The following is a 72,089-nucleotide window of genomic DNA, read 5'->3' on the forward strand; positions in this document are numbered from 1 at the left end:
TCATCAATATTTGGTCCCCCTTGGTCAAAACTAGTGAGATGAGAGGGCAAAAGGAGGATTTCTTTGTGAAGGAGTGCACCAGCATTGGGATGGAGGTTAGCAAACGGAAATTTTGTTTCATCAAAGACCACATCGCGTGAGATGTAGACACGGCCAGTGGAGACATCTAAACACTTAACCCCTTTACGCTATGCACTATACCCTAGGAAGACGCATTGTTTTGAGTGAAATATGAGTTTGCGGTTGTTGTAGGGACGAAGGTTTGGCCAACATGCACACCCAAATACACGGAGAGACTTATAGTCCGGTTTAGTGTGAAGGAGTCGTTCTACAGGAGTTTCATTGTTAATGACATGACTAGGTAGCATGTTGATAATGTGAACAACTGTGAGAAAAGCTTCATCCCACACTAGTGCAGAACCGGGCAATAGCACCGGTTCATAAGGCCCTTTAGTGCCGGTTCGGTAACCAGCACTAAATTGGGGGCACTAAAGCCCCCCCCCTTTAGTACCGGTTCAGCATGAACCGGTGCTAAATGGCAACCACGTGGCACGAGGCAGCTCCGTGTGCGCGTAGGATATTAGTACCGGTTGGTAACACCAACCGGTAATAAATGTTTGGGTGTGTTTTGGTTTTATTTTTTATTTTTACTTTAATTTTGTGTTTTCAATTTAATTTAGTGATTGTTTTACATTATAATGAGTTGTTAAATCATTAGGTGAATGTACCGCAGATTAGTTTGACTGGATGCGTGGATCCTAGCTAAGTCATCAAGTATATGTCATATCCATATTATATATACTTAATCACCTACTTAAGTGATCGAGGTAATATGGATATGGCATATACTTGATCACTTAGCTAGAATCCATCCAGTTGAAACTAATATGCAGTTTCTTTCATAAATGATATAATAACTCATCATCATCATCATCATATTAATATAAAAACTCTTGCATCATATATATCATCACCAACGGTTTTCATAGCAAAGATATCATCGAGTTCAACATGGTAATGATATTATAAGCGTTCATAACACCACAAAAGCAAATCACTCTTTGAGATTAAGTTCAGGACGAAGAACACGGACATGAGAGGACAAGTACTAAGAGCATGAACTAGCTAATTAATCACTCCTGCTGCTCTCTCTCAGGTAAAATAGCATAGAACATGTATAGCTTTGCTGATTCATCATATTGGAGCATGCAGATGAACCTGTCTCCTAATCGTGGGTTGCGCTTCTGATTGCTGCCCCCTAGTACTTCTCTGTGATCGTTCACAATTTTGCTCCAGTCTTTTACTATTAAGCATTCCTCGCTATTAGAAATCCTGAATGCACTAAAGTGCATTGTAGGATATCTTGGCCGTAAGCTAACAATATTCATGGTACCTTTAGTCTCGATCCAATCAGGCACAACATTCATCGGGAGTCCCTGTTGAAGAACATCGTATAGTAACATACTTAGCAATGAAGTTTAGCTTAAAAAATAATGTATGCAAAAGATGCACTGAGGAGAAATAGTAGAAATCTTACCATCTTTCCTAAATATATGTGACCGTAGTTCAGTACGAACACTATTGGTCGCACGTTTTGAGTACTAACATTTCTAAGTGCAGGAAAGAAATTTGTCTTGACAGCATCAAGATCCTCAAGCCATGAAACATAATGACTTGTCTCCTCGCAGTTTAGTTCAGCCCCGGGACAGTGGACGGTCCTGTCTACCAAGCGCCGGACATGTTTGCTTGATTGGAAGTAAGCTGTCAATATAAATTGAGATCTATTAATTATTCAACTGGTTCAAATAATCTCATATCGAAGACATAAATATGGTTGAGAAACTCACATAATGGTAGAACTGGAGGCGTCTGCACATCGACCCAGATGTCTCTATTACCTTCAATATCATCTTCCGGACGAATATCAAAGGTGATAACCATATCAGGCTCAAATGCATAAGCCTTGCATAGTGCTTGCCAAGTTTTGCATTCAAAATAGGTGTATGTGTCTGCATTGTATAATTTGACGTTGAAGGTATAACCATGCTCGGTCTTCAAGTAAACTCTTTTTACCTCCATAGTTTCGTTAGGACTGAAACCTATCTTATCCAAGACAAAAATTCTTGCATGGCAGGGGATACGCTAGTAGAATAGTGAAAAATTAAAATTAAAAGTTGAAGCAAATGAAGCATAAGTCATGCTTAATTACGAAAAAAGACTTGTCGTTGTGACTTACTGTATCCACTTCGAAGTTCTCATCCAGCTTGATGCTGAAGCATCTATCATCAACTAGAAAATTTCTGCCGCACAGGCCGCGCTGGTCTTCGCAGTATTCGCACATAATGAAATCGTGTTCGTCGTCAGACGACATTCCTATGTTCATAGGTGAAACATTAAACACTTATTAGTTCTATTAATTCAACTAATTCTGTTAATTCAACTAGTTCAACTAATTAATTGAACTAATTCAACTAAGCACTTACGAAAAATATACCTAATTAATTGAACTAATTCAACTAACTAGTTAAACTAATTAATTCAACTAATTCAACTAAACTAGTTCTATTAATTTTCTTACTAAAAATAAGGTAGCTAGTTCTATATAATAAAATGTTAATTAGATAATGAAATCTCATATAACTAAATTAAATATATATCTAACATATAATTTATATCTAATTCATCTAACATTTGACATTAATATCTAACATATGTTCATATATAGGTGAAACATTAAACACTTACTACTAGTTCTATTAATTCAACTAAATAAACTAGTTCTATTAATTCAACTAAGCATTTACTAAAAATAAACTAGTTTTATTAATTTATTACTAAAATAAAGTAGGTAGTTCTATATAGTAATATTTTGATTAGATCATCAAATCTCATATTCCTAAATTTTCTTACTAAAAATAAACTTGTTCTATTAATTTTCATACTAAAAATAAACTAGTTATATTAATTCAACTAGTTCAAATCTCATATATATACCTAATTAATATCTAGCTATACTAATTCAACTAGTTCAACTTCTTCTAATTCATCTAAAATTGACATTAATATTTAACATCTTTTCCATATAATTCATCTAACATTAACATTCTAACATTATTATCTACTTAATTTATCTAACATTAATCTAAACAACAGAAAATAGAAAATAAGCAAAAACAATGTGTGTGTGTGTGTGTGTCTGTGTGTGTGTGTACGAGCAGGGGGCGGCGGCGTACGGGCGGTGGCGGGCGCTGCGATGGGGAAAGGCGGCGGGCGAGGCGGCGGCGACGGGCGGCGGGGGCGACGGCGGTGACGGCGACGACGGGTGGCGGGGGCGACGGCGGTGACGGCGACGACGGGTGGCGGGGACAACGGCGGTGACGGCGACGATGGGCGGCGGGGGCGGCGAGGGCGGCGCGCGATGGGCGACGAGCGCGGTGAAGAAGTTGGATCGAGAAGAAGTGGTGGTCGATGAAACTGATTTTTTTCGAAAGTGCCATATATATAGGAGGGGTCTTTAGTACCGGTTGGAGCCACCAACCGGTACTAAAGGCCAATTTTCGCCAGCCCAAGGGGCGGGAAACGGCCCCTTTAGTACCAGTTCATGCCATGAACCTACTAAAGGCCCAATCATTAGTACCGGTTGGAGCCACCAACCGGTACTAATGGTTGTGCGCTGCCACCGGCGGTGCACAATGTTTAGTCTCACCTCGCCGAGCGAAGGGCAGCCGCACTGGTTTATAAACCCAGCCGCGGCTGCTCCTTCGAGCTTCTATATATATAGTAGTCTTCTGGGCCTAACTAGGGCGCGCTTCCCTATGAGTCTGCTGGCCCTTCTGGGCCTGCATTTGCACATCCTAGGTCTGGCAGGCCCACTGGGCAGCGCCCCAACAAATTTTTTATATAGTTTTTTTCTTTTCTGCATTATTTATTTTCTTCTATTTATTTTTGAGTAATTTTTTATATAGTTTTTTTCTTTTCTGCATTATTTATTTTCTTCCATTTATTTTTGAGTAATTTTTTATATAGTTTTTTTTCTTTTCTGCTTTATTTATTTTCTTCTATTTATTTCTGAGTAGTTTTTTTGTGACCCTCTCTACTCTGATACTCCGAAATGATAATACCATTGCAAGTTTCAACATTTTCAGAATTCATTTTGTCGTGATTTTCAATTTCACGGTCATTTAGCTCTCTAAACAATTAGGTAAATGACCGAAAAACAACAAATGATGTCAGAACATGTTGGAAATTGATGACGCCGCTTTGAATGCTGCATAATTAACACAAAAGAAGTCCGGAGTTGAAATAAGTTTAAAAAACATTGAAGTGCCCGTGTAACAGATGAGTTCTCGTCCGAAACCCTGATACTCCGAAAGAGTTTGTCCAGTTTGTACACGAAGTGCGTCCAGTTTTTGCCGTGACCCTCTCTACTCTTTCGCACATGCTATGCGGGTGAAATGATGATACCATGCCAAGTTTCAACATTTTCAAAGTTCATTTTGTAGTGATTTTCAATTTCACAGTCATTTAGCTCTCTAAACAATTAGGTAAATGACCGAAAAACAACAAATGATGTCAGAACATGTTGGAAATTGATGACGTCGCTTTGAATGCTGCATACTGAACACAAAAGAAGTCCGGAGTTCAAATAAGTTTAAAAAACATTGAAGTGCCCGTGTAACAGATGAGTTCTCGTCCGAAACCCTGATACTCCGAAAGAGTTTGTCCAGTTTGTACATGAAGTGCGTCCAGTTTTTGCCGTGACCCTCTCTACTCTTTCGCACATGCTATGCGGGTGAAATGATGATACCATGCCAAGTTTCAATATTTTCAGAATTCATTTTGTAGTGATTTTCAATTTCACGGTCATTTAGCTCTCTAAACAATTAGGTAAATGACTGAAAAACAACAAATGATGTCAGAACATGTTGGAAATTGATGACGTCGCTTTGAATGCTGCATACTGAACACAAAAGAAGTCCGGAGTTCAAATAAGTTTAAAAAACATTGAAGTGCCCGTGTAACAGATGAGTTCTCGTCCGAAACCCTGATACTCCGAAAGAGATTGTCCAGTTTGTACATGAAGTGTGTCCAGTTATTGCCGTGACCCTCTCTACTCTTTCGCACATGCTATGCGGGTGAAATGATGATACCATGCTAAATTTCAACATTTTCACAGTTCATTTTGTAGTGATTTTCAATTTCACGGTCATTTAGCTCTCTAAACAATTAGGTAAATGACTGAAAAACAACAAATGATGTCAGAACATGTTGGAAATTGATGACGTTGCTTTGAATGCTGCATACGGAACACAAGAAGTCCGGAGTTCAAATAAGTTATTAAAAATAAAAAAGAGGTGCAATGCTGGTTAATTTGCTTCAAGCCTTTCGGAATAGTGTAGACTGCACTGCACATAGCTCAGTGCAATCTATGCTATTCCGAAAGGCTTGAAGCTAATCAACGTGCAGGTGAGCATTGCGCCTCTTCGTCATTGTCTCTGCACTCATGGCTTATAAACTGCTCATACTGCCTCTCTCTTGGTGAGGTGGGACTAAAAATCAGCTTACTAAGAAACTCTAGTACCGGTTCATGCCATGAACCGGTACTAAAGGTCTTCGTGGGGGCCCCAGCCTGACCACAGCCGCACTGGCCTCATTAGTACCGGTTCGTGGCATGAACCGGTACTAAAGGTTGCCCACGAACCGGTACTAATGATGCCCGCCCGCCTAGCCGTTGGAACCGGCACTAATGATCACATTAGTGCCGGCTCAAATTCAAACCGGCACTAATGTGCTTCACATTTGACCCTTTTCTACCAGTGCCAAAACTTGAGAGGCATGGATGCGCCTGCCAGAAGGGCAAGACCAACCTCGACAATGTGCCTGTGTTTGCGTTCGGCGGAACCGTTTTGTTGGTGAGCATGCAGGCATGACACGTGGTGTGAGATGCCAAGATTTTGGAAGAAGGAATTTAACTTTTCGTATTCCCCTCCCCAATCGGATTGGACAGCGATGATCTTGCTATCAAACTTTCGTTCAACAAGCGCTTGAAAGTTTTGGAAAACTTGAAACACGTCGGATCTCCTTTTGAGGAGATAGATCCACGAGAATTTGCTATAGTCATCAATAAAACTGACGTAATAAGTATTTCTACCAACGGAGGTAGGGGCTGGACCCCAAACATTGGAAAAAATGAGTTGCAATGGTTTGGTAGAAACACTAGTTGAGATCGGATACGGCAATTGATGACTTTTAGCTCATTGACATGAATCACAAATAGTTTCAACATGACGCTCACGAACAAACGGGGGCTTATTTTTCCTAAGCAACTTTTCTACGAAAGAAAAAGAGGCATGTCCTAAACGATCATGCCATCGTGTGGACGAATGCTTGATAGCACCACAAGCTTGTTTATTGAATCTTCTAAACTCCGGAATCAACAGGTAGAGCCCTCGAACACATCTACCTCGATAGAGGATTTTCCTCGTTGCCCGATCATTGATCAAAAAGAAAAAAAGGATGAAATTCGAGAGAAACATTATTGTCAAGGGCAATTCTATGGACGGAAAGAAGATTTTTGTGTGCACTAGGGACATGCAAGATTTTCTTAATGTGTAGTTTGCGACTAGGGGTATGAAATATAGAGTGACCAATGTGACTTATACCCATACCTTCTCCGCTGGAAGTATGGATTTGATCTTTGCCGCGGTATTTTTCCTTCATGGTGACCTTCTCAAGCTCATTCGTGATGTGGTTTGTGGCTCCGCTATCGACGTATCAATTGGTGTCAATACCACAGGAACCATCAGTAGCAGCAGCTACCTTGTCATCGTCTTGAGAGTCCTCATCATCATCATAATGGTACCAGCAATCTTTTGCCGTTTGACCGGGCTTCCCGCAGCTACCTTCTGTTGCCACCACCGTGCCCGCGCCTGTGGCCTCGGCCGCCCGAGCGCTGAGGAGAGTGGCCGCGGTCGTTGCCGCCGACGCCGCTAGGTCACCCCTTGTAGCGAGGAGAGCCACGCGAGCGGGATCCACCACCCCGGCCGCGTGACACCATGTTTGCGGAAGATTTGAAGCTGCCGGATCCATGGAATTGAGCCATGCGCTGGTCGAAGTTTGACAGCATGGCGAAGAGCTCGTCGAGGGTTGCGGGAGTAACACGGGCGTCGAGAGCCGACACCAGAGGTTGATAGTCCGCCTCCAACCCATGGTTGATGTACGAGATGAGCTCATCATCCTGGATAGGCTTGCCCGCCGCGGCCAGCTCATCGGCATAGCCACGCATAGCGGTGAAGTAGGAGGCAACCGATAGGTTACCCTTCTGCGCATTGATGAGGGAGGTGCGGATGTTGTTGATGCGACTCGCCGATTGCGACGAGAACATGGCCGCGAGCATCGTCCAGAGCGCGCCCGCCGTGGTGACCGTGGTCACCGTGACCAGGAACTCTTTTGTGAGGTTGTTCAGCAGGTAGCCAAGGACCTGCTGATCCTCCCGTACGCATATAGGGTGGAGAGGGTTGGGCGATGAAGTCTCCTTGCCATCCTTGGTGGTGACGAGGAGCTTGGCCGGCTCCGGGTTGGTGCCGTCGATGTAGCCGAAGACGCCGGCACCGCACAGTTGAGGTGTGATCTGTGTGCGCCACAGCACGTAGCTCGTGCGTGACAGCTTCTCTGTGACCTGATTGTTGAGGTTAGGCGAGGAAGCACCGGAGGAAGACATGGCTAGGCTGGATGGGTTCGACAGAAGCTCTAGATGGAAAAAGCAAAGTCTCTGACTACAATGTGCGAAGCGGAAAACATCTTACCTCATCAAGAGGGGACGCCGTACATGTTATAGGCAGGGGCGCAAGTCCCTAATAGCGCATACAGTTTAGATCTTTTAGGAGAGAGGTTACAACTTGGAGATCAAGCTAGCTAGAGATAGAATTATGAACTAGAGATAAACCTCCTATCCTAACTGCCAAGATACGTACACAACCCCTGTCAAGTTACGTACACGTGCGCCCAAACATGGTTGACACATACGGCCTGTTTAACAATAAGAACCCCATGTTTCATGCAATTTAGTTGAGTTGATTTCCTCTGTAGATGAATTTACGTGCAGCCTAACCTGACTAGGATGTGAATTTTGGTCATGCGTGCTGTCATTAGGTCTGTTAGAACTAATATGTTTCTGTATATAGCAAATCAGCTGCTTCGGTCTATTAGCTCACGCGGCAAGATACTGACACTAGCAGTCTAGCAAGATGGTCAGTATTATTTCAATTACATCTGAGAGATAGCGTTTTCTGAAACTAAATGCTTACATTACTTGCATTGCATCATACAGTCGTTTGTGTGTGTGAGAGAGGAGAAGCAAACGGGTTTTTTTTTCTGCCGGAAGAAGCACACACAGACGCTTCAATGGGCTCTTAATAGTTTTTCACGTTATATAAGCTCCTATTGAATAGCTGTTTGCGTTGGAGCCATGGAGGTAGTGTACGTACCTGTTCTCTTTTATCATGGCATTTAATCACTATATAAACATTTTTGCATTAGAGATGGCTTAACAGGATGCAGTCGTAATATTCCAACGAAATACATGATATAATGGTCACGATTGGCAGGACACTTGCAGCAGGTTAGCGTGGTTATTTCCTGGCCGATTGGTGTTGACAGAAAATGAAAATACACGCCAGAAACGTGCATGTAAACAAGCTAGCAGGCTGCTGGATCGATTCCCCTCCAAGACGCAGGTATACGATGCTAATCCCTTCAATCTGTTTGGAAAAACACACGCACACGAAGTCACAAATTCTTTTACATAGACTCATGAGGTGCTTGGTCAAATCAAGCTAGCCTGTACGTGTGTCTCCATGACTTCGTGTAAGCCCGGAAATAACTTGGCCGATTTGATGACTGTGAGCGTGCTCTCAGTGGAATGTAGACGACTACCAGAGATGATCAGGCCTGCACCATTGACAGAACTTTTATTGCTCAAGCTCTTTGCATGCTTCGGCATTTTGCTTTCTATTTACATGGCAGTGGTTAGATTTTCAACTTGGGAATATTCGAATCACTGTCACAATAATGGATAGCCTCAATCATGTGAGTGCTCACCCAACCGGAGGTTTTGTTTATTGCACCACGCTTTTGATATTTTGAGCAAAACACTTTGTTTTTGCATTACTTTTTCTGTTTGTTTTTTTTTCTTTTAGGACAGAGTGCATGCACGTATACCATGTTTAACTTGTTGGGACAGTTTAACAGGGATATTCATCAAATAATTATCACTTCATTAGTTAGGAGATGCTTCGAAACTCAATTATTGGTTGATATGTTTTTGTGTACCACTATTAGTTTCTAAATTGGGGTATGAGGTGAACTTCCTTATGTTGTCATGGCAGTAGGCCACACCTACATCCTTAACACCGCTTTGTTCCGTCCTTCCTTTTGATCTTACATCACATGAATCATGTTAAACTCTTAAAGCTTTCTTAATTTCATGGGGAATAACATAACTGATACTAGCATTTTAAGGTGGGTTTGCCCGTTTAGCCGGTCCGAGACGGTACACATGAACACATTGCTGTTGCAGGCTCCTCTTCTGTGTAGGAAGCTTCATGTATAACCCTAATGTTGTGGCAATACCATGCTCAACCTACTTCCACTCCTGTGTGCCTCAATAAGCTCTCTTTGACATTCAAAAATTACACTGGTTATATTTCCTTCATTTTCTTACATGTGGGTGAGGAGTTGCTCAGCCGGTATCTGTCACTAGCTATTTTAGTTTGGGTAGCACATAGTTTTCCTATTGCCGGTATCGTGTTGTATGGCTACTGATTCAGAGATTTCTAAATATCTCTCTTTTCTCTGAAAAACATTTAACTTATATGACGTTACATGATGATTTCATTTAACTTATATGCATTCATTCTTCTGAAAATCACTGTGACTCTAAAGGCATATTTTTAAAATATATATCAAGTGTACTAGTCCATATAATAAAAGCCATATTTTCCCAAAATACAGATTGATATAAATTTTGGATCACCAACCCGTGCGAGTGCACAGGTTGATGAACTAGTATATTAGATAAATTACTATATTGAAGACTTCTTGGATCAAATTGGAATACACCGGATGAATAACTGCGTTGGGGTTCATGTAGTGCTTAATTGACCTGTGCAATGTAGACTGTCATATTTTTGTATGTTGTAAAATTCTTAAAAATGTACAACTGATGTATGGTAGGGTGCATTTGGGTACCAGTGATGCCGATAAAGTTGCTGGTCACTACTAGCCACTTACCACTAGAGAGTTACCACTACGGGCATGTTCAGAAGTCCTCCACACTCCGCGCTCGACGAACTCTGCGTGAGAAGTTAGGCCGAACGGTCTAAGCTTCATGGAGTCAGCTTCCAGAAGCTGTACTGAGCCGTAGTGCAATTTGAACGAGTCAGAGAAGCTGGGTTTTCGCAGCTCCGCGGAATCCTCGAAAACGTGGAGTTCGCCTAATTATGCGCCTGTTCGGCAGTCCTCCGCGGAGCGGAGCGCGCGGAGCGGCCTTTAGTCAACTCTGAAAATTATACCTGGATTGCCGCTCCGCTCCGGCGCGGAACCGCGGAGCAGAGGGAATCCGAACGCGGCCTATGTGTGATGCCACCGCCAAGTGATCTCCCGTAACGGTTCATGCCCCCCTATTCTTTTGTCGCGCGCAGTCCTCTCGATTGTTGGATTTGGCAACCTGGAGACATCGTGACGCTCACAGCATTCCTCCAAACTGGGCCAAGCCCAGTCTCTCTCATCCTCTCCCCGAGAAGGCCTAAGGCCTCTTTTCCAATTCAGTTAGATGGGCTTTAGACAATCCAAGCAGGCTGCCAGCCCGCCTAGCGTTGAGAGGAGCTGGGCGCACCTACCGAACGATGCTGGCTTCTCGATAGAGTTGGAGCCCGGAGCGGAGCTGAGAAGCTGTGGAGTTGAGCAACGCGGAGGACTTCAGAACACGCACTAACAAACACATTGCCCCCGCGAAAAAAAAAACAAGCTGTAAAAGGTATTATTCATCGGTGGTACACATTCCTGCAGTAGTGAGTGTTAGTTCCCCGACAACTACAATACTCTTGAAGGAGGAAAAATAAAGAGAGAGACACGTGGAGTTCAATGAAGACAATTAAGTCTGCGGCATGCACCAAAACAGAGCCCAAATTTTGGCATGTCAAGCATCGATACATTGGATGCATTAACGAACCTTAGATATTTTAGTTCCTCGGCCACTTTGATACACTTAAAGGAAGAAAAAGAAAGAAGACACGCACTAGTAGAAAAACTACTTTACGTGAGACACATTAGTCCCATTTATAAATGAACCGGCACTAATGATACCATTAGTCCCGGTTCGAATGGCTACGCATTAGTCCCGGTTCGTTTGTGATCTATAGTATCGGTTGGTGGCTCCAACCGGTACTAAAAGGGTGATGGCCTTTAGTATGGGTTGGTGGCTCCAACCGGTACTAAAGACCCCCTCCCCCCTTTAGTACTGGTTGAAGCCATAAACTGGTACTAAAGGTGGTGCGCTGCCACCCGCAGTGCACAATGTTTAGTCCCACCTCGCTAGTTGAGAGAAGCTAGCTTAATTACATTATTAGGTTAACTAATTTTAATTTAGTTTAGTTAAACAGAATTAGTTATCTTAATTAGTTCACTAATTAATTATTAATTAATACTTTTAATAAATTTATTTATTTTCTTCTATTTTTTAACATTCTGGGGGTGGGCCCCTCATGTCAGTGGCCCAGAGGGGCCTATCGGGTTCGGGCGCTCGGATGCGGGCGTCACCCGAGCGGGCGCTGGGCAGCGGGCGAGCACCCGGACGGGAGCTTGCCCGAGGGGGCGCTGGGCGCGCACGCCGGTGACGATCTACAGGGGCAGCGGCGAGGCCCTAGCGGCCATCTCCGGTGACCATTTGGTCCGCCGCACGCTACTACAGGACGAGGGCGACGACACGCATCAACGGGCGCAAGCAGGAGACTGCGGGGTGGCCGGTCACGACAGAAACGGCGATGGCCGACGCGGCTACTGGCGGTGCTCAATGGTCCGACGGCTACGGGGCACGAAGAGGAGAAGGGAGAGGCCAGGAGGAGGCGGGAGCTCACATCGAGCTCGATGACGTGCACGGGGAGGCCGGGAGGACATCTGGTGGCGTTGGGCGAAGCAGAGGTGGGGGAGACGGGGCGGTCCGGCGGCGAAATGGCGCCGGCGAGGTAGAGGCGATGGGGTAGCACCGGCGAGGTGACGCCGGGGAGGAGGACGGAGGCACGACGTTGCGGCGTCGAGCAACGATGCATCAGGGTCGGGCGACGAGGCGACATCGTCGGAGGACGTGGAGGCGCGAGAGGAAGGGACCTGCGAGGAGGAGGCCGGGGGTGGGGGGCGGCCTTCGGCGCTGGTGGGCGGCGACCGTCCTCTGGCGCGGGCGCACCGAGAGGCTGGGAGCGAACAGGGGCGCCCCTCCTCCGTGCGCATGTGTGTGTGTGCGCGCTCGTGGATGACGGCGCGGGGAGGAAATGAGGGAGAGTGGGGGATCGTGCGGGAGAGAGTGGGTGAGGCCTAGGGTTAGGCAACTGGTGGGGGCGGCTGGGCTACCGCGGCCCATTGTGGCCTAAAGCCCAGGGGGGAGGCAGTGGGGTTTTCTTGCTCCCCCCCCTCTCTCTCTTTTATAGTTTTGTTTTTTTCTTTTCTGTGTTTTTATTTTTTATTGTTGTTTATTCTAGTGTTAAAAATATCCCAAATTTACACCTAAATTGATTTTACCAATTATGCCATTGCCACATAATTTTGCTACCCAAACTAATGTAGTTTTGTAGTTCTTTAATATTTAAAAGTATTTGCATAATAGTTTCACTACTGTTTTATTCATCTCACAGTTTTTAGCATTTTATAAAAGTGTGTTTCCTTCACCAAATTAATGTATGGATTATTTGCCGCAAACCGAACATTTTAGTTTTAATGTTTGAAAACTTTTGATGTTTGTCATTAACTCAAATTTGAATTTGAATCGTTTTGAACTAATGCGGGATTAACAACAGTAATCATGGTGACATGGCATCATTAGCAGGGTATTACTATGGTTTAAACATCCGGGCGTCACAATTCTCCTCCACTACAAGGAATCTCGTCTCGATATTTAAGAGGGGAAGGGATTTGGTTACGAAATTCTAACGAGCGTCCTCAATCTTGGTTGCTCTTCTTGAAGCGGTCGATCCATTATGTTGATGTCTTCATTTCTCTGCTTTAGGTCATGATGATGTAGTACGCATCCTTTCTTCGGGATCTTCATCGTACTTACGAAAGAATAAAGGGTGGTTATTCCAAAATAACGGACCTCTGCAAGGTTGACTACTTGGTTGATAATATCGGGGAAGGTGGCGGAGAGTAACTCTTGAATTGAAACTTGAGAAGATATCGAGAGCAAAGTAAGAAGGTAACATGAGAAGCTTCAACCGGATAGGCAATCATTTGATGTCTGAAACAAAGTGCGATAGGGGTCCAGAGCAACGAGATTAAGTATTGTGTCTGTTACCAGAATAGATAACTAGGAAGGTGGCCCGTGAATTACATACGAGACCACACACGAGGAATAACTTGGGAAACCAGGGGGTGTGCAGGAGAGTCGGGTTTCGATCCTGTGGAACTGTGGGTTATGGGCCCACCAGGTGGGTTAAAAGTAGGAAGGCGATGACGTCTTACACGATCATGTAAGCAAGGCATGTCAGAGGATAGCATATTAGTTATGTCGACAGCAACATCAATACCAAGGGCGAGGGACGAAGAGAACCATTTTTCTGCTCGTTGAATGAGGTGGACCAATAGGCAAAGTTCTCGTCCATCGGTGGTTACCGGAAGGTCATCAACAAAAGGAACAGGGTCTTACTGACAGAATTGTACACCGAGGTGTTTACATAAGCAGGAGAATATTGTTGCTTAGATCATATAGATCACAAGAAAGGTTAAACCAAACAATGGAAAGGAAAATATGATTATCAGATCAAACAGAACAATGGAAAGTAAAATGTGTTTAAACACATATTTCAAGGGTATATCTTTCCCAAGGATAAACAGAGCATGATATCCATGACAGGATATAATGTAGAAAACTCTTTAAATAAGGGCAGAGAAATTTCATGACATTACCCATACGACGGTGTTTAGAAAATTGAGCAAGAAACATATAGCATTGGGCTTCAAATGTTCTTGTTGAAAATCGGAGTACCACAGACATGCTTCGAGATAGCATTGACATGGTCTTTAAGCAAAGATTGAACTTGGATACACAAAAGATTCACCAGGAACAACATATAGAATAAGTCTTACGATTTCCTCATGGAGGAATGGTTAACCATGATAAATAGGAAACTATAACAATAGATTCTCCGGCAAGGTGGGCTAGGCATGACATCACCTTACCGAGTCGTATAAAGACCAGTGTTATAACTCTTGGAAATATGTCCCAACCATCATATCTGACTGAGATGCAGATCTGATTGGTGTCAGGATACCTCAGACTCAGGATGCCCGAGAAGAAATGGTGCAACAACAGTTGACACAAAGACATTTTAAGGTTCTCGGGAAATGAACCATGGAAGCAAGTTCCGAAACCAGAGTTCAGCATTAAACCAAGGAGAGGATGAGGAGGTGGCTGATGGACTCAGCGACACATCAACGAGATATCCAAAAAGGTGGATTTCCACAATTATGTCAATAAGGAGATAACATTTGTCATATCAAATGATATAATGATCTATGCTAGAGAAAAATAAAATATACACAATTAAACATTGGCTGAAAGGTGCACCCGAAATATGGGCTTAGGAAGTACGATCAATGTTAGAATGGTGATTCAATAACCAATGGCCTAAGAAAGTAATGTCGGCCATTAACTTGAAAGCAACAGGGTTGCTAGAACTTTTGAATTCGCACATCATAGTTCGATTGTCAGTTTTCTAGTTAGAAACAACACGGGGACCAAGGAATGAACGCAAATGGCAAGAAGTATCACTTGTACCAAAAATTCATAAGAGGTGGTGAAATTCTCATGACATTCTTGAAATAAAAGATGGTAATACTCCAAGGTAAAGAAGAATAATTGCTGGATAGCAAGGATCTCCAGGTATAACACAAAACATGAACAAGTTTGTGTTGGAGGGAAAGCATTAATGTTGTCGATGATAACACATATGATCGAGGGGCAAGGACGGTATTTCTCATCAAGAATTTGATAGATATCTTGGAAGAGCCCAGAATGTTTATGAGGATCATGACACATTTGTCGAGAGGTTTCATCAAGATGTAATCGATCAACGATGACATCAAGTCAAAGGAATGATGAAGCGAAAGGTAATTGGAACCAAGGGTACGACACCAACTCGAAATCAAGCTTATTGTTCAAGGCAAAATGATACAACGAGGAAGATCAGCGTAAGGTTATCTTATCGCTAAAAATTGTGCTCCGGGAAAAAGGACCAGGTAGCACAGTTAAAACTTAGCACAATAATGATATAGGCAATCAGGCTAGGAATGACATGATGGAGTTAAACTCATAAGCAATGAAATTGCTTAGAGTTATCGAATCAGAGTGCGGACTCGATTCAGTATTCGGTATTCTCGGTTGACGACAACCCAGAAACCAGGGAAATTGGAATCGGTGAGAAATAACAGTTGATGAAGAACCCATAAGAAGTTATGCAGTTCCATGATATTCTCGAGATACCATAGTGTAATACTCAACGATAGATCAAAGTAAAGGTTGAACTGGGGTATTGATCCAAAGAAGACAAATAGTTAAACTTCCCCGAGGAATAGGATCAAAGAAGAACAATATGGTCGGAACCATAGCTGCAAGGGATCCAATTTAATGACACCGAAAGAATTACCCAAATGATTCAATATTTTGCAAGAAGCTTCCATGATAAGTTCCAAATCGGGTCCATGGGCATGAACACAAAGTTCAAGGTCGACTCCCACTTATTTAATGCATAACCTTTCATTCACTTCTCGTCTTCAAAGAAGTTGTAGGGTTGAAATTTTATCTGGTGAAGCACCATAAGAGTATGACTCGTGAAAACTTTTGGGTTCACACGGTTTTAGAGAAGGTATAGGTTCAGCCCATTGGGGCATCTTAGAAACATATACCACAAGCTTCAAGAGTAAAGATCACCAGCTCGAAAGCAAAGCATGGTTGGCCAAATCAGAGAATAGGATTTACCAATGGTATTATGTATCAAGGAAAAGTACTTCTCGAGGTTTTCGTATATGAAGGGCATTGTCGGATGATAATTCAACCAAGGATTTGACGGTCCATAACAGAGCTGATGTGAGCATCGACACACAATCGAAGGAAGAAAAAATGCAAGGGCATTGGATTATAGAAACAACTGACTAACTCAAAGCTCAACTGTAAAGGAGTTAAGCTTTCCAAATCAAGGGATTAGGAGCAAAGGCTCTGATTAAGGATGGACAAGTCGAGTAGGCTTAGGGGAATAATCGATGGCAATTTGATTGGTTGAGATCCAGCTCATGTTTAAAATGACGTCTGATCTGGAAGGATGAATTCTAGGATCTGATTGAGGATTACGAGCATTCGCAATTTATTGAATCGACGGACTCAAGATGATAGTGACAAAGGATGCCTAAGATTACTATACTTATGGGATTAACCATAATGCAAGCAAGCAAGAATTTCAAGAGCAATAAGCTGCTGAGGATTTATCGGAAGATCGAATTGTGTTTCGAAGACCTTTGTGAAACACATGAACAACTGGGGATGAGCGGATACTCGGTAAGTGCGAGGAATTATCCGTAGGGGTATTAACGCGGAAAAAGCTGCAAAGCAGTAGGCACAAGGGATTCTCGGAATGTCGGAGAATTTTTCAGGGTATCAAGTAATAACAAGGGCAACTGGGATCGAATGTATGAACGGCAAGTGCAAGTAGTTATCCATAAGGATTTATCAGTGGTAGGGAATTGTATATGCGATGGCACATAGTCTCTTGAGAACATCGTAGAGTGTCTTTGGAATCTTCTGGTGCAGTAGACGATCATCGGTAATAAGGTGCTCTCCGAGTGAAAGCGATCACGAGATCCTAATGTTAGATTTAGCAAAATTCATTTAACCCGAATAGAAGAGAGATGAGAGTCCCAGACTATAGACGAGGAATAAAATATCCTAATACCACCCAATGGCGACGTGGGCCCGTAAGCCACACAGCCATATTAGTAAAAGTTTTTCAATGACTAGACTCAACTTCGATCAAGGAGTTTGGAAGGGGGATTCCTACAGGAAGTTGGCTCTGATACGAACTTGTGACGTCCCCGATTTGGCTGTACACTAATCATACATGCAAATGTGTACGATCAAGATCAAGGACTCACGGGAAGATATCACAACACAACTCTAGACACAAATTAAAATAATACAAGCTCTATATTACAAGCCAGGGGCCTCGAGGGCTCGAATACATAAGCTCGATTACACAAGAGTCAGCGGAAGCAATAATATCTGAGTACATACATAAGTTAAACAAGTTTGCCTTAAGAAGGCTAGCACAAAAGTAGCAATGATCGGAAAGGCAAGGCCTCCTGCCTGGGACCTCCTAACTACTCCTCGAAGCCAAACTCCATGTAGAATCATTCTCAGGATCCTCTGGCTCCTGGACTCCATCATATGATCGCAATATCCAGGAAATGGGGAAAAGGAAGTAGCGAAGCAACCGTGAGTACTCATCCAAAGTACTCGCAAGCAAGGATCTACACTACATATGCATTGGTATCACTGAAATGGATAGTATCTGTGGACTGAACTACAGAATGCCAGATAAGAGGGGATAGCTAGTCTTGTCGAAGACTACGCTTCTGGCAACCTCCATCTTGAAGCATATAGAAGAGAGTAGATGGTAAGTTCACCAAGTAGCATCGTATAGCATAATCCTACCCGATGATCCTCCCCTCGTCGCCCTGTGAGAGAGCGATCACCGGGTTGTATCTGGCACTTGGAAGGGTGTATTTTATTAAGTATCCGGTTCTAGTTGTCATAAGGTCAAGGTACAACTCCGGGTCGTCCTTTTACCGAGGGACACGGCTATTCGAATATATAAACTTACCTGCAGGGGTGCACCACATAACCCAACACGCTTGATCCCTCTGGCCGGGCACACTTTTCTGGGTCATGTCCGGCCTTGGAAGATTAACACGTCGCAGCCCTACCTAGACACAATAGAGAGGTCAGCACGCTGGTCTAAATCCTATGGCGCAGGGGTCTGGGCCCATCTCCCGTTGCACACCCGCACGTTGCGAACGCAGCCGGTAAGCAGACCTAGCCTCCATAATACAAGAGTAGGCGTTCCAGTCCAATCCGGCGCGCGCCGCTCAGTCACTGACGTCAAGAAGGATTCGGCTGATACCACGACGTCGAGTGCCCATAATTGTTCCCGCGTAGTTGGTTAGTGCATATAGGCCAGTGGCCAGAATCAGATCAAATACCAAGATCTCGTTAAGCGTGTTATTTTGAAGTAACCGCGGACGCCAACCAGGGCCAAGCCCATCTCTCTCCTAGGTGGTCTCAACCTACCCTGTCGCTCCACCACAAAGTAACAGTCAGGGGCCGTCGGAAACCCAGGCCCACCACTACCTGGATGGAGCCACCTCCCCCTTCAGCCCCCACATCGGAATCACTTGCGGGTATTCTACGAGCCGACCCGACTTTAGTCACAACATGTATCATGTGTAATATGTATAGTATATATATCCGTGATTACCTCCCAAGTGATCACGGCCCGATAGTATAGCATGGCAGACGGACAAGAATGAAGGGCCACTGATGGAAAACTAGCATCCTATACTAAGCATTAGGATTGTAGGTAAGAGTATCAACTATCGCAACAATGACATGCTATGCATCAGAATAGGATTAACCGAAAGCAATAACATGCTACACTACTCGAATGCAAGCAGTAGAGAGAAGAATATGTGATATCTGATGATCAAGGGAGGGCTTGCCTGGTTGCTCTAGCAAGGAGGGGTCGTCAACAACTTAGTCGATCGTGGCACCAGCAGCGGCGTCCGTCTCGTAGTCTACCGGAGAGAAGGGGGAAGAAACAATGAATACAATGCAAACAGATGCATATCAATGCATGACAAGACAAGTATGAAGGAAATATGCCCTAGAGGCAATAATAAAGTTATTATTTATTTCCTTATATCATGATAAATGTTTATTATTCATGCTAGAATTGTATTAACCGGAAACATAATACATGTGTGAATACATAGACAAACTTAGTGTCACTAGTATGCCTCTACTTGACTAGCTCGTTAATCAAAGATGGTTATGTTTCCTGACCATGAACAATGAGTTGTTATTTGATTAACGGGATCACATCATTAAGAGAATGATCTGATTGACATGACCCATTCCATTAGCTTAGCACCCGATCGTTTAGTATGTTGCTATTGCTTTCTTCATGACTTATACATGTTCCTATAACTATGAGATTATGCAACTCCCGTTTATCGGAGGAACACTTTGGATGCTACCAAACGTCACAACGTAACTGGGTGATTATAAAGGAGCATTACAGGTGTCTCCAAAGGTACATGTTGGGTTGGCATATTTCGAGATTAGGATTTGTCACTCCGATTGTCAGAGAGGTATCTCTGGGCCCTCTCGGTAATGCACATCACTTAAGCCTTGCAAGCATTGTAACTAAATGAGTTAGTTGCGGGATGATGTATTACAGAACGAGTAAAGAGACTTGCCGGTAACGAGATTGAACTAGGTGTTGGAATACCGACGATCGAATCTCGGGCAAGTAACATACCGATGACAAAGGGAACAACGTATGTTGTTATGCGGTCTGGCCGATAAAGATCTTCGTAGAATATGTAGGAGCCAATATGGGCATCCAGGTCCCGCTATTGATTATTGACCGGAGACGAGTCTCAGTCATGTCTACATTGTTCTCGAACCCGTAGGGTCCGCACGCTTAAGGTTACGATGACAGTTATATTATGAGTTTATGCATTTTGATGTACCGAAGGTTGTTCGGAGTCCCGGATGTGATCACGGACATGACGAGGAGTCTCAAAATGGTCGAGACATAAAGATTGATATATTGGAAGCCTATGTTTGGATATCGAAAGTGTTCCGGGTGAAATCGGGATTTTACCGGAGTACCGGGAAGGTTACCGGAATCCCCCAGGAGCTAAATGGGCCATGATGGGCCTTAGTGGAAAAGAGAAGAGGCAGCCCTACATGGGCTGCGCGCCTCCCCCTTCCCCTAGTCCTATTAGGACTAGGAGAGGTGGTCGGCCCCCTCCTTCTCTTTTCCCCCTCCGCGAATCCTATTCCAACTAGGATTGGGGGGGGGGGGGAATCCTACTCCCAGAGGGAGTAGGACTCTCCTGGCGCACCCCTTGTGGCCGGCCAGCCTCCCCCCTTTGGTCCTTTATATACTGAGGTAGAGGCACCCTAGAACACACAAGTTGATCCACGTGATCTATTCCTTAGCCGTGTGCGGTGCCCCCAGCCACCATATTCCTCGATAATACTGTAGTGGAGTTTAGGCGAAGCCCTACTGCTGTAGTGCATCAAGATCGTCACCACGCCGTCGTGCTGACGGAACTCTTCCCCGACACTTTGCTGGATCGGAGTCCGGGGATCGTGATCGAGCTGAACGTGTGCTCGAACTCGGAGGTGCCGTAGTTTCGGTACTTGATCGGTTGGATCATGAAGACGTACGACTACTTCCTCTACGTTGCGTCAACGCTTCCGCAGTCGATCTGCGTGGGTACGTAGACAACACTCTCCCCTCTCGTTGCTATGCATCACATGATCTTGCGTGTGCGTAGGAAATTTTTGAAATTACTACGAAACCCTTCAAAGTAATGGTGCCAGGTGTGCTCTAACGTAGTAGGAGGTGATACTGGCGAAGGTGGAAAACATCCGGGAAAGTATCCCCGGTGTTTCGCGTTTTCGGACAGATAAACCGAAGGGGGAAAGTTGAGTGTTTGCTATGCTAGGGATTTGTGGCGGATGAACGGGCTGCGTATCCGGATTCGTCTCGTCGTTTTGAGCAACTTTAATGTATAAAGTTTTTCCATCCGAGTTATGGATTATTTTATATTAATTTTCATAGTTTTAAACAACTTCTAAACAATTATTATTAAAGGTAATTATGATATCAGCATGATGTCATCAGTCAACCGTTTGTTGACTGGGTCAACAGACATGTGGGTCCCAATCGTCATTGCCCCGGAATTAATTAAACAAAGCTAACTAGCTTAATTACCTTATTAGGTTAACTAATTTTAATTTAGTTTAGTTAAACAGAATTAGTTAACTTAATTAGTTCACTAATTAATTATTAATTAATACTTTTAATAAAATTTATTTATTTTCTTCTATTTTTTTACATTCTGGGGGTGGGCCCCCCATGTCAGTGGCCCAGAGGGGCCTATCGAGTTCGGGCGCTCGGATGCGGGCATCACCCGAGCGGGCGCTGGGCAGCGGGCGAGCACCCGGACGGGAGCGTGCCCGAGGGGGCGCTGGGCGTGCACGCCGGCAATGATCTACTGGGACAGCGGCGAGGCCCTAGCGGCCATCTCCGGCGACCATTTGGTCCACCGCGCGCTACTACAGGACAAGAGCGACGGCACGCATCAGCGGGCGCAAGGAGGAGGCTGCGGGGTGGCCGGTCACGACAGCAACGGCGACGACCGACGCGGCTACAGGCGGTGCTCGATGGTCCGACGGCTACGGGGCACGAGGAGGAGAAGGGAGTGGCCAGCAGGAGGCGGGAGCTCACATCGAGCTCGATGACATGCACGCGGAGGCCGGGGAGGACGTCTGGTTGCGTTGGGCGAAGCAGAGGCAGGAGAGACTGGGCGGTCCGGCGGCGAAACGGCGCCGGCGAGGTAGAGGCGGTGGGGCAGCACCGGCGAGGTGACGCCGCGGAGGAGGACGGAGGCGCGACAGGGTGGCGTCGGGCAACGATGCATCAGGGTCGGGCGATGAGGCGACAGCGTCGGAGGACGTGCAGGCACGAGAGGAAGGGAGATGCGAGGAGGAGGCCGGGGGGCGGCCCTCGGCGCCGGCGGGCGGCGACCGTCCTCGGGCAGGGGCGCACCGAGAGGCTGGGACCGAACAGGGGCGCCCCTCCTCCGTGCGCATGTGTGTGTGTGTGCGTGCACGTGGGTGACGGCTCGGGGAGGGAACGAGGGAGAGTGGGGGGTTGTGTGTGTGTGTGTGTGCGCGCGCGCGTGCGCGTGGGTGACGGCTCGGGGAGGGAACGAGGGAGAGTGGGGGTCGTACGGTAGAGAGTGGGTGAGACCTAGGGTTAGGCAGCTGGTGGGGGGCGGCTGGGCTGCCGTGGCCCATTGTGGCTTAAAGCCCATGGGGAAGGCAGTGGGGTTTTCCTGCTTTCCCCCTCTCTCTCTTTTATACTTTTTTTTTCTTTTCTGTGTTTTTGTTTTTTATTGTTGTTTATTCTAGTGTTAAAAATATCCCAAATTGATACCTAAATTGATGTTACCAATTATGCCATTGCCACATAATTTTGCTACCCAAACTAATGTAGTTTTGTAATTCTTTAATATTTAAAAGTATTTGCATAATAGTTTTCACTACTGTTTTATTCATCTCATAGTTTTTAGCATTTTATAAAAGTGTGGTTCCTTCACCAAATTAATGTATGGATTATTTGCCGCAAACCGAACATTTTAGTTTTAATGTTTGAAAACTTTTGATGTTTTTTCATTAACTCAAATTTGAATTTGAATTGTTTTGAACGAATGCGGGATTAGCAACAGTAATCACGGTGACCTGGCATCATTAGCAGGGTATTACTGTAACTTAAATATCCGGGCGTCACACCACGGAAGAACAGCAGCGGCGGCGGCCTGAGGATGCGGCGGCAGCTAGAGAAGGAGCGTGGCGGCGATGCTCGAAGTAGGTGATAATGAACCCGACAGCGTGACGAAGACCGGCATGGACGGTGATGTTTTCATGCCAAGGGGGGCGCCCGGTGCATATCACGTGAAAGTCGGCGCGCGTGGACGGCGGTGGACCGCGGGCCGCGGCGCTACGGCCCGTAGGGGCGACGCAACGGCGACTAGCAGATCGGGGTGACGACGGGAAAGACCTTAGAGCGGTTGCAGAGATCGTGTGCCACGCTCGCTACGGTTCGACGGGACGATGCAACGATAGCGCGAGGGTAGGTGCAGCCTTGGAAACAGTCTGGAGCGGACGGCCTCGGTGCGGTGGTTGACCGCAGGCCGCGGCACTACAGCCTGAAGAGGCAACGTAGCAGTAGCACGCGGGTTGATGTAGCCATGGAAAAACCATGGTACGGCGACGCTGTGGCCCGAAAGGACAACGCAGCTGCATCCTGTCGCTCAGTCGGTAAAAGTGAAAGGACGTGCATACTCATGGACGATCTTTACGAAATTCGGTTGTCGTTAGACCGGACGTCGTACGCTTGGCAGCCTGACGCGGCAGAAGAGTGGACGCGGAAGCACGCGAACCGTCTCCACCGCACGGGACGCTGCACGAACATCCAACAGCAACATGCACGAGCAGGGCTCAACATGCACACAGCCACCATGCACGAGCAGCTGGACTACGCAAGCGGCCGCCGAACCAGCGCATTGACTCGCGGTATGCGTGTAGCCCGCGCACTGCATGGCAGCCGATCCGGATGGAGGCTCGGTTCCGATCGAAGAAGAGGCGGCGACGGCTGGCGGTGGATGTGCGAGCGGAGTGGGCGGCGCGCCGTGTGCCAAACCTTGCCGCACAGCGGAAGATGGCTGGTGTAATCGCCGCCAAGGTCGAAGTAGAGGCGCGTTGTAGGTGACGAACGACGGTGGGCGACTCAAGCCGATCTGAGATCGGTAGACCCAAAAAGAACCGCTGATCAAGACGACCGGCGAGAGAGAAAAACTCCGATCAATGGATCGGGAAAAAGACTCTAGGGCAGTCGGTCAACACAATCGGCGGACGAATTCTAGGTACGGGCGGCGCGGCCCCCGGCGGCGGTCATCGAGGCCGACTGCCCTGGGGGCGGCGCGCGGGTGCAGAAGCGGCGGCGGCTAGGGTCTAGGATCGATTAGGCCGATACCATGTTAGAAGGGAGAGAAAGGGATTATTGTGGAATATGATGGATGTTGTGTTGAGTCTCTCGGACGGTTTATATAGAATACAAGACTTGGAGTGCAAGAAGTCTCTTCTAGAAATAAGGCAGAAGATGATTGCAAATCATAGTCTACCGTATACAAAGATCTACTGGGGTCTAAAACCAACAAGCAGTATATGCTTAGGTATTCCCATAAAGAAAAACTGCATGATAGGTATAAAAAAAATTGGTGCCAAATCAAGGTGTGGCGGCTGCCACACCTTGCCCACTGGGCTCCTCCGCCGGTAGACGAACCCTATGAAGATGTAAAATTCCTCAACTCTTCTCTCTAATTGGCGGTGCCGTCCTCGCACCCGATGTGCTCGTGCTGCCCCCTTGTCCTCGCACCCAATGTGCTCACTTTCTTCCATGGCGGGACGGGCTGTTGGCTGTGGCACGGGCGTGCTCGTCCGGCGGACAGAACAGATCCAGCAGGTGCGCGTGCGTGGGCAGCCCGAGACTCTGATTCCCGCTGGTTGAGCAATTTTAGAATCATGTGTGTATATCCAATCAACGGACCCTTTTTGTTCAGCTAGGTTCTACTTTATTCTCATTGCTATAGGATTTGATTTTTGTGGACAATTTCGCTCAATTTGCGTTTAAGAATTCGAATTTTGGAGGGCGCTTTTCGTCCGGAATTTTCCGAAAAAACGAATTTCGCCAACTTTGCTCTGGGGTGGTATATTTAGCAAAACGAAATCCGAAACCTTGTGCCAGTCGCAGGTTGTCCGGTATATTTAGCAAAACAAAATCCGAAACCTTGTGCCAGTCGCAGGTTGTCCCAAGCTCAAAATAGGTTCCTAAAATATAAATAGGCTGGAGGAGCATACCTTGTCTATCAGTCGAAGAAGGCAACAAACAAGTAGAAGCAATTGATGCTTTTGGTCATTCGACCCCTTGATGCGAGTTTGTGCTTGTTAGCATGCTGGCAAGAGTGGGGACTTTGGCTGGTTTTACCTACTATTAGATTTGAGCCAATGGCTCACAGTATGAAACCAATACTCTAACTGCCAAGTCAATTAGATCAACCGGAGTCATGTTAGAGAATAAAAGAGGCAGACAACCAAAGGACAACCGGATTTCCTCACGAGCTGAAGCGCTAAGAAAGAGAAAGTGTTATCTCTATACAAAATGAAGCAGTAGCTAGCACACCAGGATAAACCACTTGGTTTACCCGTTGTTTAATGGCGTGTGATTTCAACACAATTCAAATAATTGTTGGAAGGGGGCACTTTACTACCAAGAACACATGTTGCGTTACAAGAATCAATGCGTGCACGAATTAGTTGGTAGAGGCATCCGAATGATCAATCTAGTTGGTGAATCAGCCCTTCGAGGGGAAGATCCGTCTGTCGTCTTAGAGTCGACATGCTCGCTCATGTGTTGCATCAAACCTCTGCTTGTTTACTACAGAGATGAGCTCAGTTTCATCAGTGTTCTTCTTACAATTGCAAGAAACTCCCTGTGCTCTGTAATTTAAATTTCCAATGTATCCCATTTCTAAAAGATGTCCCCATTCAACTGTCGGTGCTACCTCATTGTAGCCACTACTTTTGCTCTCTCCAAAGACTTATGTGCATTGTACGTGATTGTCACACACCTTTGTTATAGTTTCAAGCATTGCTTCTGCTACATGAGGAAGCTAGTTACTTATAGATATGGTGCAAATGCAGACTTCATTGCTTCACCAAACTTCACATGTTTGGGATTTTATTGTTCTTCCTTCAAGTGTGGCCACAGCTGTCAAGGAAATAACATCTCTAAGGCACATACAATATATGGGACATTAACATGCGATGGGTCGGACTCCATCTTGGCTATGAAAATAGTGTTTTGGGGTTTCAAAGAAAAACTATAATGTTCCCCCAGCACTTCTCTCTCTATTGCCTGACAGTGACGCTTTTTTCTCCTTCACAAGTTTCTTTTCTCGTCAAAATATTTTGCTACACACGTACATTTAAGCTAGCTAGCATGAATAGTGTTGGCTTAAAGAAAGAAAAAAGAAACAACATTCTTGATACAGCCACAAACTTCTTAGATCTTGTTAATTTCCATCTTGGGACAACCACCAAAAAAATAGGCGACGCACCGACCATGTGCATAAATGAACAAAATATCTAAATCCAAATGATTGTGGAAATATCAGTTCATAACCGACACCGATCATCATAAAAACAAATTTTGATTAATAAGACCTAAAATGGCTTCTTCGGTATGATTCTCATATACGGTTTAATTATTCATGATACGTCATGTTGTAATTAACTAGATGTCTCAAACCAAGGCTTGTCGTCTGATGACGGCAGGCAGCTGCCGTCGCCGGTCAAGGCTCCGCTGCACATCCCGTTCCCCTCTTATCTCTATTCCATGTCGCCGCTAAGTTTCCATTCCCGCACACGGCCTCCAGACGCAGCAAATCAGCACCAATTTCCTTGAATCAGTGCCAATCTCGCACCATTTTCTCTTCCGTGTAGGGCTTATGTGTTCCTCGTAAGTTAGGAGTTGTGAAAGGAGAACAACAATGACGGAGCGTGTGGTCAAGTCGTTGGTATCCATGTTGATGAACAAGGCAACCAGCTTCCTGGTGGACCAGTACAAGGTGATGGATGGCATGGAGAAGCACCATGAGATCCTGGAGCTTGATATGGCGGCAGTCTTGCACATCATCAAAGAACTGGTGAAAGAAGCTTTCTGGCGCGGAGTTGGTGTCTGGCTCGAGGCCCTCAAGAAGGTACCCTATGAGGGGAACGATCGATGAGCTCAAGTACAAGGTACTCCTGCGTGACGCCAAGAAGAAGGGGCGTTACAATAAGCTTGGTTTTGATATCATAAGCCTCTTCCCTGCCCACAACCCCATCGTATTTCCTTTCAGGATGGGCAAGATACTGTGCAGAATTGTGCAAACCATTAACGACCTTGTCACATGGGTGAATACCTTTGGATTCAAACAGATGCAATAGGCACCACCATCTAAGCATGGGAGGTTCTAGTGTGGCGGTCATGGGGGGCATTGCCCCCCCCCCCCCCCCCCCCCACTTTCCAGAACGTTTTTACTAGTGCATTCATATGTATATGAAGTACTTTATTAACTATTTGTAATGTGTTTTGCAAAAAAACTACAACCCTTCATAATGTTGCCCCCTTGTTGGTCCAAATCTAGATCCGCTAGTGCATCTAAGTAGTGGCACATGCATTACAGATTCCACCTTACTCGGTTCCGAGAATGACATTGTCGGGATGTCCAGATAAGAAGAGAAGAGTAGATCGTGAGTATATTGATTGGTCAAGCTAGTGACAGGGATCTCATCACCCTTCCATTGTTTGATTGGGTGGGTTGGGCGAGAACACCTTTGCTCGGCTTGTCTACAATGACCCGGAAATCCAGGAGTATTTCCATCTCCAGAGGTGCTGGTGGGTGTTTGATGATTTTGACATTGTTAAGGTTGCAAGTAACATCTGTTAGACCAATGAGATTAATCATGAAAAGGCATTGCAGCAACTTCAGAATAAAGGGAGTGGGAAGACGGATATTCGTTTCTGAGCTCGGGCTCAAATGCTCCCGAAATCTCTCCCGTCAGCTCTCATGTGGATATGTGCCTGGTGGCGTATTCATCTGTGTAGAGTAGATGTATGGGAATTAATAAAAACTAGGCATGCAGGTGCATTAAATGTGTAGGCAGCCGTTTGGTCAAGGCGGAATAGAAACCAAGAAAACGGCTCAGTTGTTTTCCTATACTACGTTGAGCCGTCTCCATTCTGCTTCCGACCACCGCCGTCAGTGTCTCTCGTCGTCCCACTTGCAGCCGATTCAAACAAAGATGGAGCCATGAGCAGGGGAAGCTGGGATCTATTTTCTTTCCAAACTCTACCAGTGGATGCCGAATCAAAAGAATGGCTCGCAGTCCAGCTAGTGCAGCGGGGTGGCGTCCACCAGCCAGCTCTGCACAAACTGCATTTACCCGGTTCAAATTTTGAAAGCCAAGACGCACAAACTGGCGTCATGCCAAGCTGCATGCCATGGCTAGATCCAGTAATTACATATGTGATGACCACAGTAGGAAATACTCAACTCCACATCAGGCATGTCACTCAAAAACTTTCAAACATGGACAATTTAAGATTTCAGAAATGTGAACCCCAACAATTTATTGATCTACAACAACAAAGTTTACTCATTAATTCAACATGTCTACTATATTGAATCAAAGGAACAAGCGTGGAGCAAATGCTCGCTGAAACACACCAGAAAATCCTCAGTTTACAGAGTTTTGCAATCTACAGAATCAAGCATGAAATTTTTCTCAGCTATAACAAGCGGCCGTGTGCACGTGTTCCGTTGGTGTCCTTCCATCCCACAGTTCTTGCATTTGCCATGTTTTTGTCATTTCTTGGGGTCATCCCCAGTTAAAGGCAGGTGGTTCTCTTGTGACCTTCGCGCCGACAAATGCTGCAGAAACATTTTCGCTTGCTCAGCCTCTCGTAAGGAACCTTCTCTCTGCTTATCTGGTGCAGCTAAACCGTGTAGGGCATTCACACTTGCAGACCGGCCACCACTCTCTTCACGACAAGTACCGTTAGTGCCCACAAAATCAACCTCCCCATTGCCTGCCATTCTACCACCAGGCAGAATTGCCAGGCGGTCCTCAAATCCTAACCCCTCCCTTTTCTCGGCGAAAGGAACCCCGCTCACCACCAAAGCTTTCAGGCCGGCAGACATGTGCCACAAGACAGAAGGATAATTCCTTTTAACCAACAGGGGTTCTCCTGTTGCACAGTCATTCTCACAATTCTTATTTAGAGAACATGCTTAGTTTTAGGACTGCAATTCAGATCCGAAGTTGCAAGGTAAATTTGGTCATCATCGGGTAAAATGATGAAAACAAATAATATGCACATCTATGGCAGCCAAAATCTTTCTCATTTTTTTTAGAAAAGGAGGATGACCCCCGGCCTCTGCATCTGGGAGATGCATACGGCCACTTTATTGATTATTCTCGAGGACCTTACAAAGTATTACAACAATATGCCTGAATCTGCCATCTTGGCAACATATGGCACTACTCCTATCCATATGATGAAGGGGTGCTACCTGGGCCACATACCCGATCTACTCACCTAAGCCTATCATCAAAAGTCAGAAGCCCCAGCCGAGCCACATACCGGGTTTGGGGCATAAACTGGTCTGACGCACTCACATGTGTCGTCGCCGCCATCTTCCACAGGTCCGTCTTCAGAGCAGATATTGAGGCTTCTACCTTGTCAGGCCACTCCGTCATCGACGCCACCTTGACGCCAGACAACTACCTCCACCTGCGCGAGTCCATCACCGCGCATCGGGCGCCGAGTCTCCACTGCACCATGCCGCCGAGATCCGCCGTCATCAATGTGAAGGATGAAGTACCGTTCCACCAAAAAAGGCGTCTGCTGGTCCCTCGATCCCGTGTACGCCTCCAAGAATGACGCCCCCAAGGAGGAAACGACACCAACGCGCCGCCGTCATCCGATCAACTGATCTAGGGTTTCCCCCGAAGGTAGCGGATAGAGGTCTAGAGCTTCTCCACGGCGATGCCTTCAAGAAGGTAATGACACCACATGGTGCCACCAACGCCGGTCTTGGCATCAAGCCGAGCATACGGTTTTCACCCGGATCCGCTCGAAGAACCTCCATCACGTATTGTGTGCACGGTCGCCGCCGATCTGAGCCGCCGCACAGGGCGCAGGCCGCACCGGCCAGATCAGATCTGTCTGCAGGGCACAACCTGCATGGTGTCGACCCAACCACCAGGCCCTCCATGCCGCCACCGCCGATCCGAGGTCAGATGGTGTGTCGCCGCAGACCCGGCCGCCGCCGCCGAACGCCGCCATGCAACCCGAGATAGGGCCGGCTGCCGCACCCCACCATCGCCGCCCTTGGCCGAGGCAGCCGCAACGCCGCCGTCGGAAGGCAGGCCCGCCACGCCGCCAGGCCAGATCGGCCGTGCCACCCACGCCGCGGGGCTCCGCACCGCCCGCACGGCGCAAGCAAGAGGGAAGACCCCCGCCACCGCCATCAGCCCGGGGCTATAGCCGGCGGCGTCCTTCGGCGGCGGCGGAGGGAAGGGAGGACGGATGGGAACCCCCGGCGGCTAGGGTTTTAGATCCCGCCCGAGTCGCCCGAGCGGGGGCGACGCGGAGGGAGGGGGCCAAAATCTTTCTCATAAATCATTTTATTGGAAACTGGCTTACTTAAGAGCAATTTAGATCTGAAAATTGCACATATAATAAATTTGAGCATCACCAAGTAGCAATATGAAAAGAGCAATGATATGCACAGGTATGGTAGCCGAAAAGTACAAACCAGAACATGATAGTGATGTGGTGAATATTCAACCTAATATGATATGCAGAGGTGTGCACATACTGAATATTCAACCTAACTCGGTCAACCTGGCCTGACCTTGTGGTTCTTTGGCTTAACACCTAAATCCGAGCGCTTCTCCTGGAGACTTGTAATTTCTGAGCTTACCAAGTAGTACCTTTTGGGCCTGCCATGTGAATGATCATTTCAAAGCAAAAACTAGTGATTTGGTGAGAACCAAAATCCAATTTTAGTCAGAAATGCTACTGAACATCTATGTGCATATTTAGTACCAATGCATATTTGGTCAACTTAGCAATTACTTCAAGATTTCAATAGCAGCAATACATGATATCTTTTCTACATAGCTAGGAGGTAGAACTAAAAAAGAAAACAACTTAATGTTCAATGATTTGTAATGCCTGATGCCTCCTCCACAAGAAGATTATTAGTTTCTCTTGAGCACATAAACTAATCCAACCTGATTTTTTAAAGCTAACCGTTACTACATCTGAAACTTTTCACATGTACATCAGACAAATTTTAAAATGTTGTGCCACCTAATCATCATATAACAATATGCATATGTAACAGGCCTAAGCTTTCAGTTAGCTTCATCATTAATTCAAGTGAGACCAAAAATAAATTAATATAGCCCCAGGATGAGCATGTCAATGAACGTACAGCGGTAAACAACACAAAACAATTATCCTCTTCGTCCATCCAGGTGTTTCTGGGTTACCCTGTCAATAGATTGCGCGGACGCAGTGGGTGATATCTCCCGCTACCGTCGGTCGCCGCAGCTCGGCCTACCAGCGCCACCACCGTCAACTTGCTGCCGCATCCAGATGCAACATTCCGGGCTTCCTAGCCGGCTGGATTCACTTCGTCAGGCGTTAACAATGCAAGAGGTACTGGATCTGGGTGTTCAAGGCTGTCGACAAACTCCTCCTGGACGAGAAATCTGAAAGAAAAAACAAACAATGGAGGGTGGACAATTCATCGATTCAGTTATCTTGCCGAAGCATGCCGTCAAATAAAAAAACAAAAATAAGGAGATTACCAGATTCATGCGGGAGACAGATCCACTTACCGGTCGACGGTATCCTGCAAGAATTCAAGGCCGGCATCTTCCATCACTGCTACGCCGGGGATTCAAGCAGCCGCCGCAGGTCCAAAGAGTACTCGGATTCGGGCAAAAGACGGCTGAGTGGGGGTGCGACTGGATCCGGTGGGGGATAGGGATGGACCCCTGCTCATGTGTGCGCACGTGCATTCCCAACGGCCCAGTTAAGTTCTCTAACGCCTACCAGTCCTTGGCTCAGCACAAAAGCCGACGTCCTGTGCCACGGATCAGGACGGCGCGCGCGCGGGCGCAGATGGCCATACGGTTTGGGTCCACGAAAGGTCCACTGTTCTCTACTGTATAACCGCTGTACGACAGATTTCCCTATTTTCTCAGCGCCTTGTCAGACCAAAAATTTCAGATCCCAAGACTCAGGTGGACGACGAGGATTATGGGAGCATCTGAGCTCGGGAGCCGAATCGCCGCGTCCGTGGGAAGAGATACCTTATTGTGTTGGATAATGTATGGAATGAAGATGTTGATAAGTAAGAAAAACTCAGGACCTTCCCGAAGCACGGTGCCAAGGGAATTGCAATACCGACGACCACTCGTAATGTACAAGTGGCTCAAATTATGGAGATGTGCACTAATGGCAGTCTTAATCTCATAAATCTACATAACATATTCCTAAAGGAAATATTTGAGACAAGAGCATTCAATTTGCAAAAGCCAAACGAAAACTAAGCTAAGTGACATGGTTGAAAAGATTCTGGATAGATGTGGGGGCTCCCCCTTTGGCTGCCAAAGACTTTGGATCTATGTTGAGTAATAAGACTAGCATGAAACAATGGAAGAACATACTAACCAGAAGCAACACGGGCAATGAGAAGACGACAACTTTAGCAATACTCCAACTCAGCTATGATGACTTGCCATCACACTTGAAACAATGCTTTGATATTTGAGCAGTATTTCCCATAGATTACCAGATTGATGTGGAGATTTTAATCCAGCTATGGATGGCACATGATTACATACCATTGGTGGAAGGTGACAATCTTGAAAAGGTAGACGGAGAAAATTTTAACGAGCTAACTTGGAGGTCATTCTTTCAACAAGTCAAGAAAATTCTTTGGGGGGGGGGGGGGGGGGGGGGGGGGAGTCCGTTCTAGAGCAGTATGCAGGATACATGATCTTATGCATGACACTGTCTCATGTGTAATGGTTAAAGTTGTCGTACTATAATTGATATGCATGATCAAAATTACTTGTTGTCATGAGGCCCTACAAGGCCCTTGTTCTCGTCTATCGCCATATCGGAGCTCTTTTGTATGATTATCTAGAAAAAGAACTCTACATTTCTCCAGACGCTGTTGTATGCAGATAAACACACTGTTGGGTCAACACCACACTTGTCGAAGTACATTCATATGAACCCACTTCCACTCCTTTCATTGTGCAAACTTCCACTTGAACCAAGGCACTTACAGCACTTGAGGTATCGCAATCTCTCATAAAACACGTGGGTCAAAGAGCTTCCCAGGGAAATGAGCATATACTATATAATCTACAGACCATTAACCTTTCTAATTGTGAGAGTCTTGGTTGACTTCCTAAGGATATGAAGTATATGACAAATCTTCGTCAACTCTATACTAATGGTTGTAGATCACTAGAGTGCATACCTCCATAACTCGGGAAAGTCACTTCTCTGCAGACATTAACATATTTTGTGGTGGGTTCTAGCCTTGGTTTCAGTACTATTGGAGAAATACATGGCTTAAACCATGGTGGTGAATTAGAACTATCTAGTCTTCAATAATATGTAACTCAAACAGAAGCTAAAGCGTGCAGTCGTGCAAATAAAGACAAACTGAACCAGCAGTGGGATGTCCTTGATGCTCCTAAACCTCAGGTAGCATTGGGGTTGTTAAGAATACACTCATACTCTACAAAGGTACCAATTTACCAACATGGGTGACAGATCTTACTTTTCTGGGGCATTGGCCTGAGCTCGACCCAGATGGTTGTACAATGTGTGGCAAGTTTCCCAAATTCGGTCAATTTAAGGCTCTCAAAGTTCTTGTTTTGATAAGAGCATGTGCAGTCACAGTTCATCTGCAGCATTGCCACCATTAAAACACCTCAGGTTATAAAAATTGGAGATATTGAGAGATGGGTGGCAATAGAAGGAGAAGAATTAACATTTCCTCTTCTTGAGAGAGTTCACTTGAAGAACTTCCCAGAGCTAACAACTCTGCCTAAAGCACGAAAACTTAAAATTATCGACATTGAGGAATATAAGGCTCAACTTTCCTTATCAATATTTGAATCCAGGCACATGTGTTGCTTGTCTGACTTGTGGTTGTCTGTCAGTGATACAGAAGCAACACCAGAACTGGAGCTTGATCGGGATCTTGAAGTATTCCTTTCGACACTACTATCTTTGGATTGCATCTTTTTGTTCCGCTCAAGTCCATTGGAGCCAACAGTAGGGATCTGGAAACAGTTTGGTCAGCTCGAGGAATTAGCGATCGGCGGTTGTGATACGCTCATCTACTGGCCTGAAGAGTTTCGAAGCTTGGTATCATTGAATAGTTAATACATGTATAGTTGCAGCAAGCTATAGTAGGCCCTACCAAGGTGAAAGGATACTCAAGGGAGGGATCAACTCCTACCAAGCCTGGAAGATCTAAAGATATATCAATGTGGAAGCTTGATAGAGCTTTTCGTTCTCGTCCTTCTCTCATGGGTATTGAAATTAGGTGGTGTGACCTTCTTCGGTCCATACTGGGGCAGGATGATAGAGAGTTGGAGAGCGTACAACACTTCGGTACAGCAACACCATTGGAACACTGCAGTGATCTTGCATCAAGAAGTTTGCCAGAGCAGTGACCTTCACCCAGAATTAATCATTTGCCATGTCTGGAGGCTTTAGTAATAGATGGTTGTAAGAAGCTTCGTTTCATGGCAGCCCAGTTGGATGGACTCCTAACTTTTTGTATGTGCTGTTGCGATGGTCTAGAGTCCCTGTATTGCTTGCGAGACCTGCCGTTACTGGAAAAACTACATCTTGAGAGATGCAAACATCTGGTATCTGTACCAGGTAGTCTCAGGAATTATTCAGCACCTCTCATCACTCAATACTGCCCAGCTATAAATATATTTTTGCAGGTGTGCCCATCTGTTAATATGACGCCAATTCATCGGTGTCTCCAACAACAGCTAGATAGCCTTGAGCACAAGGATATATCTTATGCTTGTTCGAGCTATCCTGATGAAGGTACCTTTCAGTTTCCTTTTCTTCATTTAGTTCTCTTATCTTCCCTTCTCTATTGTGTTACAACTGTACACCTTGTGGCCTGCAGGTTGAAATGTTATTCTGCTCGCCTTTTATTTTTGCTTTTGTTAACACATCTTGTTTGGTGTGTCTGTTTTTCTTTAAATTCAAAGTCAAGAAGCATGTGAATAGAGTTTTCACGTGTCTTACTAATGAGTAATGACAGGAGAGGTTTTGCCTTTGATCAAGTCAACCTGGATTATACTTAAATCACCATTTGCACTCGTCATAAGCTATGTCCCATTTCTAGTGGTTACTGTTTTCAAATTTGTGAACATTTTTTTATAAATCAATGCTTTTTTCCCAAAACCGCGAATGCTTGGGCTGGCCTAACAGGCACCTCAGGGCAGCGATGCTCAATGGGATATCGTGCCCGCTGATATAAGAGGGATAGTTTCTCAGAATTTAAGCACTCCTAGCTCCGTTCTAACTCATCAGCGTCCATGAATTGAGAAAAAATTCACGAATTTTGGAAAAAAATTCAAGGATTTGAAAAAAGTTCAACGATTTTGGGAAAACATACTCGATTTTTGGAAAAAACCGTTGATTTTGAAAAAAATCATCAACTTTGAAAAAATCATTAATTTTTTTAAAAAATATCATCAATTTTGAAAAACAAGTTCACCAATTTTGAAAAAAGTTCATCGACATTGGAAAATTTCATGAATTATATAATAGTTCACCAATTTTGTAACAATATTTACAATTTATGAAAAAGTTCATTGATTTAAAAAAATCGAAATTGAAAAAGGATTGCACACTGCAAAACAAAAAAGGAAAAGAAAAATGAAAGGAAAAAAGGAAAATAAAAACCAAACAAAACTGTTTGAAAAAATGAGAAAGAAAGGAACAAGAAAAGAGAAAAAAGGAAAATAGAAAAAAGAAAAAAGAAAGGAGGAAAGAGGAAAGAAGAAAATAGTGATGAAGAGGCATGTAATCATATGAACTGACATTGGCTGGTTGGCTATTGCGTCTGCCTCTGAACCAGCAAGTCGCTGGATTGAATCCTGCCACGCTCATAGTGTTTTTCGCAGGTTAAAATCAGAAAGAAAAGATAGATGGGCCGGCCTAGCTCGCAGGTGTACAACGTATACGTATACGGCGGGCGAATAGTTTCTTAAATATGACCATTGCCCTTTCTTATGAAAATGTATGGGCTAATCTGAGCCATTCCTGTATTTGGGGGGGGGGGGGGGGGGGGGGGGTACCAAAGCATAAGTGTTTTAGAGTTTCTATTATTGCTTATCCCTCCAATCCTTTTTAGTTAGCATATAAATTTTGTCTGAAGTCAAAGTATCTCTATTTTGACCAAATTTGTAGAAAAAGAATCAACATTGTTAGATTTATTACGAAATGTAGTTTCATAGAATATATATATCTAATATTGTAGATGTTGATATATTTTAATATAAATTTGGTCAAACATTGCATGGTTTGACTTGACACAAATCTAATACGTAGAGTAAAAAGGGTCGAAGGGGGTACTACAAGTTGAAGTCATACAACACTGAAGTATGCTTTCTCTGTGTAATCAATGTGTACATAATTTATCCTGTTATGTCTATTTCAGCTCATCTATTTCTACAAATCATACTTAAAACAGGGTCAAACTTGCAATGTTGACCATTTTGTGAAGGTTTTTATTTTAAAATTGTGGTATTGCAAGTTTATGATTTTTTTTCACTTACTAGTTCACACAAGAGTGCTTCATGCACAAGGATTTCAATTTTTTAGGCATTTTTCATTTTCTTTGATCTTTCCAAATGGGGCCAAACTTGCAATGTTGACCATTCATATCAAATAGTTTGGTTGTCCCAAGTGCATGCACCACCAACATAAGAGCATAAAATGTTTTTTTATTTTCAGGACCATCAAATTTGAGCAAGTTCTAATTAACTGGAAATCTTGTAAATCTATGAAATATAGCAATAATTCTCTGAAATTCATTAAACTTGGTCAGTGGGCTGGCAATGTGGTTCTTTGGATGAAAAATGGAATGGCCCAATTTCCAAACTTATTTCAGGCACTTCCTTCACAAAAAAAGTCATTTCTGACACTTGGAAAATGAAAATTCTAGTTTTTATTTAGAAATATATAATTCCTATGGCAACATTATTCACAATGGTAACACCCATAGTTGTGCCAAATACGAACATGTTATCATGGACAATGCCATGGACGAGGCCATGGGCATATGCCTTGAAATCCATGAAAATTCATATATACTAGATAGGCCATTTTGTAAAGATTCTTTTCTAATTTGCTGTATTGCAAGTTTGTGATATTATTACTTACTAGTTGACACGAGAGGGCTTCATGCACAAGGATTTCAATTTTAGAGGGTTTTTTCATTTTCTTTCATTTTTTCTAAAAGGGGGGTCACACTTGCAATGTTGACCATTCATACCAAATGTTTAGACTTTCAAATTTGGTTGTCTCAAGCACATCTGCACATGCACCACCAACATTATAGCATAAAAAGATACTTGTCAATTTTCAGGATCAAACTACATCACACTTGTAGTTCAAATTTGAGCAAGTTCTAATAATTCACGGAAAATCCAGTAAATCAATGAAATATAGCAGTAATACTCTAAAATTCATGAAACTTCGTCAGTGGGCTGACAATGTGGTCTATTTCAGATAAAAAATGGAAAGGCCCAATTTTTGAACTTATTTCAAGCACTTCACAAAAAAGTCATTTCTGGCACTTGAAAAATGGAAAAAAATTGGTTTTTTTCAAAAACAATTATAATTCCTATGGAAATAGTTAACACCCATAGTTGTGCCTAATTTGGACACTTTCTTTGTTTTTTTAAATGAGGTTAATCTAGCACATGAAAAATGGAAAATAATGGTAGTATCCTCTAGTTTGGTCATATAAATTCTGAAAATTATGTGACTTGTAAAAAAGTACTTTTATTATAGTAAGGCCATCTATTCTTACTCTGCAAGAGATGATCAAGAATCAATTCACCTCCTTTAGAAAGCAAGCATTGATGGCCCTATTATAATTCAAGTAGTTTACTGCATCTGAACAACGCTGCTATTTAAGATGGTCGGCAAGCCTCTCGCGCGGCTACATGGGACTAAACCACATCCTTCAATACGGTGTGGAGGACACTCAAGCGTGTGCATGGGCTGGCCAGGTACTCCCACCGGTGTTAAATTTTTCAGACGGTTTTGCAAAGTTTTGATCTAAAATAAAATCAAAATAGACTCAAATAAATATGAGATGGTGGAAATAAAAGAGAGAGAAGAAAACTTACCTAGAAGCCCACCACTGTGTAGTGTAACCCGCCTAGGGACAACCCCGTATTCAACCTCGCGCCTTGTGGTAGAGGAGGACGCGTTTGAGAGCTCCGGCTCCTGCTTCGTGTCGTCGAGCGCCTTCTTCATCCCCAGCTCTACGCCAAGAGACAAGCACAATACCACTAGTTCGAACCTATCTACTATCCATCACTTTCCCCTCCACTTGCTCGCTCTCCAACCATGACCTAGAACGCGATGTCCGTTCTGAGGTCAACCAACGAAGGCACGGTTCTGGCCGAGGTTGAACCAAGCTTTTGCTAACAAATTCGTGCACATCCCCGGCTAGACCATAGGATCAACCTCCTCCGTCATCCAGCACGCCCATGGGCGACGTCCTCCAACACACCCATCGACGGTAGAGTGGCTCTTACCGATGCGACACTGACGCCGGACGATGCACACATCCATGACACCCACACGGATCTCCACAACAACTGCATCCCGGAGCCACGGTGGAGGAAGGCCCCGCCACCGCCATCATCCCCTACCTGGGCTTTGCCCCATGGAGCACCAGTGGCGGCGAGGAAAGAGGCAGCGGCGGTTCGAAGCCCTAGATCGGATCTGTAGGGAGCATGTTCCTCAGAGGGACGATTTTGAATGAGCGCCTCTTGAAGTGATGCAAATCATGTACATGCTTGAATAGATAGGGGTATGTGAAATTCCTCATCCAGTTTAGTGGAATTGTTCATGCTTTGAACAGGAAGGCTAGATCTCGTTCTCGTGTCGGCCTCTATTTCAGTGGTCGGCCTCAACGATCTAGATTATAACTGAAAATACTACATATACTACACCTCCATCATTAGTTTCTCCCTCTAGGCCATTGTTCACGGTAAAGTTTGTCTTCATTGCAAATCAACATGTAGACAGAATTTAGACGTGAACTCTTCGCAGCAACCGTCCCTCCTGCCGTTGAAGAGGGTGTGCTTAAGTAGCCAGAACAGACGTGACGTCTCCAAAATCGTGCATGGACGAGTCACTTGACAAGACGTACATCCCACTGAATGTTTGTGCAACCAAGCATGAACAAGCGGGTGATATGTTTGTATATGCAATGTGTATGTAATACGTATCAAATATTCAAAATCTAGAATATACAGTATGTGCGACATAATTGTACTCGGCATGCTCACATCACATGAGTTGACTCCGATGTATTGCATTGCATAGTATACAAGCACCTGCTTTGTTGTTGCTTGTGGCAAAAGTGAGACAACAAATTTAGCATCATAGTACTTCGGTTCATTTCGCAAACTACTCGCCCTAATGATGACTGTAGGACTTGTTTTGGTCGGCATTCTGCCTGTGTCGCGCCTTCCTAGAGAGTCTCCACTAGACGATGTGTGGCTGGAAGGCCAATACCAGCTTGGATATTTGTTAGAGCAAACAATGGCGTAAACATGTCGATGATGTAGCTGGTAGACGAGATGATTTGCCCACAGCCTCAATAACGCTCCCCTTGTTCGTCTGCTAGGCCAAAGCTCTGCCTACCAACCGCAGAGACGAACTCCGCCATCCTGTCAAAGCTCGACCTGTCGCCGCAATGAATCATGACGAGTCCCAAGCTTTGACCTCTAGCTCAAATTTCCAATGCATCATCCCATTTCTGAAATATACCCCCATTGAACTACGAGTGCCACTTATGCGGGTTGGTAAATTTCGCTTTCTCCATAGACTTATTCATATTCTACACGGTTGTCTCACAATGACACACCTCTATTGTTGTTTCGAGCATTGCTTCTGCTGCATGAGGAAACTAGTTATTTATAGTAAGCATGTATGTGTAGACCTCATTCCTTCACCAAACTTCTCGTGTCTGCTTCTTTAGTTTTCTTCTTTCAATTGCAGTCCTAGCCATCGACAAAATAACATCTCTAAGGCACACTAGCGCATCCAATGTATGTAGTCTTACCATACACAAGTTGGGCTCTGCCTTGTTGCGGACTTAATTGCCTTCACTGAACTTTGCATGTTTGCCTCTTCATTTTCTTCCTTTAGGTGTACTGTAGTGGTCGAGGAAATAAATCTCCAAGTTGCATTAATGCATCCATTGTATCCATGCTTGACATGCCAAAGGTTGGGCTCAATCTTGGTGCATGGATCAGACTTAATAATCTTCACTGAACAACGAATGGCACGTCGATGGGGTATGGATCCCTTGAGGTTGGGCTCAAGAATGTCGCCTATGAGGCAAACAATGTCTTCGACGAGTTCAAGTACGAGGTGCTGCGGCGTGACGCCAAGAAGAAGGGACACTACAAGAAGCTTGGATTTGATATCGTGAGCCTCTTCCCTGCCCACAACCCCGTCGTATTTCGTTATAGGATGGGAAAGAAGTTGTGCAAGATTGTGCACACCATTAAGGTCCTTGTCGCAGAGATGAATGCCTTTGGATTCAGACCAATGCAGGAAGCACCAGCATCCAAGCAGTGGCGCAACACAGATTCCATAATTATTGACCCTGAGAAGGATATTGTCAACAGATCTAGAAACAAAGAGAAGAAGAAGATCGTGAATATATTGGTCGATCAAGCTAGTGACAGGGATCTCATTGTCCTTCCCAATGTTGGCATGGGTGGGCTGGGAAAGACCACCTTTGCGCAGCTTGTCTACAATGACCCTGAAATTAAGGTGTATTTCCAACTCCAGAGGTGGTGTTGTGCGTCAGATGATTTTGACGTTGCTAAGATTGCAAGCAACATCTGTCAGACCAATGAGATGGATCGTGAAAAGGCATTGCAAAACCTTCAAAAGGAATTAGGTGGGAAGAGATGCTTTGTTGTGTTCGATGATGTATGGAATGAAGACGCTGATAAGTGGGAAAAACTCAAGACCTGCCTGAAGCATGGTGCCAAGGGGAGTGCAATACTGATGACCACTCGTAAACTAAAAGTGGCTCACATTATGAAGATGTGCATTGATGATAGCCATAACCTCGGAAAGCTACATAAAGTATTTCTAAAGGAAATACTTGAGAATAGAGCATTCTGTTTGCAAAAACCAAATGATGTTGAGCCTGAGCTAAGTGAGGTGGTTGAACTGATTCTGGATAGATGTGTGGGCTCTCCTTTAGCTTCCAAAGCCTTTGGATCTATGTTGAGTATAAAAACTAGCATGAAAGAATGGAGGGACATACTAACCAGAAGCAATACTTGCAATGAGGACACTTTACATGTACTCAAGCTCAGCTATGATGACTTGCCATCACACTTGAAACAGTGCTTTGCTTTTTGTGCAGTATTTCCCAAAGGAACTGTGTTAACATGGTCCTCCTTACCTCAGAGGGAGGTAAGAGGACATAGAAGATCTGAACCGTTGATACGATTTAGTACTGGGCCCAGGTAATTAACTACACTTGATGCAGTCGGCCACCTCTTACCTCACGTCAGATAAGGAAACGCCCCCCAAATTTCTCGTTGCTTCAGCCGGTCACCTCTTCCCTTATGGCAGATAAGGAAAACACCCCCAAATCTCTCGTTTCAGGAGAGATAACCACGGAGAAAAATAGTATCACTTCTCCCGAATCACTCATCCCCGAAAAATCCTCCTGTGAATTCCCATTGATCCGAGTCCTTTCTACGGATTTCTTTCTCCATGGCTCCAGTTTCAAATCGCCGATTTTATGCCCGTCGTTATTCGCAACAGCGCAACCCATGCCTGTCGCGGTGGCTTACTCACGCCGCTCCCCTTGTGAAGTGCAGCGCGGTGAGGGAGGTGCGTGACATCGACGGGTTCTAGTCGACGTTCTTGGTCAGCTGTCAGGGAGCGGCGGTTGAGATGGTATGTGCGTAGATGTTCATTCTATTTCAGCAGTGTTGCCATTCATCTTCAGTTTTAATGACTTTATTTTACGCTTTCGTGTTTAGCCTTCGACAGTATGTATGCCTGGAAAATTTGCTGATCTCTATGACGATCTGGATGAGGACCAAATAAAACTTGTGCATGAGATGGACTTAGGGCCATTGCTTAATGTACCCTCCATGTCAATCCGTCGCATTCTTCTCGAGTCCCTTGCAGATGGTTACAGTGAAAGGGGTAGAAGCTTTACAGTAGGTGAGCATGTGGTTCCAATCTGTATTTGGGATGTGGAATGCATCTTAGGTTTGCCAAACCGAGGTGAGAAGATAACAATTAGTAAAAATCGAGCAGACCCAAAGTTGTTTACGTTGTACAAGGGTGATAAGGCGATCACTTTTACTCACTTAGAAAAATAGATACGGAGTGGTGTAGCTGATGAGCACTTCATTAGAATGTTTGTCTTGTATACAATTGGGACAGTTTTGGCACCATGCTCAAAGGAATATGTTAGCAGCCACTACTTAGAAGTTGTTGCAGACATTTCAAAGATAAAAAAATACAACTGGGCAGAGTTCACACTGGAATATTTGCTAACTAACTTGGCAGAATTCAAGAAAAATAAAAGATCAGGCCTAGTAGGTAACTTGGCACTACTACAGGTAATTTTCATTCTTTTTATATTCCTTGGTTTATTGCTTGAGTTGTGTGATTTGCTAACTCATGTAAGTTCTATATCTTCGATGGTTAGGTTTGGTACTTCGAACATTTTCAAGCACATGGAGATGACTTTGCTTATGATCACCATGAGCATCCATTGATTAAAAACTGGGATCAACAACAATGTGACAAGCGGATGGTTTTAGACGCAAAAAATAAAATGGGTGCTGCAAAGGTTATTAAGAATCTTAGACATATATTTTGTATTATGACTGTGATAACAATGTAATAATGGTCTGCATGGTTTAGGTGGTCATGTGTTTGCGTCTCAACTATTCTGATACACGTTTCACTTGCGACCCAATTGTTGATGGTATTATTGAGGAATCACCCAAAGAAACAAATAATGGTTGCTTTGAGGATGAAAAGAAGCATATAGACTTGGATGGGTTAGATTACGACGCTAATTGTGATATAGGGCATCAACAGTAAGTAACTCCAATTCAGTGCTAAATTTAATCTTAGATTTTCTATGTACTTAGTCCTATGTCTTTAGGACAACCTTGAAGGTGGAGAAGCAAACTTTGAAGCTAGGCTGAGAGTGGTAGAGGAGCGAACTAGATTGGTACCCAAATTGTATTCCAAAATGCAGGTCAGTCTTGTGCATTTTTAGAATTACTTTTTCATGTGTAAGAGTTTACTTACTAGTATTTATTGAATTAGGCCATTGAAAGGATGCTTGGTTACAATCATGGCTTATCACTTGATTATGATATGGATATGAGGAGCGGGAATCCTTCTCTACAAGACCAGTTGAGCTTGATACCTAGTATCGCACACAAACTAGATGTATGCATTCTTTTAATATTTGGATTGTTTTTATCAGCTATGGCCCACTTTACTGACTATAATTGCACATAGCAGAATGTGATGGCACAACTCACTGGAAAAAGAGGACCAATGGTTAGTGAGGTGTTGCCGCGCAATTCACATGGAACTAAAAAGTTGAGAATGCAGTGCAAAGAAGAAATGAGTAACATTGTATCTCCTCTGAAGAAGAAAGCTGACCCGCACGCTTCAACTGCAGTTGGCATGGCAAAAACGAGGGTGAATCGAATGGCAAGCAATACTGGTAAACCAAACACGTTACAATGCACTGATGGAAGGAAAGCACATGGCACATCTATTGAGGAGGTTAAAAGTGTTGATTTGTTTTCACCTGAAACATCTCCAAAAAATGCTAAAATGTCCAGCCCAACACCTCTTGAGAAGGTAGAAAATATTGCCAACCTTAAATTGTCCAGCCCAACATTTCTTGAAGGGGTTAAAAGTATTGAAATGTTCTCAAGTGAAACACCTCTCAAAGACAAGGTTAAAAGTAGTGAAGAGAATGAAGTTTCCAGTCCAACACTTGTTGATAAGATTAAAAGTAGGACACATAGGAAACGCAGCAAAGTATGTTCATCGCCATATCTTAGTGCGAAAAGCAGGGAAAAATTTGTTCCCGACAACATCCACATAGGTATGTTATTAGATATTGAAACAGTTGCAGTTTTATGGATTTGTTTTATTAATTGATGCATTTTGAAACATTTTTGCAGATGATATCACAAGAGGCCTTGATTTAAGTGACTTGGAAGTTGTTGCCATCAAGTTTGTACAAAAACAGCTTGTGCTAGATGCTGAAAGGGTCGTTGTTTGTATTGGACAAATTGAGCTAATCTGCTCCAAAATGGCATCTCTCATTAGGCCTGTCAATGAGAATGGAGTGAAAAAGTGGTTATATGATGATGTAAGTCAGTGCTTTGTGCTATTTACATGTTATGCACTTTGATACTAATTCTTGTTCTTATTTCACTGCAGATAATAAACTTATATGCTACTATGTTCAATTCTCTTTGGGAAGAAGAAAGTGTAAAATATGCACTTTCAACTTTTGATTCCAAATTTCTAACTGCCGTTGGGAAAGAATGGCTTACACATAGTCAATTCATTCGAAAGCAAAAAAAAGAGCCAATGAGCTTTGCCGCTCATTGATTCGACATGATATGGTATCGCTAAACCACTGATCTAATTTATTTATTTGATGGTGTAGTGGTATACTAAAAGTGCTTTCCATGTTCATTTAGGTCCCTGTGCCCATGAATATTGATGAGGATCACTGGTGGCTGGTTGTGATCAATCTAGCTAAACAAGAATGGCAAATTCTTGATTCATATGATAGGACATTGGAATACTATATTGAAGTGACGAGACCATTTGTATGGGCATTTAGTTTCTGTATTAGTCACCCTCTTGTTGAGAAAACAGTAATATGACATGTTTCTTGTGACTAAAACTTGTTTTGCAGCGTAATGGCGTTCACTCAATACTGCAGTCATTTTCACCTTCGATGCAATCAAGGTGGAGTAACCTTGATGTCCTGTGTTGGCGTATTGTTGTCGTAAAGGAAATTCCGCGGCAGTATGACATGTATGTATCATGTTTATGGATAACTTTGACGCACTGTATCTGCAAATTGATCAAATAAATTTGTCATGCAGATGCTCTTGTGGAATTTTCACTATAAAGTTTATGAAATACTGGAATGGGTCTGAGCTTACATCTTACTTCAGCCAGGAGCATATGGAAACATTCAGGAAGAAGATGCCAAGTGAAATACTGCTTTCGTCCTCAAATAAGATTAGGCTTGTTGGAAAAGAAGTTCGTGACATGCTTGATGTTTAGTTTCCAGTTGTTTTTGTTAATTTTCCCAGTGGCGCATGTGCCTGTTTCTTTTAGTGAATTGTTGCAGACTTATGAAACTGTTGTTTAGGGAAAACAACAGACGTTTGCTAATAAATGACCCAGTTTTGTGCAATTCATTCTTCAGTTCAATTGCCCAGCTTTTGTACAAAATTAATGCACACTAGTAGCTGGGCCATGCCTTCTCGCGCCTCCCGAATGTTATTGCACGTGTCGTTAGTCCCTGGTGTGAGATTTGTGCAAGTTTGATGTCAAGTGGCCGTGGATGCGGCTGGTCGCACGGCAAAACTGTTGTAGAACACTGATCTTTCTATTGACTTTACTTGGACTTTGCATCATTTGTTGAGCATTTTATTTCTTTAAAAGCTTCCGTGTAAACTGAATTCACCCATAAAAGCAACAAATTCAGCTAGTCTTAAGCCATGGGAGGAGATAGAAGAGAAGAGACGATGCCCCACACCAGACATGAGCCATGGGTGTCTGATCCCCTGCGCCCCTTTGCTGCTGTTCACGCCCCTCACCAAACAAGATGATTTGGTTAGCTGAACTTAGTTGGCTGCTATAATAAGAGGACCTGGAATGCTACGCTGTGAGATCAGCCTAGGGTCAGCCAACAATAAGCAATTTTCTCATAAATCATTTATCAAAGAAACTGGGAACTTGGAAATTTGAAGTCAAAATTTGAGTGAGCACTAAAATGCATCACCCAAATATGATCGGAAAATTTGAATGAGCACTAAAGTACAATATGAAGGAGTGTGCTATTACAATAAATATTTGTAATATCAAAGCTTTATGAATTTGCATGGAGTGCACTCTTCAACTGGGCGATTGCATCCTTGCTACGCCATGCTTGCGGGTACTGCTGAATGAAATTCCAGAGTGCATGGTGTTGTTGAATGAATTTCCAGAATGTTGCCGGTGCTCTTCAATGTACTTCCATCCTTGTGCTTAGCCCAAGTTGTATTATGCGGAAGTGGAGCCAATTTTTGAAGTACCACCCCTGCAGAAAAATAATTAGACACTAACTCAACATATACAATCACAATAATTCATCAGTATTTCATTTGTTGTGTGACTTACTTTTCATTATCTGGACACTTCCTTCTGTCATGATCAATTTTACGACATACTCCACATTTTCTTTGTCGGACATCTTGGAAACCTTTGATTCTTTTTTTCGGTGCGCCTTTGCTTACCACTCGCAAAGGATCTTCCACATTTATCAATGGTGATGCTCCATTTAGAAGACCTTGATTGACTTCACCTTTATTTCCATGAAAATCATCATTTTGCCTTCTTTTCTTTTGCTCATCAGTTAGAGTTTTCTTCCATCTAAGAAAATCTTCAGTTGAACCTGATGCTTCCTAAAAAACCGGTTTAGACAAATTAACCAATTCGGCAAAACGTTCTTGCTGACTTGATTCATTTTTCTTTTCATCTGAAAGGATACTTGACTTGGCATTCTGTGTCCATCTAGTCAGCACACAACTACGTGGGATGAGTGCATCATGTTTAATCAGAACTAACATAACATGACAACAAGGTATTCCTTCACGTTCAAATTTTAGGCAGTTGCACTTAATATTTGCAAGTGTCTCCTCATCATCACATTCGACAAAACGGACACTTGTGTACTCTCTGGCACTAACAATGTACTTTATGCAATTTTCATTTTCCAATATCTCAACAATCTCATAATTTGATGACCTTTCAATCTCCTTCTGAACCAACTGAAAATTTGCTGGAGTGAAGCACTTCGCTGCATCCATTTCCAAAGGTTTATGTTCTGTAATGAGAACTGGCAAAGATTGTGAAGCTACGCAATCCAATTCATACTCATTTCTTCTAATACGTTTAACACAGCGAAAGAAATGTTCTTCCATATATGCTAATGTCATTTTTCTGTTCAAGTGAGTATGCAATTGGGAATTTAGGCTTTCACTGCGCTGATTACTCTGTGCACCCAAAAAGTATTTGTTCTTGACATAACTAGCTGCCCACAGTTTTCGGATTTTGTACATCCTTGACAGCCACTTGTAACTTTTCTTACCCTCACCAATCTTGTGTGCCTCAACAAAATCTTTCCATCTGCGAACGAACTGACTTGGCGTGGTTGCTTTATATATTAGCTCCCTAAAATCAGGTATCATACAATGATGAATAAAGTGAGTCATATTCCTCTCCACGTGCCAAGTACACAATCGATGTATGCTGTTAGGAAGCACCTGCTGTATAGCTCTTCGCATTGCATGATCACCATCAGTTATTACGGACTTGGGTTCTTTCTGATACATTGCAACCAGTAGAGTACACAGTAACCATTTAAACGATTCAGTTGTTTCATGAGAAACAACAGCACAAGCAAAAATTGTGGTGCTACGATGGTGATTCAACCCCACAAAAGGAACAAAGGGCATGCTGTACTTATTTGTCCGATACGTGCTGTCAAAAATGAGAAGATCCCCAAATGCTTGGTAATCTAGGCGAGACTGACCATCACACCAAAACAAATTAACCAAGCGGCCTTCAGAATTGGTTTGGTAGTCAAAAAGAATTCACAATCTTCTAGTTGTCTTTGTCTCATATTCTGCAGAACTGCATTTGCATCACCATCAATAATCTTAGCACATTTATTTAAGTATGAAAAGTTGTAAAGATCCCTCGGGACATATCCAACTTCAGCATGATCTCCATTGATCTCCTGCACCATAACATCCATAATCTGATGTTTTCTCAAGCCAGCCTTCTGGAGATCTATAATTTCATTTTTCTACCACTCTGTCATTTTTCTGTGTGAACGGAGAAATGTTGTTTCGTTGGGTCTAGCCAGCTCATGGTTGTGTGAATCAATGTACTTGTCAACATACCATAGATCCATCTCCCAGCTGAATTTAATCACTAACTTCACAGGACATTCAAATCTTGTAAGTGGCCGATGTTTCCGTTTTCTATTTGGCAAATTGAAATACTTCTCATCTCTCACCCCAGCTTTTGAGCAAAGAAACTGTCGACTTATTATACAACCTGTGATTTTTGAGCACCAAACTTTGCTCTTTCTAACACTGAATCCTTTTGTCTTGGCAAACTTATTGAAAAAATCATAGCATTCTTCATCAGAACTGAAGGTCCTCTGTATTATGTCTTCATATTCAGCTAATTCTTCCAGTGTCTGGGTTACTTCATTATCATCTTGGGGAGACATACCAAATTATTCCCTAAATGAAGACAGCCAACTATTTAACATCTGGATTACTCACCCGTGCTAAAATAAGAATGGGAAGATCGACTGGTTTGGCTTGGCATATGCCAATATAACATAGTAGACAAAGAAACATACAGTCTGGGAGTAATGACTGTTACCTTGGGTACTTGGACTCGAGGATGCCAGCAGAACTGGAGCGGTGGCAGCCGGCGGGAATGGAGCGGCAGTGGCGGCCCTAGGCGGCGTTGACTGGAGCGACAGCGGTGCCTTCACCGGGTACTCGAGCGGCGGCCGGCGGGAATGGAGCGGATGTGGACCCGTGGACTGGAGCGACAGCGGTGCCTTCACCGGGTGACACCCAGCGGGAATGGAGCGGCGGTGGCGGCCCTTGGACTCGTGGACTGGAGCGGCGGTGGCGGCCCTTGGACTCGTGGACTGGAGCGGCGGCGATGCTTTCAACGGGATCTCGAGCGACAACCGGCAGGAATGGAGCGGCGGCGGATGAAAAGCTAGTAAGACTGGATCGTACGTAGATCTAGTTTTTTAGGGGTATCATAGACCTAGCTAAAGCGTTCTTTTCCAGGGATTTTCTATAGTACTATTTTCGTCTCTATATATTCCACACAAAAATAAAACTATAAATTGGACGGTTCAACGGGTTTTTATATGTTCGCTGCTGATGGGAAGAATAAACAGTAGGATTAAAAACTACTCCTTCCGTCCCATAATATAAGACGTTTTTTTGACACTAGACTAGTGCCCAAAAACGTCCTATATTATGGAACGGAGGGAGTATTATCTAGGAAATTTTGAGATTTATGAAGTCATTCTGATCCTCGCGATGTTATGTCCACGGTCACGACATGCTCAGCGATATAGGTACTCAAGCCATACCCCTCCCCATAAACCCTTGATAGTTTCCATCACTCCATCTGCTACCCGTCGACGAAGCCACGAGTCCCCTCCTCCTTCGTCATCCGCTCCGACAAAAAGAGAGGTGCAGGCCCAGATATGTGTTCTGGCGTTAAAGTTATGTCTCTTGAGTTAGAGTAAGTTTTGTTCCCCTTCGTCGCTCTCCCGGAGTGTTGGGTCTTGTTATGCTTGCATGTTATGCAAGAGGTACTCAAGGCCTTAGAGAGCCTCATTTGACCAAATTTGTCGTCCTTGGTAAGCTTCTAAGGTTAAGTCTACCTTTTAAACGTTTGGCCGAATCTAGGCTAGTCGTCCAACCCTCTTCGTTGATTTTACCAACATCTTTCTAGTTCATATCCCTTTCAATTTTTTAATCTATTTATAGAAATCATCATGAATTATGAAAAGATGTGGAGGTCCATCTAAGTTGAAAATTAGAGACGGTGTTAGTATTTCAAAAAATAAGAATATTTTAATATTTGTAAAACAACACATCGTTGCATTTTACGAAGTAACCAGTTTGACTATTGTCGCGCATGTTACCTCCACATGATCCGAAAAGCTAGATTAAAATTGGATTTTTTTAGATGAGATAGAAACTTGAGAATTAATCTGTTTGCCTCTGCTCGCGGTTGCCAGATGATTAGAGTTTCACCACCTGTCATCGACATCGCCGTCGGTCCGCCTCATCTCCAACGGGCATTTGTGTCCTGCTTAGTAAGCCGAGGCGACAACGGCTCCCCATAGATGAAATAAGGTCCTCCCGGCCTAGCCCCCATCCTGATGGTGCGTCCAGCATCGACGACGGCATGTTAAGGTGTGACTCCATTGTATTTTGTGGGATTAGGTTTAGTGTTGGTCCTCGGTTGTTCTTGGTGGATTCTGTCTTTGTTCATCTCCATTTACTTGTCTACGGTTTGGATCATTCTGATCTAGGCTTGTCTTCATCTGCAGGGGTTACTGTTCTGGTCACCTGGTCCTGTGCGAGCTTAGGACGACGACTTTTTGACTGTTTACTACGTGTTTTTGTCATGCTCCGGTGAGGGAGGTGTGATGACGATGGCATGCCTTGAGCTCGCTCCAACGCTTCGACTCGTTGCTAGGTATCTACAAACCTGCAAAAAAAAAGAAATTGGCTGAATCACATCGAATAGAAATAGTGGAAAACTTATGAAAATAGCATTAACATAATACCAAGTTTCGAACTCACAACTTAAAGAAATAGCTAACTAGGACAACGCCATATTTTCTTCATTTTTAAATTTATTGGTGTATATGACCATATATGTGCATTTTTAACACCCATTAATAAATTATGGAAATAATACAAACATTCATATTAGATGTACTGTCACGCTATTGTGTAACCTCATGGTATCTTGGTGTACTTGACCATATATGTGCATTTTTCTTACAGCCTTTAATAAATTATGGAAATAATACAAACGTTCATATTATATGTATTCTCACACTATTGTGTGACCTCATGATATCTCAATATAAATCGTGGATTTAATGTCATTGATCATGTTAATTTGGAATGCAATAGTTTCCTTATACCCGAGCGCTCTTTATATGGTAGGAATATATCATTAATGTTTACTTTCCATTTCTGGTGTTTCGTACTTTTCCAAAACTTTCCAAATAAGAGTGCTGGGCGACCTATTACCTCTTGATGGTGACTTATTACCTCTCATGGATAACCTATTACCTCATAAAATCTCGACCCTTGGATCAGAAATAATGGACGGTCCATAATAGTTGGGACCATCTTAAAATTTGCCTTCCCAAAGATTATGAGATTGATGTGGAAATATTAATCCAACTATGGATGGCACATGATTTAATACCACTGAAGAAAGGTGAACTTCTTGAAAGGGTGGGCAGAGAAATTTTTGATTAGCTCACTTGGAGGTCGTTTTTTCAAGATATCAAGCTAATCTCTCGAAGAAAAAATTATCAGCTCCGTTCTAGAACAGTATGCAAGATACATGATCTTATGCATGACATTGCGTTGTCTGTTATGGGAAAAGATTGTCTTACTATAGTTGATAGGCCTATTCAAAAGGAGTTGTTGTCAGCAGGCCCTACTCGCCACTTATTCTCATCCTGATAGTTGATAGGCCTAATATTTCCGATGACATGAATAATTCTGTTCAGCCTGATATTTTTATCCTAGAAATTGGGATGGCCTTGATCCTAAAAAGATTGATATTTTGCTGCAAAAGGGTCTTAAAAGAGAAGATATTGAGCATGGTCCGTATGACAAGTTCTCTAGAAGGTTTTCTGCATTATCATTTAACAGAATTCTCTCAAATGGAGAAATGTTTGACAGAGAGTGGCTTGTATACAGTAGCGACCTTCACAAAGTATTTTGTTTTTGTTGCAAGTTATTAAAAAGGGGGCTTGTGAGAGGCCAGCTAGCAAATGATGGTTTAAGTAACTAGATTCATCTTGGGGCTAGACTTAAAGAGCATGAATCAAGTAGAGAGCATATCACAAATATAACTGCATCGTATGACTACCGTCTTAGGTTCCAGAAGAATCAAACAATTCATAAAGTTGCTCAGTGAGAACTTGAAAAAGAAAGGAACATTAGAGAAAAGTTTTGCTCAGGATTTTGTTGATTGTAAAATTTCTTGACGACTGGAGTAGCGTAAAATATGATTGGTCGTACGACAGATTCTATTATATATGGCGTGTACAATACACTTGGCGACTACAGTAGTGTAAAATATGTTTGAAATGAAAAACAATTAAATGGAAAACACAAAACAAAAAGGAAAAATAAAGCTTAAATCATAAATCCTAAAACCCTAAATCTCTAGTCCCAGTTGGTGTCACTAACCAGGACTAAAGGTCCCCCAGCCCCCGACGCGGGCTCATGCCACGTGGTGGGTTTTTGGTCTCGGATCGTGATGAACCCAGACTAAAGGGGGGGGGGGGGGGGGGGCTTTAGTCCCCACCCTTTAGTTCCAGTTGGACTAATGACCAATTCTGCACTAATGTAATAAAGTGATTATGCTTGAGTTATATTATGTTTTTTTACAAATATTAGGGCCACATTTTCCTTTTGGCACCAGGGCCCCAAATTCCTGGAGATGGGCCTGCCTAGATGGTTGCACAATGTGTGAGGAATCTCCGCAATTTGGTCAATATAAGTCACTTGAAGTACTTATCTTGAAAAGGTTGACCAAATTGCAAAGCCTATGCAGCCACAGTTCATCTACAGCATTTCTAGCATTAAAATACCTCACATTAGAAAATTTGGAAACTTTTGAGAGATGGGTGGCATCGGGAGAATATTTAACATTTCCTCTACTCGAGAATGTTAAAATTGAAAACTACCCAAAGCTAATGACTCTGCCTGAAGCACCAAAACTCAAAGTTATAGAGCTAGCAGAAGAGAAGGCTCAACTATGCTTGTCAATATTCAGATCCAGGCATGTGTCTTGCTTGTCTGATTTGTCCCTGCGTGTCAATGATACAGAAGCAACACCAACACTGGAGCTTGATCAAGATCGTGAAGTATCTCTTTTGGAACTAAGGTTGCATGGTTGCAGCTTTTTGTTCTGCTCAAGTTCATCGCAGCCAACATTTGGGGTCTGGAAATGGTTTGGTCAGCTTGTGGAGTTGATAATCAACTCTTGTGATATGCTCATCTACTGGCCTGAAGAAGAGTTCCGAAACTTGGTATCATTGAAGTTTTTTTACATCAGTCACTGCAGCAAGCTAATAGGCCCCACCAAGGTGAAAGCATGCTGTACTCGAGGAAGGGATCAACTCCTGCCAAATCTAAAAAATCTAATAATAGAATATTGTGAGCGCTTGATAAAGATTTTCGTTCTTCCCCCATCTCTCACGAGTTTTCAGGTTTCCAACTGCGATAGTCTTGTGTCCATACTGGGGCAGGATGATAGGGAGTTGGAGAGTCTACAACACTTCGATACAGCAGCATCATCAGAACATTGAAGTGGCCTAGCATCCACGTGTATGCCAGAGCAGTCACCTTCACCCAGAATTAATACTTTGCCATGCCTCGAGTCTTTAGGTATAATTGGCTGTAAGAAGCTTCGGTTCGTGCCATAGCAGTTGGATACACTCCTAGAATTGTATATTTGGGATTGCAATGAGCTGGAGTCGCTGGATTGTTTGGGAGACCTGCCATCACTGAAAATACTAGTATTTCTTTCCAGATGTAAACATCTGGCATCTATACCAGGTAGTCGTGGAAACTTCTCAGCTCTACAGGAGCTCACTGTTAGATACTGCCCAGCTATAAATATGAAGCCACTTTAACGATGCCTCCAACAACGGCTCGATAGCCTTGAGCGCAAGGATATATCTCATGCTTGTTCAAGCGATCCTAATGAAGGTACCTCTTAGTTTCACATACTTCATTTTTTTTCTCTGTTTTCCCCCCTTGTCTATTGTGTTACAAGCGTACACCTTTGCAACCTGTAGTTTGCCTGTTTTGTTCAACTCTCCACGTATTTATAACTGGGAAACTCAGTTGTATGCCTGTTTTATCTTATATTTCAATGTCAAGAAGCTTGTCAGTAGAGTTTTCTCGCGTCTTAGTGACAAGAGGGCAGGTTTTCTTTCAATATGGTTATCCCAATATCAGTTTTCTGAATTCTGATATGGCTACCCCAATATCATTTATTCTTATATAAATCTGGAAGTTTTTGACCTGGATGCTGCTAATGTTCATAGAGATATTCTGACATCGTTTTCCGTGTACATGGCCTAAACTATGGGAACCAAAATCCTGGAAATATATGATTGCTTCACAGCGCAAGCGCAAGGGCTGAATAGAAATACATATACCATGTAGTACGTTTCTGGATTTCTTTTTTGCCTCTTGTTTTCTATAAATGTTGGTAGGCTAAAAGATTCGTTTTGGTATGTTCACCGTTCTTGGGCTGACTGTGTGAATGTTGGAAATATGTCCTAGAGGCTATAATAAATTGGTTATTATTATATTTCCTTGTTCATGATAATCGTTTATTATCCATGCTAGAATTGTATTGATAGGAAACTCAGATACATGTGTGGATACATAGACAACACCATGTCCCTAGTAAGCCTCTAGTTGACTAGCTCGTTGATCAATAGATGGTTACGGTTTCGTGACCATGGACATTGGATGTCGTTGATAACGGGATCACATCATTAGGAGAATGATGTGATGGACAAGACTCAATCCTAAGCCTAGCACAAAGATCGTGTAGTTCGTATGCTAAAGCTTTTCTAATGTCAAGTGTCATTTCCTTAGACCATGAGATTGTGCAACTCCCGGATACCGTAGGAGTGCTTTGGGTGTGCCAAACGTCACAACGTAACTGGGTGGCTATAAAGGTACACTACAGGTATCTCCGAAAGTGTCTGTTGGGTTGGCACGAATCGAGACTGGGATTTGTCACTCCGTGTAAACGAAGAGGTATCTCTGGGCCCACTCGGTAGGACATCATCATAATGTGCACAATGTGACCAAGGAGTTGATCACGGGATGATGTGTTACGGAACGAGTAAAGAGACTTGCCGGTAACGAGATTGAACAAGGTATCGGGATACCGATGATCGAATCTCGGGCAAGTACAATACCGCTGGACAAAGGGAATTGAATACGGGATTGATTGAATCCTCGACATCGTGGTTCATCCGATGAGATTATCGTGGAACATGTGGGAGCCAACATGGGTATCCAGATCCCGCTGTTGGTTATTGGCCGGAGAGTTGTCTCAGTCATGTCTGCATGGTTCCCGAACTCGTAGGGTCTACATACTTAAGGTTCGGTGATGCTAGAGTTGTTATGGGAAATAGTATGTGGTTACCGAAGGTTGTTCGGAGTCCCGGATGAGATCCCGGACATGACGAGGAGCTCCAAAATGGTCCGGAGGTGAAGATCGGTATATTGGACGAAGGGTATTGGAGTCCGGAATTGTTCCGGGGGTACCAGGTGATGACCAGCGTGTCCGAAAGGGGTTTCGGAGGCCCCGGCAAGCGTTGGGGGGCCTTATGGGCCAAGGGGAGAGGGCACATCAGCCCACTAAGGGGCTGAGAGCCCCTCCCACCCCATCTCACGTAACCAGGAGAGGTGGGGGCGCCACCCCTAGGGCAGCCGCCCCTCCCGGCTTGGGGGGCAAGTTTCCTAGGGGTGGGGGCGCCCAAACCCATCTAGGGTTTCCACTGTGGCCGCCGCCCCTCCCCTAGGGAACCCTAGGGCGCCTCCCCCTCCTCCCTTCCCCCTATATATAGTGAGGGAGAGAGAGGGCAGCCACACCCTTCCCCTGGCGCAGCCCTCTCCCTCCTCCTACACCTCCTCCTCCTCCATAGTGCTTGGCGAAGCCCTGCTGGAGAACCACGAGCTCCATCACCACCACGCCGTCGTGCTGCTGTTGGACTCTCTTCCTCAACCTCTCCCTCCTCCTTGCTGGATCAAGACGTGGGAGACGTCTCTGTTCCGTACGTGTGTTCAACGTGGAGGTGCCGTCCGTTCGGCGCTAGGATCATCGATGATTTGGATCACGACGAGTACGACTCCATCAACCCCGTTCACTTGAACGCTTCCACTTAGCGATCTACAAGGGTATGTAGATGCACTCTCCTTCCCCTCGTTGCTAGATTACTCCATAGATTGATCTTGGTGATGCGTAGAAAATTTTAAATTTCTGCTACGATCCCCAACAGTGGCATCATGAGCTAGGTCTATGCGTAGTTTCTATGCACGAGTAGAACACAAAGCAGTTGTGGACGTCGATTTTGTCAATTTACTTGCTGTTACAAGTCTTATCTTGATTCGGCGGCATCGTGGGATGAAGCGGCCCGGACCGACCTTACACGTACTCTTACGTGAGACTGGTTCCACCGACTGACATGCACTAGTTGCATAAGATGGCTAGCGGGTGTCTGTCTCTTCCACTTTAGTCGGATCGGATTCGATAAAAAGGGTCCTTATGAAGGGTAAATAGAGATTGGCATATCTATAGAAGCCACGTAAATAAAAAAGGTAAGAAACGTTCTTGCTAGAAACCTATAGAAGCCACGTAAAAACTTGCAACAACAATTAGAGAACGTCTAACTTGTTTTTGCAGCATATGCCTTGTGATGTGATATGGCCAAAAGGATGTGATGAATGATATATGTGATGTATGAGATTGATCATGTTCTTGTAATAGGAATTACGACTTGCATGTCGATGAGTATGACAACCGGCAGGAGCCATAAGAGTTGTCTTAATTTATTTATGACATGCGTGTCAACATAAACGTCATGTAATTACTTTACTTTATTGCTAAAGCGTTAGCCATAGTAGTAGAAGTAATAGATGACGAGACAACTTCAAGAAGACACGATGATGGAGATCATGGTGTCATGCCGGTGACAACAATGATCATGGAGCCCCGAAGATGGAGATCAAAAGGAGCAAAATGATATTGGCCATATCATGTCACTATTTGATTGCATGTGATGTTTATCATGTTTTACATCTTATTTGCTTAGAACGACGGTAGCTTAAATAAGATGATCCCTCACAATAATTTCAAGAAAGTGTTCCCCCTAACTATGCACCATTGCGAAGGTTCATCGTTTCGAAGCACCACGTGATAATCGGGTGTGATAGATTCTAACGTTCAAATACAACGGGTGTAAGCCAGATTTACACATGTGAAACACTTAGGTTGACTTGACGAGCCTAGCATGTACAGACATGGCCTCGGAACACGGAAGACCGAAAGGTCGAACATGAGTCGTATAGAAGATACGATCAACATGAGATGTTCACCGTTGATGACTAGTCCGTCTCACGTGATGATCGGACACGGCCTAGTCGATTCGGATCATGTTTCACTTAGATGACTAGAGGGATGTCTATCTGAGTGGGAGTTCATTATATAATTTGATTAGATGAACTCAATTATCATGAACATAGTCTAAATTGTCTTTGCAAATATGTTGTAGATAAATAGCTCACGTTGTAGCTCCCTGTTTCAATACGTTCCTAGAGAAAGATTAAGTTGAAAGATATTGTAAGCAATGATGCGGACTAGGTCCGTAGTCCGAGGAGTGTCCTCACTGCTACACAGAAGGCTTACGTCTTTGATGCACCGCTCGATGTGCAAACCCCTACAACGTCGTCTGTGGATGTTGTGAACACCTGACAGACACATCCTGATGACTACTTGATAGTTTAGTGCACCATACTTTACGGCTTAGAATCGGGATTCCAATGACGTTTTGAACGCCATAGAACATATGAGATGTTCCAAGAGCTGAAATTGGGATTTCAGGCTCATGCCCGTGTTGAGAGGTGTGAGACCTCTGACAAGTTCTTTTGCCAACAAGATGGAGGAGAATAGCTCAGCTAGTGAGCATGTGCTCAGAATGTCTGGGTGCTACAATCACTTAAATCAAGTGGGAGTTAAACTTCCAGATAAGATAGTGATTGATAGAGTTCTCTAGCCACTATCACTAAGCTACTAGATCTTCGTGATGAACTATGACATGCAAGGGATGGAGTTGATCCCGGAGCTGTTCGCGGTGCTTAAGACCGCAAAAGGTAGAAATCAAGAAGGAGCATCAAGTGTTGATGGTTTAACAAGACCACTGGTTTCAAGAAGGGCAAGGGCTAGAAGGGAAACTTCATGGATGGCAAACCAGTTGCCGCTCCAGTGAAGGAACCCAAGGTTGAACCCAAACCCGAGACTAAGTGCTTCTATTGTAAGGGGAACGGTCACTGGTAGCGGAATTACCCCAAATGCATGGTAGATAAGAAGGCTGGCAACTTCAACAAAGTATATACGTGTTATTAATGTGTACCTCACTAGTACTCCTGGTAGCACCTGGGTATTGGATACCGGTTCAGTTGCTATTATTGGTGACTTGAAGCAAAAGCTACGGACTAAACGGAGACTGGCTAAGGGCGAGGTGACGATGTGTGTTGGAAGTGTTTCCAAAGTTGATGAGATCACCATCGCACGCTCCATCTGCCTTCGGGATTAGTATTGAACCTAGATAAATGTTATCAGGTGTCTACGTTGAGCATGAATATGATTAGATCATGTTCATTGCAATACGGTCATTCATTTAAGTTAGAGAATAATGGTTATTCTGTTTACATGAATGATACCTTTCATGGTCATGCACCCTATGTGAATGGTTCATTGAATCTCGGTCGTGGTAATACACATGTTCACGCCAAAAGATGTAGAGTTAATAATGATAGTACCACTTTCTCGTGGCACTGCCGCTTAGGTCATATTGGCGTAAGATGCATGAAGAAACTCCATGTCGATGGATGTTTGGAGTCACTTGATTTTGAATCGCTTGACACATGCGAGCCATGCCTCATGGGCAGGATGACTAAGACCCCGTTTTCAGGTACAATGAAACGGGCAAGTGACTTGTTGGAAATCATACATGCTGATGCGTGTGATCCAATGAGAATTGAAGCGTGCGGTGGATATTGCTATTTTCTCATCTTCACTGACGATTTGAGTAGATATAGGTATATTTACTTAATGAAGCACAAGTCTGAAACGTTTGAAAAGTTCAAGCGATTTCAGAGTGAAGTTAAGAATCATCATAACAAGAAGATCGAATTCCTACGATCTGATCAATGAGAATATCTGAGTTATGAGTTTGGCAAACACTTAAGACATTGTAGAATTATTTCACAGTTGAAGCCATCTGGAACACCACTGGGTTATGGTGTGTCCGGACGTCGTAACCGAACCTTATGAGATATGGTGCGATCTATGATGTCTCTTATCAATCTACCGTTTTATTTTGAGGTTATGCGTTAGAGACAGCTGCATTCACTTTAGATAGGACACCATCTAAGTCCGTTTGAGACGACGTCGTATGAACATTGGTTTGGCAAGAAACCAAAGTTGTCGTTTCTTAATGTTTGGGGCTGCGATGCTTAAGGCTTCAGCCGGAGAAGCTCGAACCCAAAGCGGACAAACACATCTTCATAGGATACCCAAAGGTGACAGTTGGGTATACCTTCTATCTCAGATCCGAGGGCAAATTGTTTGTCGCTAAGAACGGGTCCTTTCTCGAGAAGGAGTTTCTCTCGAAAGAATTGAGTGGGAGGAAGATAGAACTTGATGAGGTTGTCGAACCTTTACTTCAACCAGAGAGTGATGCAACACAGAAAGATGTTTTCTGTGGCGCCTACGTCTGTTGAATAGGAAGTTAATGATAGTGATCATGAAGCTTCGGATCAAGTTGCTATCGAACCTCGTAGGTCGACAAGGATATGTACTACTCCTAAGTGGTACGGTAATCCTGTCTTAGATATCATGTTGTTAGACAACAATGAACCTACGAGCTATGGAGAAGCGATGGTGGGCCCGTATTCCGACAAATGGTTAGAATCCATGAAATCCGAGATAGGATCCATATATCAGAACAAAGTATGGACTTTGGTGGACTTGCCCGATGATCGGCAAGCCATTGAGATAAATGGATCTTTAAGAAGAAGACGGACGTGGGCGGTAATGTTACCGTCTATGAAGCTCGACTTGTGGGAAAGAGTCTTTTCACAAGTTCAAGGAGTTGACTACGATGAGAATTTCTCACCCGTAGCGATGCTTAAGTCCGTCGGAATCATGTTAGCATTAGCTGTATTTTTCGATTATGAAATCTTACAGATGGATGTCAAAACAAGTTTTCTTACCAGTTTTCGTAAGAAAAGTTGTATGTGATACAATAAAAGGTTTTGTCGATCCTAAGGATGCTAAAAGGTATGCTGGCTCCAGCAATCCTTCTATGGACTAGAGCAAGCATCTCAGAATCGGAATATATGCTTTGATGGAGTGATCAAAGCTTTTAGGTTTATACAATGTTTGCTAGAAACTTGTATTTACAAGAAAGTGAGTGGGAGCACTACAACATTTCTGATAAGTATATGTGGATGACATATTGTTGATCCGAAATAATGTAGAATTTCTGGAAAGCATAAACGGTTGTTTGAAGAGTGATTTTCAAAGGAAGACCTGGATAAAGCTGCTTACATATTGGGCATCAAGATCTATAGAGATAGATCAAGACGCCTGATGATACTTTCAAAGAACGCACACCTTGACATGTTTTTGAAGGAGTTCAAAATAGATCAGTCAAAGAAGGGGTTCTTACCTGAGTTGTAAGGTGTGAAGTTGAGTAAGACTCAAAGATTGACCACGGCAGAAGAAAGAGGAAGGACGAAGGTCGTCCCCTATGCTTTTGTCATAGGCTCTATACGGTATGCCATGCTGAGTACCGCACCTGATGTGTGCCTTGCCACATGTCTGGCAAGAGGGTACAAAGGTGATCTAGGAGTAGATCACCAGATAGCGGTCAAAATTATCCTTAGAGGAATAAGGAAATGTTTCTCGGTTATGGAGGTGATAAAGAGTTCGACGTAAAGAGTTATGTCGATGCAAGCTTAACACCTATCCGGATAGCTCTGAGTAGAGATACCGGATACGTATAATGGAGCAACAATTTGGAATAGCTCCAAGTGGAACGTGGTAGCAGCATCTACGATATAAAGTTTTGCGAAATACATAGGGATCTGAATATGGCAAGACCCGTTGACTACAACCTCTCTCACAAGCATAACATGATCAAACCCAGAACTCTTTGAGTGTTTATCACATAGTGATGTGAACTAGATCATTGAGTCTAGTAGACTCTTGGATGTTGGTCACATGGCGATGTGACCTGTGAGTGTTAATCACATGGCGATGTGAACTAGATTATTGACTCTAGTGCAAGTGGGAGACTGTTGGAAATATGCCCTAGAGGCAATAATAAATTGGTTATTATTATATTTCCTTATTCATGATAATCGTTTATTATCCATGCTAGAATTGTATTGATAGGAAACTCAGATACATGTGTGGATACATAGATAACACCATGTCCCTAGTAAGCCTCTAGTTGACTAGCTCGTTGATCAATAGATGGTTACGGTTTCCTGACCATGGACATTGGATGTCGTTGATAACGGGATCACATCATTAGGAGAATGATGTGATGGACAAGACCCAATCCTAAGCCTAGCACAAAGATCGTGTAGTTCGTATGCTAAAGCTTTTCTAATGTCAAGTATCATTTCCTTAGACCATGAGATTGTGCAACTCCCGGATACCGTAGGAGTGCTTTGGGTGTGCCAAACGTCACAACGTAACTGGGTGGCTATAAAGGTACACTACAGGTATCTCCGAAAGTGTCTGTTGGGTTGGCACGAATCGAGACTGGGATTTGTCACTCCGTGTAAACGGAGAGGTATCTCTGGGCCCACTCGGTAGGACATCATCATAATGTGCACAATGTGACCAAGGAGTTGATCACGGGATGATGTGTTACGGAACGAGTAAAGAGACTTGCTGGTAACGAGATTGAACAAGGTATCGGGATACCGACGATCGAATCTCGGGCAAGTACAATACCGCTGGACAAAGGGAATTGAATACGGGATTGATTGAATCCTCGACATCGTGGTTCATCCGATGAGATCATCGTGGAACATGTGGGAGCCAACATGGGTATCCAGATCCCGCTGTTGGTTATTGGCCGGAGAGTTGTCTCAGTCATGTCTGCATGGTTCCCGAACCCGTAGGGTCTACATACTTAAGGTTCGGTGATGCTAGAGTTGTTATGGGAAATAGTATGTGGTTACCGAAGGTTGTTCGGAGTCCCGGATGAGATCCCGGACATGACGAGGAGCTCCAAAATGGTCCGGAGGTGAAGATCGGTATATTGGACGAAGGGTATTGGAGTCCGGAATTGTTCCGGGGGTACCAGGTGATGACCAGCGTGTCTGAAAGGGGTTTCGGAGGCCCCGGCAAGCGTTGGGGGGGCCTTATGGGCCAAGGGGAGAGGGCACATCATCCCACTAAGGGGCTGAGCGCCCCACCCACCCCGTCTCACGTAACCAGGAGAGGTGGGGGCGCCACCCGTAGGGCAGCCGCCCCTCCCGGCTTTGGGGGCAAGTTTCCTAGGGGGTGGGGGCGCCCAAACCCATCTAGGGTTTCCCCTGTGGCCGCCGCCCCTCCCCTAGGGAACCCTAGGGCGCCTGCCCCTCCTCCCTTCCCCCTATATATAGTGAGGGAGAGAGAGGGCAGCCGCACCCTTCCCCTGGCGCAGCCCTCTCCCTCCTCCTACACCTCCTCCTCCTCCTCCATAGTGCTTGGCGAAGCCCTGCTGGAGAACCACGAGCTCCATCACCACCACGCCGTCGTGCTGTTGTTGGGCTCTCTTCCTCAACCTCTCCCTCCTCCTTGCTGGATCAAGGCGTGGGAGACGTCTCCGTTCCGTACGTGTGTTGAACGCGGAGGTGCCGTCCGTTCGGCGCTAGGATCATCGGTGATTTGGATCACGACGAGTACGACTCCATCAACCCCGTTCACCTGAACGCTTCCGCTTAGCGATCTACAAGGGTATGTAGATGCACTCTCCTTTCCCTCGTTGCTAGATTACTCCATAGATTGATCGTGGTGATGCGTAGAAAATTTTAAATTTCTGCTACGATCCCCAACAGTGAATTCATTGTAGGATAGTGCATGGCTCCTGCACATGAAAATGACTTGACATAATTGGTAACTACCCTCTTTAAGGGAATCTTCAGTGCGAAATACATTGTAGGATAGTGCATGGCTCCTGCACATGCAAATGATCTGATAGAGTTTCAACTTTAATGGAGGCATGTCTCGACGGAGGGGGATGGCGATTGGCGTGGCGAGCATGGTGTCGACCGCGGGCACCGTGCGCGGTGTGGCGACGAGCATGGATCTCGGCGCACGTGGCGAACGCCCGTCGAGGAAGAAGGGCGACATGGGCGATCCCGACGACACGAGATGGGAGGTCTCGTTTGCCCCTGATTTCCGATCTCGACGCTCATCTCTTTCCAGCCAGGGACTCTGCTTCTCCGACACGAGGTGCTCCGGCTGGTGCTGCTCGACGCCGGCGGGCGGACGGTAGACACGCGGGCGCTTCGGGAAGGAGAGGGCGTGTACGATGGCGATGCCCTCTCCTTTCTGTGCCACCTGGTCAGGGTTGACCGGCGACTTCCCCAGCCATGCATGCCCACCTGCTCCTGGGCCCGGCTTGCATGGGGGTGGGGCATGGCGGCGGACCGCCTCTCGTGCGCTCCACCTGGCGTGAGTGCGGGGGAGAGAGGGCTAGATCCATGGCCGTCTGACAGCCATGAGGGCCCCAGAGATACTGTGGGGCACGGGGAGGATAAGAGGACGCGTGCGGATCCCCCACCCCAGGGAGCGGGCGACTCGCATCTCCAACATCTTTTCTTCCACCTTTGGGCCAGATCTAGGGTTTGCCCCCCGCCCATTCCACCTTCTGATTCGTTACAGTGGTGGACAGGGAAGGTCGTCGGGGACGCGCGGTCCTTTGCTCAAGTGGCGGGAGGCTCGGCTGCATCTCAAGCTGACAAGATGGCGAATCGGGCCGGCGGCAAGTTCGGGGGTCGCGAGGGCGCGGGCCGCGGCAGCATCGGAGGGGGCGCGCCCAGGCCCCATCCAGTGAGGGGCGTAACCTGGTGTGGCAGTGCACGAATCCCCCGCCGCCGCCCGGTGGCGCCAGATCTGGAGGTGCGGCGTCAGGGGATCGATGGGATGCGGCAGTGAAGATGCAAGGTGGGGGCTCCAGGGACTAGTGGCCTACCCATGCGAACAAGGCGGCGATGAGGGACGAAGATCTGGCTCCCCCACCAGCACCGCCTGCTCTAGCCAACAAGGGCGCGGAGGAGCGCTGCCTCAACTGCAACCTTCCAGGTCACTTTGCTCCTCGCTGTCCTACCATTCGATGTGAGAAATGTGGCAAACTTGGGCACATGGCGCAACTATGCTAGATCCCTCAACCATGGGAATGTGTCCCATTCATGTGCGGTTTTCAGTCCCCTGGTCAGGGTTTCTTCTTCATTCCTGATTCTTGTGCGAATAAATAGGCCAGTGAGAAAACTAACACCGTGGTGATTACTCTGGTGAAGGGTGTGGCATCTGTGAAAGAAATTGAGAATGAGTTTAATGGCTTCTTTGCTCAAAAGCCTAAGAAATGGCGTTGCACTGCACGCCAAATCAGCCCCACGCAGTTTGTGATGAGATTTCCTAATGCTCATGAAGTTGAAAGAGCTTGCTGCTATGGTAAAAAACTTCCTATTCTTGATGATTCTGTCATGGTATCTATTTCCCCTTGGTCAGCATCAGTGGGTGTTAAAGCTGACTTGCAGAAAGCCTGGGTTCGCGTCCGCAATGTTCCTTTGGAGAAACGATGTGTTCAACATGTCTCATATGCTGGGGGACTGGTGGGGGTTACATTGGAAGTGGATAAAGCTACTCTGCATAAACCTGAGTATGCTCGCATTCTTCTAGGGTGCAGGCAAGTGGACAAAATTCCACCGTCTGCTGAGGGAATGTTGGGTGAACAATTCTATGATTTCTATTATGAAGTTGAACGTGTGGTGGTGGGTGCTCCTAGTGCAAGTCAGTACTCCATTCCTGTTGACAGTAATTCTCCTTCTATCCCAAAAAAAGCTAGATTTGACTTCAATGCTTCCAACTCATATGAACAAGGAGGGACAAGCGCTTCTGCTATTGGGGATTCCTTTTGTCAGAACTATTCTGCTACCACTCGGTTGTCTGCCGTTTCTGAAAATGAAGAGGAAGAAGAGAGTGATGAAGGAAATCATACCGAGCTTCTGATTCATACCATGGCTGAAGAACATGAGGCTTTGAACTCCTCTGGACAGAAAGATGTGATCACAGAGAGCAACCTCAGCAGGAATGGAAAAATTCCCTTGGGTGGTTCTCCGAGGCATGAGGAGAAGCTGAACCCAGGTGGTTGGCCTTGACTCCTATCCCTCCCTCGCCTGCCTTTTTGTGTTATGATGAAAAAAATGATGTGAGTACTATTCCTCGTTTGTCAGACTATGTGGCATGGCCTGATATGCCTCGGGTTGTTGAGCTGGAAGATGGATCGAAGGAAGGTAGCGAGACTCGCGGTATGTATACTGTTGAATCTCCTACTGGATCTCCTATCCATGAAAAGCTTCATGAGTCGTCTGGACCTGAGGGTCGCAATAAGTACCAAAAGCTCGCTAGGGTGGAGGAGAGGGCAACGGATCGTATGAAGAAGCGCAACTTCGAAGGTACTCTCCCACCCCCTGCTGGCAATCAATTTTCTATTCTGTCCGATACCGCTATCATGTTATGTGCTTCGCTCATGGGAGTCAATATACCTGATGATAATTTTAATACTATTGATATCCTTCGTGAACTTGAAACATCTAAGCAATTACTTCATGAGAAAAAAACTAGTCCTAAGGATATTACCATCAAAGATGGCTTAGGCAACGCTGCTCCTCTTTCCTTAACCTGGGATGATCAGGACATGGAAGATGATGTCCCGTTTATTACTGTGTGCTCTAGGAGAAAAAAGAAAAAGTCCCCTAAGAAAGATAAAGTAGTGATTTCGTCCTAACATCACAATTAGACATGTGACTCGGAGGCAGAAAAAAGAGGCTGAGGGTAGGTCTACTCTGAATCCTAGTAGGCCTACCAGGGTGAGAGAGAAACCTGGACATTATAAATGATAGGGGGTTTTTGAAACTATAGGGGGGCAGGAAAAAGTGGTATGGCTTCTTGCCTCACTCATATCATTAATACCAACAAAGTGGACTTCATTGGCTTGCAAGAGACCATGAAACAGAATTATAAGCCCTCCTTTTTTAGGAGGTTTGACCCTCACCCTGAATTTAGATGGGAATGGATCCCATCGATTGGGAAGTCTGGTGGGATTTTATGTGGCTTGAGGCTAGAAACACTTGAGGTTATAGATGTTGTGCGTGGTAAATATATACTGCAGATCAACCTTTTTGATAAGGTTAAGAAATGCAAATGGGCTTTATTGGTGGTTTATGGTGCAGCTCATGATGAAAATAAACCTGAGTTTTTGGCTGAGTTGTCCTCCTTCTGTCATAGGATTAACACTCCATATTTGGTGTGTGGTGATTTTAACATCATAAGACACTGTGGGGAAAAGAATAAAAAGATCCCTTTATCCCATTTTTCAGATGTTTTTAATGCTGTCATTCATCTGCTGGGCCTGAGGGAGATTTTCATGGCCGGTGGCTGCTTCACATGGTCTAATAAACAAGAGCATCCCACTTTGGAAAAACTTGATAGGGTCTTAATGTCCCCTGACTGGGAAGACTTATACCCCTTAGTGTCGGTTGTAAAAGTGGTCAAGGAATTATCTGATCATAACCCTTTGTTACTGGATGGGGGTGGCTTCATCCAGGGCCCCGGGTAATAGTTGTTTTAAATTTGATAGCGCCTGGTTGAGCAACCCAGAGTTCCTACCTTTAGTTGCTGAAATCTGGGCCAAACCTGTATACACGGACGACCCTATTGATGTTCTAAATATCAAGTTGAAGAGGATGAAGAAGTTTTTTAAAGGACCGGGCTCTAATAACTTTGGCAAAAACAGGATTAAGAAGAATCTCCTTAGACTGGAGCTCCATGAGTTGGAGCTTTTAGAAGAGCAATCTGGTCTGTGTGGGGAGGCACATATGAGAAAGTTAAATATCCTGGTGGAACTTAATGGTATATACTTGGAGGAGGAGTTATCCTGGCACCAAAAGTCTACCGAAAGGTGGCTTCTGAAAGGTGACAATAACACTGATTTCTTTCATAAATTGGCTAATGGGAGACGTAGAAAAAATGTGATGCGTTCTCTCGAATGTGGTTCAGTTACTATTGAAGGGACTAAGAATTTATTAGCCCATGCTACTGACTTTTATAAGGAGTTGTTTGGACCCGCACCTGGCAATATGTGTAGTGTTGACGCCTCTTTGTGGTCTAGTGAGGAAAAAATATCCTCGAGTGATAATGATGAGTTAACTAAACCCTTTTCCCTAGAGGAAATTAAAGCTGCTCTCTTTGTTATGGAGCCTAATCGTGCACCTGGTCCTGATAGCATTCCTGCTGAATTTTACCAGCACTGCTGGGATGTTGTTTGCATGGATCTTTTTAGACTATTTGAGTGGTTTCATGAAGGCAAACTGGATGTGTAGCATTTGAATTATGGCATTATCACCCTTTTGCCCAAAACCTCTGAGGCTAATAAAATACAATAGTACAAACCTATTTGCTTGTTGCGCTGCCCTTATAAGCTGATCACCAAGGTCATGGATAGGAGAGCGAGTATATATGCCCCCAAACTGTTTAGCATTCAACAGAATGCCTTCATAAAAGGGAGGAACATTATGGATGGGATCTTATCATTACATGAAGTCATACATTATACTCATGTGAAAAAAAGGACGGGAATTGTTCTTAAGCTTGATTTCGAAAAAGCTTACGACAAAGTCAATTGGGATTTCCTTCTTGATTGTCATAATAAGAGAGGTTTTAATTCTAAGTGGTGTGTGTGGGTATCTCAGATTCTTCGCGATGGCACGGTTAGTGTCAAGATTAATGATGAACTTGGGCCCTATATTAAAAGTGCCAAAGGGGTGCGTCAGGGTGACCCTCATTCCCCTTTCCTGTTCAATATGGTTGCTAAGTGTTTGACCAAGATGGTCCTGGCTGCCCAAAAAAATAAGTTGTTTGAGGGGCTAGCTCCTGGTCTTATTGAGGGGGAGTGGGGATATTGCAGTATGCGGACGATACAGTAATATGCTTCTCCCATGATGTGGACAGGGCAGTGAATGTCAAGCTGCTACTCTGTTTGTTTGAACTAATGTCTGGGCTAAAAATTAACTTTGACAAAAGTGAGGTTTTTCGATTGGTGGGGATAATGATATTGACCAAATTTATGCTGAGATGTTTGGGTGCCAGGTTGGCAAGCTTCCTATGAGATATTTGGGGGCCCCAGTAACGTATGCTATGCCTAAAACCGTGGACTGGGATTTCCTAGATGCTAAGCTCCTGAAAAGATTAGCTGCCTGGATTAGTTATGTTGCTTCATCTGGTGCTAGATTAACTTTGGTTAACTCTAGCCTAGATGGAATTCCATCTTATTTCATGTCTATGTTCCTCCTTAATAAAATGTTCATTGAGAAGATGAATAAACATCGTAGACATTACTTTTGGAGGAAGAAGAAAGATAAACGGGCTTATCATTGGGTTAAGTGGTCTAGAGTCTGTCGCTCTAAGAAAAAAGGAGGATTTAGTATTAAGGATCTTCATAAGAAGAATATTAGTCTCCTTGTTAGATGGTGGTGGAAATTGGAGTCAGATGATGGGCTGTGGCAAAAGATTGTACGGGCCCGGTACTTTAAACGCAAGACGGTGGCTGATGTACAGACCCGATTTAATGACTCCCCTTGTTGGAAAGCTATTATGAAGGTTAAAGAGGTGTATATGGAGGGTAGAGGGATTCACATTCATATGGGCGACCTGGCTAGGGTCTGGCACGACCCCTGGCTATGTGAGACTCCTTTGAAAGCTTGTTACCCTGCTCTATTTGATATCTGTCAAGAGCAAGATTGTACCTTAGCGAAATTTGCTGCTAATAACTTTGTGATGGGATTCCGGCGTAATCTCTTTGTTGAGCTTTCTGATCAGTGCGCTAATGTGGTGGATGGTTCACCTAACCAAGTTATTTGGAAGTTTAATAGCAAAGGAGGTTTCACCACAAAATTTGTTTATGAGTGGTTAGAAAAAGATTTATCGGGACCTGATTACAAGTTGATCTGGAAAGCTAAGATTCCTCTGAAGATTAAAATCTTTGGCAACTGTTCCAGAATGCCATCCCTGCCAGGGACAACCTACGCAAAAGAAACTGGCCTCGGAACCCAACATGCTCATTTTGCCATGATATTGAAACTGCGGATCACCTTTTCTTTGGGTGTGTGTTTGCTCGATCTGTTTGGGGGGCAATTGGGACAGCTTTGGGAGCATCATGTACTCCTAAAACTATTTGGCAGAGTTGGGCATGGCTTTATAAATATCTTCCTGGGGGTAAAAAAACATTACATGACTATTGTTGCTGCTATCTGTTGGGATATTTGGTGCACTCGTAACAAGGCAACCTTTGATAAATGTGTCATTCGCTCTCCGTTGGAGGTTGTTTTCACTGTGTGCTCCTTTTTGATGTATGGTCAGGTCTTCTGAAAGGGATCAACAAGGAAAGCGTCCAGGCTGGAGTGCAGAAGATGGTGCGCGTGGCTGCGTCATTGGTGGATCGTTCCACTCCCTTTTTCCATAAATAGTTCAATACATCTTGAAATAAATTGCAAATTTGAAAACAGTTTACGATTTGCGAAAAAACAAATGTTCATGCATTTGAAAGAAAGTTCATCGAATTTAAAAAAATTGTCAAATTGCAAAAAAGTTGATCGATTTTGAAAAAATGGATCAAATTTGAAAAACGATCATTGAATTTGAAACAAAATGTTCATCCAATTTGAAATAAGTTCATTGATTTTATAAAAAGCTCATGATTTTTGAAAATAAGATCATCAAACTTGAAAAAAGTTTCATTCATTTGAAAAATAGTTCACAAATATGAAAGAAGTTCATCAAATTTGAAAAATGTTCATCGATTTTGCAAAAAAAGTTCATCGAATTCGAAAAAAATCATCAAATTCAAAAAAGAAATCATCAAATTCGAAAACAAATCATTGAATTTTAAAAACAAATCATCAATTTTGAAAAATAGTTCACCGATTCGAAAAACATTCCTAGATTTTGAAAAAATGTTCATTCAAATGAGCAAAATAAAAAGAAATAAAAAACAGAGCAAAACGTTCCGAATAAAAAAGATAAAAGAAAAAAAAAGACATAATAAGAAAAGAGTGTAGAATAGCACATGAGGTGAGGTGGCCAGCTTACGGTTCGAACAACTAGGAGGTCGCCTTCAGGCGCCTGTTTGCGAAAACAATAAGAAAAAAAATAAAAAACAGAGCAAAACGTTCCAAATAAAAAAGATAAATGAAAAAAGAAAAAAAAGACATAATAAGAAAAGAGTGTAGAATAGCACATGAGGTGAGGTGGCCAGCTTACGGTTCGAACAACTAGGAGGTCGCCTTCAGGCGCCTGTTTGCGAAAACAATAAGAATGGGCGCCATATCAGGAGGGAGAACCAGAGTTTGATCCTGGATCTCAACGGGCGACCACGCGTGCTGCTACCACTCCTACCAAGTCACGTTCGTAATAAGTGCTAGGTGCGCGTCGTATTTAAGGTTATTCAAGCCGGCTTTTATTTGAGTTTATTTTTTCCTTTCTTTTTTTCTTCTCCATTTTTTCATTCTTTTTAATTCTTTTTTGCTCTTTGTTTCTTCATTTTTGTTTTCATTTCTTTTTCTTTTTTATTTTCTTTTTCATTCCTTTTTTCTCTTCTCCGGATTTTTTCACTTATTTCTTCAGTTTTTTCATTTTCCTTTTTCTTTGGTTTATTTTGATTCTTATTCAATTTTCATTTTTTTGGTTTTTTTTTCTTTTCATTCTACATTCTTATATACTTTTTTAAAAAAATGAATGCTTTTTCAAAAAATTCAAATGTTTTTGAAGAGCTTTTGTAATATATATAGTTATATTATTTTAAAGTATAAAAAGGAAAAAAGGAAAGAAAAAAACAAAAATGTGGAAAAAAAGGAAAACAGGCTGGTGTCTCCCACGTGCGTGGGCCGACGCAACTAATTGTTCCCTTCAGCGAGGGGTTCGCTCTTGTCTCGCTTAATGCGAGACATAGGTGTGCCAATTGTTTGGTATCATTCATTTCACATCAACTGACATCATATATTGTTATTTCAGCCCATTTATATTGATAAGCCATACCAAAACTTGTTTCTTGTTCCCATGGGCCATCATCTGATCATTATCACCATATATATCGTTCATTTAGAATAGAGTAATTAGGGGTAATTAGGCCGGCCTACAGATAGAAAAGCACGAGTGAATCGAAACGCAATGACGTGGCTCAAGCAAAGCACGCAGCAAAGCATTTATCTGAAGAAGGAAGGAATCAACTACAACCTTGTCTAGCGCATGATATAAAATTTAGAATTTCATAGTTTTCAAATGAAATGTTTAAATTGTGCCATTTTTTAACCATAATGTTTAGAAAATGTTCATGAATTTATTCATGAAAAATATTCATGAATTATTAAACTGTTCTGCACTTTGTAAAATGAAAATTTTTAAGAAATATTCATGGGATTAAAAATGGTCAGAAAATGTTTTTTATTTTGAAAAAGATATTCATCGCAGTTGGCTGAAAATAACATACAGCTACAACCCCCTTTGATAACATACAGTTGTGACCCCACTTACATGCATTTGCGCCCCTCCCTTGTAAGCATGCATTGCCCCCCCCCCCCCCCCCACCACCACCCCTCTAGTCGTGACTCCCTTGAAACATACAATTGTGACTCTCCATGAAAACATGCAGTTGTAAGCCCACTTGAAACCATGAAGTTCCGACTCCATTTGAAAACATGCAATTGTGACCCTCCTTGAAAGCCTGCAGTTCTATTCTCCTTGAAAACATGTAGTTGCGATCCT

The 72,089-nt window shown here is 44.0% G+C and overlaps 1 protein-coding gene, 1 long non-coding RNA gene and 2 pseudogenes across 2 annotated transcripts; 2 read left to right on the plus strand and 2 right to left on the minus strand.

Moving 5' to 3' along the window:
• Positions 1 to 26,724: 26,724 nt before the first annotated feature.
• On the plus strand, positions 26,725 to 34,979 carry LOC123070528 (putative disease resistance protein RGA3; annotated as a pseudogene).
• LOC123076822 (uncharacterized) lies at positions 30,593 to 31,804 on the minus strand. Its single transcript, XR_006436281.1, has 3 exons — positions 31,634 to 31,804; positions 31,283 to 31,504; positions 30,593 to 30,727 (listed from the first exon to the last, which is right to left on the minus strand). It is a non-coding gene; the product is annotated as an uncharacterized lncRNA (long non-coding RNA).
• Positions 34,980 to 40,397: 5,418 nt separating the features above from the next.
• Positions 40,398 to 54,357, plus strand: LOC123071268 (putative disease resistance protein RGA3; annotated as a pseudogene).
• On the minus strand, positions 46,065 to 49,208 carry LOC123187392 (protein FAR1-RELATED SEQUENCE 5). Its single transcript, XM_044599251.1, has 3 exons — positions 48,819 to 49,208; positions 46,539 to 48,673; positions 46,065 to 46,458 (listed from the first exon to the last, which is right to left on the minus strand). The coding sequence occupies exon 2, from the start codon at positions 47,873 to 47,875 to the stop codon at positions 46,823 to 46,825; it is 1,053 nt and encodes a 350-aa protein (XP_044455186.1). The 5' UTR covers positions 47,876 to 48,673; positions 48,819 to 49,208; the 3' UTR covers positions 46,065 to 46,458; positions 46,539 to 46,822.
• Positions 54,358 to 72,089: the final 17,732 nt, after the last annotated feature.

The sequence above is a fragment of the Triticum aestivum genome, chromosome 1A (assembly GCF_018294505.1).
Source record: "Triticum aestivum cultivar Chinese Spring chromosome 1A, IWGSC CS RefSeq v2.1, whole genome shotgun sequence".
Classification (NCBI taxonomy): Eukaryota; Viridiplantae; Streptophyta; class Magnoliopsida; order Poales; family Poaceae; genus Triticum; species Triticum aestivum.

What these genes read in the sequence shown, in the direction of transcription:
- LOC123187392 (XM_044599251.1), bottom strand. Translation starts at nt 47,875, where the DNA reads ATGCCCTTTGTTCCTTTTGTGGGGTTGAATCACCATCGTAGCACCACA.